The sequence below is a fragment of the Pollicipes pollicipes genome, unplaced genomic scaffold, assembly GCF_011947565.3.
Source record: "Pollicipes pollicipes isolate AB1234 unplaced genomic scaffold, Ppol_2.1 Scaffold_4750;HRSCAF=5607_pilon_pilon_pilon, whole genome shotgun sequence".
NCBI lineage: Eukaryota > Metazoa > Arthropoda > Thecostraca > Pollicipedomorpha > Pollicipedidae > Pollicipes > Pollicipes pollicipes.
Genome location: NW_023596548.1, coordinates 1 through 52452, shown reverse-complemented (window position 1 = coordinate 52452; position 52452 = coordinate 1). Strand labels below are relative to the sequence as shown.

At 50.6% G+C, this 52452-nt stretch overlaps 1 protein-coding gene and 1 pseudogene across 2 annotated transcripts; one reads left to right on the top strand and one right to left on the bottom strand.

The window, feature by feature from the left end:
• Window positions 1-7520: 7520 nt before the first annotated feature.
• Window positions 7521-30785, top strand: LOC119099627 (putative E3 ubiquitin-protein ligase sinah). Of its 2 annotated transcripts, none has more exons than XM_037222695.1 (3): window positions 7521-7600; window positions 25078-25476; window positions 30186-30785. In XM_037222695.1, the coding sequence occupies exons 2-3, from the start codon at window positions 25204-25206 to the stop codon at window positions 30345-30347; spliced, it is 435 nt and encodes a 144-aa protein (XP_037078590.1). In that variant the 5' UTR covers window positions 7521-7600; window positions 25078-25203; the 3' UTR covers window positions 30348-30785. The 2 variants fall into 2 exon arrangements, with proteins under 2 accessions (XP_037078590.1, XP_037078591.1); XM_037222696.1 differs by lacking the exon at window positions 7521-7600 and adding an exon at window positions 7773-7790.
• Window positions 30786-47175: 16390 nt separating this feature from the next.
• Window positions 47176-52211, bottom strand: LOC119099626 (dihydrolipoyllysine-residue succinyltransferase component of 2-oxoglutarate dehydrogenase complex, mitochondrial-like; annotated as a pseudogene).
• Window positions 52212-52452: the final 241 nt, after the last annotated feature.

Below are 52452 nucleotides of genomic sequence, written 5' to 3'. Positions count from 1 at the left end.
CACATAAGGCTCACGATAAAAATATTATCAAGTGCTATCCAAGACACCAACAGCAATGCTTTTCTGCCTTTCTCAGCACCCGGCATCTCACGCAAGTTGCAGTGACTATGACATTGATCACTCACGAGCTTTGCTCGCCTGCATACAAAATCTGTGAAGACAGTGCAGTGTGCATCAGTAATAATGCAGCTCTATGTATTCAGAATTCTTTAGAGAAAAACAATTTTGCAAAGCCGTATAATGTGAGCCTATACTAAGCATGTGCATTGATGAGCTGCACGCATCATCCCCTACTCCCAAAATGAATTGCTGATATAATGGCACACAATGAATTAATTATATATTGCAATACCTCAATAGGTTTAAAATGTTGGCAAGATAACAATGAAGTACCAGCTTGCCTTCGTACATACCTGCATTATTAGTGCTAGTGCTTCTCTTAGTTTGGCAGTGTTCCTTTGTCATGTTGAAACACAAACATAAAGGTAGAGGCAGGTATCAATGTATCACGTTTTTTGGGAGTCAGTAAGCTTAAAGAATACCAAAACAATGTTCTGTGACCGTGACATCCCTTCAAAACAAAGTGTCGACGGGGGTTCATGGTAGCGCGGTTCAAGAAGTTTCTTCAAGAAGAAGAAGAAAAAACTCCAGCCGAGGAAAAGACAGATTTGCCCTTGCGTCTCCTTTTTATAACTTTCGGGGAAGTGCCCGTTTTCTGGATGTCGTGCTTTTTTGCAGATAGTGACATTAGTTTTATAGCATTTACTTGTGGCCTAAAATAAGGAAGAATGCCCCGTTCACGACGAGTGCCGCACAACCCTGAAGTACACGCGCTTACGTTCGCGACCCGCATTAAGTAACGAAATCTTAACAGCCAATCATCTTCCGCTTATTGCATCATACCTGCCGCAACATCGTTTTTGTGAATGCACCAGCGGCCATGCTGTTTTGACCAGACGCGGAAAGCAGCACGTAGTATGACTGCGATCGCATGACGTTTCTACGACGTCATTGATGTCGAGGCGACATTCAGATAGGCTCCAAATAAACTTGTTTGCACTTTTGCGGGTGTGTAACTCAGGAACCGGATCGTTTTGTGTCTTAAAAAAGAACATGACCGTGAACTGCATCAAAAGCTTCTCTAGACGGCCATTTCAGTTAAAAACGCCGGACAAATGTAGAAGAACATTCCCTTTAATAAGGACATCCATCTCGAAATGTCCTTGACAGTGGGTGAGACGTTAGGCCCAATCATTATTATTAAGATGTAGGTCCCGTCCATGGTATATACACGCCTTAAGCACGGGAAGACCCGAAACCAACAGATACGACGCCTGAGCGCTCGAGGCTGCCGCAACAGGCCAACAACGGGCCCCCCCGTCAACAGTGTGGGGCCCTCAGGGCAAGCGAGAAGAACCTAAGACCAAAGTGATGGGACCCCTGAAGGATCAGGAGTACGGCTGCAGGCTAGCATAGCGGGCCCGGCCAGAGCACAGGATCCTCTGAGCAATGGAACGTTATCCCAGACCAGTGTAAACGAGTCAATGCCCCTGTGCGGTCAAGAGTGCCCGGGCAGATTAACGGAAAAGGCCACGACAAGCGTAAATGGCTCTCTGAAAATGGACTCAAAAGAAAATAACCCTGATAAGTGTGGAGAGCCTCTGAGCATCGAGTACCCCGATGCATTACCTTATATGGGCCTCAGCAACAGCACAGGGCACTCCACGCGAGTTGAGAAACTCGACACCAACATGAAGGGCCTCTGATTGATGGAATGTACCTCGTCATTTGGGGCCCCGGCAACAACTACTGAGACTTTCGGGCGAATGTGAAGAATTCGTGGAGGGCCCTTGGCTGATTAATTATGCCCGGGAATGCTAGCAAATATTAGGACCCTACCATGGTGCGACCCTTCATTTAAATAAGAGTGCTTAAGACCCAAGGTGCAGGCCCCCGAACAATCGAGTGTGCCCGAGCAGGTTGACAGATAGGGCCCGACAAGAGTGTAGAGCCCTCCATTCAAATAGAAAGTACCCAAGGTCCAATGTGGCGGGCCTCCAAACGATGGAGTGTGCCCGGGCGGCTTGACAGATGGGGTACCGTGAAAAGTGTATTACCGTCAAAAGCCAATAGGAGGCACCCAAGACTGAGTGTGATGGCCCCCAACCATCGCATGTGCCCGAGCAGCTTAACATGGTCAGCTTAGCAGTTTAACAGGCGGGCCCCCGACTGGGGCGTAGGGCCTTCTAAAAAGCTCAGAAGTACCCAAGGCCCAGTGTGAAGGGCCCCGAACGGTCGAGTGTGCTCGAGGTGAGGTCAAAAGATGGAGCCCAAGACAGCACCATAGGGCCTCCCATTGAAATAGGAAGTGCCTAATACCAAACGTGGAGGGCCCCGAACGGTTGCGTGTGCCCAAGCACGTCAACTTATACCCCCCCCCCCCCCCCTCCCCTCCCGACAACAGCGTAGAGCCCTCCACATGTGCCAGGGTATTGGAAGAATCCTAGAGTAATGCAGAGGGCCCCTGCACATAACGCCCTGTATGTCGGCAGGTAAGCCCAAACCAACGTGAATGGCTCTTGATCAACGCAGAAAACCCCGGCAGTTTAACACCTGGGCTTCGACTATAGCACATAAAACCTTTAGGTGGGATGGAAAGAATCCGTGGAGGCCTCCGGTCGATGAAAGTGCCCCAGTATGCCAGCAGAATACCAGGATGTCAGTATGCTAGTAGTAAGCCTTGAAATCCCTCAGTCACTACCATCTCAATCAGCGAAGGATTATTTTTGTCTGCTCGTGGGTCCTTCACTTTCGCTTCCTACTATTCTTGGCCGCCCGTATCAGTATCAGTATCAGTAAATTGGAAACCATCCACATGGCGGCTATTACGGTTTCAGGTCACACAGGTGTAGTATGAAAAGGCACACACGAAAACTACATAATGAAATGTAGGAGCAATGGTCAAAGAGCTAAACAGGGCCCTCATTGCACTACGGGCCACATCAGATCGGTCGTCAGTGGTCAAAATCACATCGCGTACATATGGCGGTCTTAAACATGCTCAGTGTTGTGACGTGACGGACGGACGATGGCACGCGGTTCCAGGCAGCTGCGGCTCGATATGAAAACACTGTGTGAAAACGCCCGGAAGACGTCCGATTAAAAAACTGCGTCTGTTCGACCGGTTTTGCAGAGCACTTCCTTTCAAGGGAGCGTTGCGCATTTGTATAGGGTATTGAACTGAAACAAACATATTGATGATCATTTGGTGCAGTTCACAGCCCTGTTCTTCTTAAGACCTGCAACTCTCTAGTTTCTGAGTTGCATGCCCGCAAAGATGTGCAGACTTGGAATGCTATATGGGATACTATTTTAACATCACGTAGGCATACACGGCGCCGTCATAACGTCGTTAAAATACTATCAATCCGTTAGCCAGGCAGCGATTAAGGCAAATAAATATGAAGTGGACGCGTCGTTCACATCTGGCGTTCGTGAGCACAATTTCCACACAAATCTGGCTGCCAATTGGATCTCAATCAATGTTGTGCATGGTACAATGACGTAATCAAGCAATGGCACGTTGAAGACCATACACACTAAACGAATGATTATTTTGTCTAGAGCAGTCTTTATCACGTTAAAGCACACCAGGCTACATCATATTTGATGTTGACCTCATCATCTTCGAATTTAGAGCATTCCTTTAAAGAGCGCTTTCCATTGATGTCATCGCTGATTACTTGGTCGGAGTACCCGCAGGGATGTCTTTTTAGACAACCGTAAATACTAAACGCACTACTTTTAAAGAAAATGTTCCTCATTTTGAGATAGTGAGCCACGCATTGAACATGATGAAAAAGAATCGCTTATAACTGCTGTTTTGCTTTTTCACATAGTGTTTCACATTTACATGGGATTTTGAGGTGAAATATAAATTTTTAAGATCAATCGGTGCGGTTCGTAGCCTTGCCCTTCTAAGACCCTAATCCGTCCAGTTTCTTAGCTACACCCCCGCAAAGACGTGCAAACTATTCAAGGCCATTCAGGCGAGCATTTCACCATAGCAACGCCATCCAAATCCTGCCAACTCACAGGCCAGGCGGCGTTCAAGACCAGGAAGAAAATTACCGTTGAGCCTGGCGTTACCGTTACGGTTACCGTTGACGCCAGGTCTGGCGTCAGTGAGCGTGATCTCAAAAAAAAAAAAATGGACGGCAATTGGCTCCCAAACAGTGTTGAGTAAGCATGCGAGTTTCAACATTTTGTACTACGTAACGTATATACGTATATACGTTTACATACGTACTACGTATACGTTGGACACGGTTTCTTCGCTGTAGTACAGCCGGTCTACCGCGTCACTTCCTACCAGCCCATAGGGTTCACGTGTTAAATGCCGAATTTTCTCAGATCTGTGCACTAGATTCTCTTCAGCCAATTTCGATCCACCCGGCACCAAACGGAACCAAAATTACGCTGGAGCCGCCCTACGCGACATGGACAGTCAGAAACAGGGGCTGGCCACTGTCGGCCGGGCACCAAAAGCCAGCAAACAACGTGAGATTTTAATATTAACAACTCCAGCTTCATATCATCCCCCTGCAGTCCACGAAGATGTTAGGAGGAAACTGGGATCATCTTTTGTCCTAGAAGCAGAGCATCCAAATTAGTCAAGAGCGCAATATAAACTTGTACTACATCGATATCAAATTCGTCACCATTTTATATCCGCATTCTCCTAATCGGAGCAGATGTTTCCCTCGTACTTCAAATTGCCTCTCAGTCTGGGGCGTGGCCACTGCCTGCTATCTCAGCCGAGTGCAAAAGGGGAATTTTGCAGACTGGGTCATCTCGTGGGTGCAGAGCTGGGACCACATTTCATTGGTCCTGGAGTGGTTGGCCTGGCCCGACGTGATTTGACCTTGTAACACACCGTGACCGCTGACTGCATTGGCGTCTTCAAGGCCCTAAATGGCCCCATGCCCCGGTGGCGCTTCAGTCGCTGTCCGTCCATCGCACCGCTGACAGCTCTCCCGTCGCTGCCCTCCCACCGCACCGCTGCTAGTTGGCGCTCCCGTCGCCGCCCTCCCATCGCACTGCTGACAGCGCTCCCATCACTGCTCTCCCATCGCACCGCTGATAGTTAGCGCTTCGGTCGCCGCCCTCCCGTCGCGCCGCTGCTAGTTAGCGGCGACCGGTCGCCGCCCTCCCATGGCACCGCTGATAGTTAGCGCTCCGGTCGCCGCCCTCCCATAGCACCGCTGATAGCTAGCGCTCCGGTCGCCGCCCTCCCATGGCACCGCTGCTAGTTAGCGCTCCGGTCGCCGCCCTCCCATGGCACCGTTGATAGTTAGCGCTTCGGTCGCCGCCCTCCCATGGCACCGCTGATAGCTAGCGCTCCGGTCGCCGCCCTCCCATGGCACCGCTGCTAGTTAGCGCTCCGGTCGCCGCCCTCCCATGGCACCGTTGATAGTTAGCGCTTCGGTCGCCGCCCTCCCATGGCACCGCTGATAGCTAGCGCTCCGGTCGCCGCCCTCCCATGGCACCGCTGATAGTTCGCGCCCCGGTCACCGCCCTCCCATGGCACCGCTGATAGCTAGCGCTCCGGTCGCCGCCCTCCCATCGCACCGCTACCAGTCAACGCTCCGGTCGCTGCTCTCCCATCGCACCGATGCTAGTTAGTGCTCCGGTCGTTGCCCTCCCATCGTACCGCTGACGATCCGGTCGCTACCCTTCCATCGCACCGCTGCTAGCTAGCGCTCCGGTCGCTGCCCTCCCATGGCACAGCTACCAGTCAGCGCGTCACGATGTCGGTGGTGGCTGACACTTTGTGACTGCCCACTTTCCAGCTTAGACAGACGGAAAGGCTGTTTGAAAGACTTATGTTGCATGCAAAGCGTTGATGTAGTGTGCGGCCTCGTCTTGGAACCGCCTTCTGCCGGCTAGTGTGGCTTACCGGAGCTCTGCTGTGTTCATGTCCAGACTCTGCCATTGTGACGCAGAGGACAACGTGCTTTTGAGCGCTCTTTTTACGCTATTGGTGTTTTTATCATTGCCACATTTTCGTTTTGCCGTACAACATGAAGCCCAATACCTTGCATCAAACACTAAGTCACGGCTATTGAACGATTCGTAATAAACACATGATAATGATGGTCATCATCGTGCCAAACCCAGGCAGGAGTTCTTGTGACAATCTGCGATCACACGGTGTGATTTGAAACCTCGTGAACAGATGACGAGAATCGGCAGAAGTCCCCTGGCAGAGTCTCCGTGCAGTCGCCCGTCGTACCACTGCCCAAATGCATGCTTTACGTAACACAAAACGTGATTCGTGTTGGAAACTTGCACTCAACGTATCATATTGGTTAAAGGCCAAATGACGTCCGTGATGGTGGTGACAGATGGTGTCCAGGTGATGCTACGAATCTTCCTCACGTACGCGAGGTACGAATGATTTGATAACAATATTTGTCTTGGCCTTGATCACTACATGACCAAGCAGGTGGCGGTATTGGCGTGATGTTTCTATGACGTCATGCATGCTTGGGTGACCTAGAAATGATGTACGCTGTATAACAGGCTTCACAAGCTCACGGGCGTCAAGCTCAGAAACAAGAGGGTTCCAAGTCTTAAGAAAGGCATGGCTGTGCACTGCAACGAATGATCTGTAGAATAACTATTTCAGTTCAAAACGACATACGATGTGGAACATTCCCTTTAAGAGGCGGCTGCAACTGCCTTGGCTAACACCAATCTGTTACCTCCTTCAGTGCATTAGTATGGATGCGCAAGTGGCTTGAATGGAACAACTTGGTTATGGTACGATATGCGTGGCACGTAAGTGGCTTTTAATATAACGGCACATGTCTGATAACCCCCGCACCATCGTCTTGTTAAATCTTAATGACATTTAAATCCTTATAAAAGAAAATACACTAGAGTGAAGGCAATTGATGACCGCCTGTTCCTCAGAACACCTGTGCAGTCTCAATATATCTCAATACACACTCGTGTGTCGTCTCTCACCTCATGAGACGACGCATCGTTGGTAATGATGGAACACAGCGAGCCGCAGGGAAGTGTGAAGGGTGAGATACGGGGCCGCCCGGCCCTGGTGACAGGTGCGCCGCTACTCCTCTCGTGTCTTGTTGTGTTCAGCCCGTGAAAAGGCGCAGCGGAAGTTTGGGTGGCCAAGAGTGGTACCTGGGAACGTACCGGGAAGTACCTCGGTCAGGTACGTGATAGACCATCCCGTGTGCCTTGGGCATGAACAGGGGTCATAATGCAGGGATAAGAGCATCACTGAACAACAACAATGATTTGTTCAGTTGTGATTTCCGACGATGGGAAGATATGGCGAACTAGCGGAGAAGAGACGCCCCCAGCGGCGAGCGGTCGGGGGCTGGAACCGGCAGCCGACGGAGCGTCAGCTGGAACCGCCGCTGCCCGGGCGGTCTGCGCGGCGGGACCGGCCGACGCGGCGCCGAGGGCAGTGGGCATGCGCGCCTGATCAGCGGCGGTCGCTCGGACCAGCGCCAGTCGCCAGCCGACGCCGCCAAGGGGGGGTCGCGGTGGCGCCCGCTGCACGAGGCAGGTGAGAGGCCCGGCACGCTGGTACCGCGGGCCCACCGAGCTCGCCCGCCGACGCCGCCGGGGAGGCGACGCGGTGGCGTCCGCTGCGCGAAGCAGGTAAGAGGTCCGGCACGCTGGTTCCGCAGGCCCACCGAGCTCGCCCGCCGACGCCGCCAGGGAGGTGCCGCGTTGGTGCCCGCTGCGCGAGGCAGGTAAGAGGCCCGGCACGCTGGTTCTGCGGGCTCACCGAGCTCGCGCGTCGTCGGCTGCGGCGGCGTGGGTCGCACCTGGGGCATCGGACACTCACTCAGACGTAAGGGCAGCTCCACCTACCTTTTATAAGAGGAGATAGCAGGTGAAAGGTCTCCCTGGGCATATCTGAGCTTCCTTTCCTATATGCCATCCAGTTTTCCGCTGATTCGCTCTTTCGCTCGAAGGGACCTCTCATGTATGCAAAATCGAATGAAACCCTTTGGCTTCATCTGGCATATGGTCCTCCCAATCGAGACCTGCCCTTAGACTGGTGGAGCTTTCTGTGTTTCCATGTGTTCCCAATGCGCCTAGTTGGATCTGATTTCGATAATCTGGGGGCTCCTGTAAACCAAAGGACTTGATGCCGGCTATCCTGGGCATCATGTGCCTGAGATATTTTCTCCCCTTGGCATATTGGTTGCATGTGACGGGTCCTGAAGGGTCACCATAGCATGTGACGGGTCCTGAAGGGTCACCAGAGGGTGTGACGGGTCCTGAAAGGTCACCAGAGCATGTTTTAGAAATGTGTCCCGAAGGTGGGACGTTGTCCTTCAGGGGAGTGGCATGGGACCTCTGGAACAACTAAAAAAATATGATCTGGTGATCCATCGGGACTTGTGATTAACATGCGTAGTACTGGGGAGCGAAAGTGCATCGCACACAGGGTTTTATGCGCAAGTCAGGGTTGGTTATGTTTGTAAGTTGTTGGCGCATTTGCGAGCAATATTGTGCGTATAAATCATACAGCATTAATAGCCTTATTCCTCGTAGAATAACCCGGCGAATGGAGAGATACGTGCATTGATGTTTCGACTACATGCCTTTATCAACACAAATAACCGTACCACATTAAAATTGGCTTCCGATCCTATTCAATTTTTCAGTTTTTTTTTAAGCGGTGAGCCACAGTGTGTAGGTCACCAACATTCGGGGGATTAAACAAGGAACAATTACCAGTCATCACTACGATGCAGTTTGTATCCAACTAAGAATCAAAGTACGAGAAGAATACGTCTACATGCGTGTGAATTCAGGCAGACAGCCATCACGCACCATTCAGTGAACATTAATTAAACATTAAAAGATCATCCTCAACATCAGACAGGTTAACGAATCATCACTACATGGAAGCGATTTCAAGAACCAGGCATCGCGCACCACGCATCAACTAGGCATGGAAACGATTTCAATAAAACAGGCATCACGCCTCTCGCGTCAGGCATCACTTACACATGTAAACGATTTTAAGCTAGTAGCATCACACATCAACGTACTAATAACATTTGCGTAATCGGGCATAGTGAACGCTGTACATAAAGGTCTGTTTGCCGACCTCTTATCAGAACGAATTCACTTACTTTCCTGTCTGAATGGCTCTGCTCTGTAGATGACTTTGAGCTATAATAGGAGCATAGGGTCCGTGCCATTCTGGATTTCAATCTGAGCATGTTTTGTCAAAAAATGGCCGTCGAAAGGGGTACGCTCTACCTTAAAACGCTGCTTTTACGCTCTACGCTCTACTGACTCTGGCAGTGTTTTAAGCTTCTCGCAGGCATTCATTTTATCTCAACCCAATGAGGACGCATGGACTCTCCGACGTGGACTACGTCCCTCCCACGATTTTTACACGGAATACACTTAATTTCGTAAAGCGCGTTCTTTGCGTGCAAACTCCTCGAAACCCACACTTGCACAAATGACGTCTATTACCCTCCCCCGGCACGTAAGTTTTGAGATAGCGGATTTTACCGGAGGCTTACTGTAGCTCTTCCAAGCTACGCATACGCACAGTTTTGATTTTAAAGGATATGTTTGAATTCTCCAAAGCAAGTCTTCAACTACGAAAGGTTTGCCCGACAGGGCGTGTACCTAATTCGCGCCCGACAGGGCGTGTACCGGTTTTCTACCACCCATCTCCCCGCGCGCTCCACAATTTTTTTATCTCTTCCATCATTCTATCTAGGTGTCGAGGAGAACATGCATTGCCACACTGCTAAGCCCATATGCTGTTTATGCTCTTGCTTTCCTTTTCCCTACTTGATGAATTGTTTGAGCCCTATAGAACATGCTACGAATTATATTGCGCCTATTTGAAATGGGGTACGCAGATTCGCAGTGCATAATTATGCAGAATTATGAGAGGATAGTTGCAGAGGCTTGATAAAGAGCTCTGTTTCTAATGTTGCGCGATTGTTCCTCCTTTCTACTGCCAACAGTGTGATTAAATATGGGGCCCCTATCCGTTCCATGTATGCTCCATCGTGGAGGCTATATTGGAATACTGATTGTTCATGGATTCCAAAAATCCTTGAGGGCGCGCTGTCCGTGCGTCAAACTCCAGCATAATCGGCATAATGTATCTGGCTGAGGAAGCTGATTTTAATGGGCTGGCGGCCAGGGCATTTGTTTCAGATTGTTCTAACAATATTCTCGCCAGTGGAGGCGTGCATTCGACAAAAGTTGGACATAGGAATGGGGAACCCATGCACCGAAAACTGTGCAATAAAATGTTATTCCTCTGCTTTATAATTCGTGTGCAGACATATGGCTTCTTTTCTTCTGGCATTTATTACAAACCATTGCTCGTCCATGTGATATCAAACTGTGGCTTAGAAAACAAAAGTGTGCTAATTCTATGTGTAAAATGCCCACCAATACCACAATGCCATCAACAATATCCATCAAAAGCTCTGCGGGTCGGTGCCTCGTCGGCCGGCAGGTTCAAAAACGGCAGCGCATGCCACTGGGAACCATATGTTAACACCCGCCCGGGTGGCCGGCTAGAAACCCTTCGCTCGGGTGGAAGTGAGGGTCAATTTTACCTCCCCCCCCTGAGATCTCGGAAACTAAGCTAGCTAGAGACACCAAATTTACAGAGTGTATTGACCTGTACGTGAACTCACTTAGGTCAAAGTTTCAAGCTCCTAGGTGATGACCTTCGGATCAAAAAGGTCAAGCAAGTTCAAGTTTCAGGTTGGTCTCCAAAGTGCCCACAGAACCTAGACAACCGTTTCTGAGCAAAAAGTCACATGCCCTTCCAAGGTCAGGGACCTTGTTTGACTTTTTGAAGGTCAAGGTGACCAAAATCATGCAAGATTGCTTTGAGTTTTGCATTTGACTAAGCGACAAATATTACGCCAGGCATTATGCTCCTAAAGCAAAATGTTGACCTGGGACATTTTGGGTCAATGGCCTATTTTGACCTCGTCCATGGAAGATGTATAATGCGGCTCCTGCTATCAGTAAATTCGAAATGAGCACCAAATACTATCCCATACAGCAAGCCCTGGAGTAACAAAACAGGTTGTTTTTGGCCTTGGTGTGACCTTCATACCTGACCTTAGGTCAATGTAATTTGCTCATTCTACTGTTATGTTGCCTAAGAAAGCATCTTAGAGATGCATGGCTTCGTCTAACACTCCGTTGTTGGATCAGATTGAAGGATTCCCTAGAAGCTGGCTTCGCTAAAACCATGGCCCGACTTTGACCTGTCATAGGTCAGCGACCTTACAAGTTATATCCTAAGTGTTAATGCCAAACAATCCGCTACCCAACTGTCCACAGCTATGCAAAGTTTGGCACGGCTACACCGCGCCGGTCGGAAACCATTCTGGAAAAATCTTCGGGGGGTCAATTTGGCCCCCCCACCCGAGCGCGTGTTAATTGCGCGGTGTAAGCCCTTGGGCATGTTTGCTTCTCTTGATTTGGCAGAAAGTACGTCGCAGGTGCCGAATGATCTTTCGAAGCTTCTCTCAGCTTCGCTCTGTAAACAGAACGCGATGTACAAACAATACCACGTTGCCACGACCTTTACTCAGCAGACGGCGAAGACGCCAATTTTTGTATCACATACGTAATATGAGAAGGAAACTAGGCCTGTCAAGTTTTCTTATCCAAAACGTGTTGAACGAGGAAGATCACAGTGAGCGCTTCCCAACTTTCGACAAATCCTACACTCATGACATATGTCGACTTATGCGCATCATCTTTGCCCAAAACACTTTCACAATGGATGTACCGCGATGTCGCGCTCGCCTCTCATTGTGCCAGGGTTGGGACCAAAGCTGCCGGATTACTGCATCTCAGCAAACTTAGCAAAAGGGGATGCCAAATGAATCGGAAACGTAACACAACCTCCCGAACAATAAATTGTTCAGCATTTGTGGGAGGCCCATCTCTATGAGCGATGAAGCAATGATGTAGAAACATTACGCGAGCCGTCAGTGTCAGCAGGTTATTGCTAGAGGCCATCAGTCTGTCAATATCTGGTCTGGTCCAGGGCGTTAGTGGGGCTGTGCTACCGTCCTTGGTTATGTCTGTCATTGCTTAGCGGACGGCGACACACTTTTGACAGAACTGAAACCATATCATGACTCCTTCCCTAATCCGCCGTCTTTATTAACACGGATAATTTGGGGAGGACGGGGGGGGGGGGGCGTGACGAACAACCCACCGCCGTTTCTAAACTAAAATGGATGGAGCCTCGTGGGAAAAAAATGAGGAGGATTGGTCTGCACGAAATCTCGTGATTGGTAATAAACCGGTTGTCCCTTGGTTAAAAATTGGCCCATTAGGTCAAGTCAAATGTCAAATGTCCCTGAAATTAACGCCTTTTCAGCTTTACATGCCGATATATACAGGACAATGTCTTGTGATGACAAGAAACTTTCACACGCGTCTTCATGGCCTAATCAGGGGTTAAAAGGCTTCTGATTCATCGGATATGATCGGTGACAACAACTGACAGTTTTGTGAACCAACTGGTGGCAAAACTGCGAAAATGAAAACAAATTTCAACAGACAAGACCACATTACGACAGATTATCCCAGCTCCACGAAACTCAAAGCTAAGTATTGGTCCGCGCGCTAACGCTTGCAGCGTGAGCCCATGTCGAAACGTTGACGCTTCGCTGTATGAGCAAGTTGAGCCATCAAATGCTGCCAAAAAGAGCAGCTTTAACCCGAATAATTTTAAGTAGGTGCTCAAAACATACTGCGAACTCTTTTATATCAGTGCTAACGTCACAGATCAGTAGTGACACTGCTTTTCCAATGACTCTCAGATCAGTGTTTTCACTTAATTTCAGATAAAATTCAATTCACACACTTAACAGTATAAAGTACCAAATAACTAGGCTTATTACTGGCCGTAAGAATCGTGGGGGTGCGGCTAAACGTTTTTTATTTTCTCACCTCTCAAGAGCATTCATAAGTTTTGCTTAAGACAACATAAAAAAGAATGCCACCACGAGAAGAACTTGATATTTGTTCAGTTTTAGCGTATTACTGACGCAATTGCTTCATGACACGGATAAAACCGTTAGATAGCCTTGGATAAAACCATGGTTGATATGCGCTAGAAGGCTCATAGACTTATCATCAATTTATCTGTCGTATTCGTAGCATGTTTAGAATCGATGAACGCAGCAGGAGAGGTTGATCAGACCGTGGTTGATGATCAGAAGTGGTTGAAATTGCTCGTGCGCAGTCATGCTGCTCCCCGTTTGAAACACCTTCTAAGCTTTAACTCACGTCTAGAGCGACCTTCCGACAGGGCTGTTTAACATTGAAACGACAGTGTCTTTTGTGGTTTGTAGGTACAAAATTGTACGAGGAATAAATGAGGTAAATGTGTGAGTGAATGTGTGCACATTTTTATTGATCTTGAGTGGTTGGGCCAGACTTGTCGGCCAATTATCTATTAAAAGGAGTCACTGTGTCCGCCCCTGAGTGTTGCAGCTCTCTTTTTGGACACCACTAAGTTTGGGCTTGTTAAATGCATGTGTGATACAGATACTGAAAATGAGAAACAGGACTCTACCACCGTTCCGGTGTATTCAGTTCCTGAGTAAAGTTAAGTGCTGCGTTAAGACCAAATGTGTAAAGACCATTTAACCTAACAGATCTGACAGGTTGGATCACAGTGCATGAGCAGGTGGTTTTCAGTTACAGTCCTTGTCAGGGTTGGTGTAAGGATTAGCTTTGATATTCAATAAATATGCTTAATTTACCAATGGCTTTGTCAACTGAAAATGAGCCTTCTCAGTTTGTCAACCAGGTACTGTTGCAACTTGGAGTTTGGAAACTATGTGCAAATTATCACCAATCTTTTTTGTCTTGCAGTTAATTGAAAAGACAGAATGAAGATTGTCAGAATGTCGCTGAATTTCTCCACAGGCTGCCATAATGCAAGATGTTCTGCCTACAACACGGGCGTAGTCCTGGAAGACTATCCCTGCTCAGTTGGGGGGGGGGGGGGGAGGGAGGCTGAACACTGAAAAACAACACCGCCTACCCTCAACAGATTCCAATAAATGGGTTACTCTACAGATCTTGCTCAGCCTCTCCTCAAATTGGGGGGGGGGGGGCTATGCCAAAGTTGGGAAACAAAGTCTCTCCCCTTCAACTGAATAGGAAATGACACACCTGCTTTGCAATAAGACTGGAAATTTCATTTTGTCGTAAGGTGCGAGAATGATGCAAAGGTGGATGTGCTAAGCTGCATCCTGAAGATTAAATAGTGTAACTGACCTTGTGTCACTTAGTCCATCCTTGTGTCACTTAGTCCATCCCAATGGCTCAGTTCATTAGAGTGCCTGGCTTCTGGTTCACCTACGCGTGGCGGGTTGGGTTCGAGTCAGTTTTGGCAGCCGCTATTTCACATTGACGGGTATGGCGGGTATGGCCTACGGCCGGTGACAGCGGGCACGCGAAAGGTCAAGTGACGTTACAGAGCGGGACGGACTGTGCCGCACATGGCAGCACGTTGAACTTTCTGCCATCGAATTCTGCCGTTGACATGGAATTGCGAAATTGGATGGTAGGGATCAGGATCGATCCATCCATTCAAAAGTTTCGGATTAAATCTTTAAAAAAGAGGTGCTGATGCGGTGGCATGACTGTTGACCGCATCCCAAACTCCTCTAGCTCACCTGAAACCAATTGTATCTTAAAAGTACGATGTATTGTAAAGTCACACGTTTACATGGGAACAAGTGTTTTGGTGAAACAAATCAGTAGTTGCAGAACACTGTACTGAATCCAGGCCATGGGACGGCTCCGTGGACGCTAGAAACCATAAAAGATGCTCGAGTATGGCCATAATCACAGGCAAAAATACTTGGCATGCGTGTGAATAGCATTCATAATTAATCGTGTTATGCATGCAAATGTATGTATCTCAGTATGTATATGTCTCAGTATCTCAGTATTATGTATGTATCTCAGTATGCAAAGCCGTTCAATCAGGCATCGGGCCTGGTCACCACTAGATCCGAAAACAATGTCAGGGCGTCGCGGACGAACGCTGCCGCAATTGGCCAGCGGTTGCGAGAATCAGCTACACAACCCCATACTGTGCCTCCGCACAGCTACGCAGCCACCGGTGATGACTGAGCCAAGCTCATTCGCACCGTGCGACTGCAGTACAGCACCCTCCGTCAAACGGTAAAGATCAAACCTACTGAAATGTGCTACCGAATTTCTCCCTGGCTGGGGGTCGGGCAGCCCTTCTTGGTTATTTATTTGCAGTCAGCGTCCATGGCAGCAATGCTTCATGTCCTAAAAATCGGGGCTGAGACGCACTGGTCCCTACTCTTTCTCTCTCCCTCCCACCCACCCTTGTTCCTGAGCTCCTGTCTACCAACACACTAAGCAATGTGAGATACCAACCTTTTACCTAATCCATGGGTATGCCGATCCACACAGCTCAGCAGAGTGTAAGTGTCCGCATACATTGCTTGATAATCCCAGAACACAAGTTGTGTGAGGAACATTTTTGGGAGATACTATTACACCAAACTGTCTGGAGCACATTCCAACGCGATCACTTAGGGTCACACGGCAAGGAAGGGCCAGTCAGTTACTCATTCATCATGGGTAGTCATGTGGTCGTTCATGCAGCAGTCCGCTTGCTTCGGGCGCGCAAGCAACAGTCCGTACTGGCGGGTGTGATGAGTCACCACGCCGTCCACGCCACACATCACGATACTGTCCGCACCAGCGCTTTTGCCAGCCGCGTCGTGATACTGAGCCGCGGCAGCGGATGTGCGGCACTCGATGAACGGAAAGAAGACACTGGGCAGCGATAGCTCGCCAGCCGGGGCGTGTGCAGACGCCAGCGCACTCCGAGTCGAGCTGCACCTGCAGCGTATTGAGATGGTCGCGCTGCAGGTACTGGCACACCTCGTAGGCCCTTCGGCCGCCGTTCACCAAGCAGCAGCGGCAGCGGCGTCGCTACCGGGGCGACGGGCAGCACCCGGTCGGGCAGGTAGCAACGGCGGCGGGGGCGGCAGCCAGCTGGCGTTGCAGCCAGCAGCGGGCGGCAGCCAGCCACCAGCTACGCCAGCTCGTTGGGCCCACCGCGCGGCGTTAGTGAAACAGGACAGGACAGCTACCGCTGACCCTCGTCGAACTAGGCCGGCCAGAACCAGACAGGCCAGCGGTGCACCTGGTGGTCATAGTCCTGCGACTAGACGCACGCCGACCTTTGGAATCTCACGAGATCACAAACTGCCCCAAACCACAGCATAGCTTCTAAACATGTATGCTCATTTTTCTTTTTCTTTTCTCTTGTTTTATTTTTCAATTCTTTTTCAATTCAAATACAAAACAGTTGGTTCATTGCCAGTGCCGTGCTTCAGCGGGCCTTTGCATATGTACAGAGCAGAGAAAAAATGCACAGAGCAGGGAGGTAAACAGTTTCAAAATAGCTAGTTCAATTTCTCGTTTCTGTGAAGTGACCAGGAGCGCACAGTGGATTTTTGTGAGGAATGGTCCAGCCTTGAGGTATATCTGGAATAACTCTGGGTGGCAGCATCTGAAGACCTTCATATGCTTGCTGTCTTCCCTTGATACCCTGTTTATGTATCATAATGAATGATATGATATGTCCTATTTCCTGGCATCATTCACTCTTTACCCAATGCAAAAGGCCAACAGGTCTTGCATGCAGATGGCATGTGAGGCCTTATAACTGTGATAAGGTCATAAAAGGTACCATATATCAACGGGATGTTTCCTATTGTTGAAAGCCGTAGGGTGGAATGATCAGCAGTTGCAAATATCTGATCAATATTAACGCCACGTCAATTACAGCACATGGCTGCCACAGCAAAGGGTCATAACACATGCTTAGAGCAGAGGCAAAACAGTTTTAGAATTACCTCAGACCAGGCATCACTTACCAGAACGATCTTTCTTTTCACAGCAAAGGAATCTCGGCCCTTTAAAAATACTAGCTCATCATGATGTTAGTTACACTTGTTTTTACAGCTCAAACCTAGCACTGACCTAGTTCTTTGGAAGTGGCATTGGATGCATACAGTAGTTTCTAAAGTTAATGGAAATTTGAGGATGTATAAACGGCTTATTTCTTAAGATTGCCTGGGCATAAGTAGTTCAAAATTGTGTTTATGCTTTTTAAGGACAGCCGTTCCCACTTCACAAAAATAGCGAGTATCATCGTCAAACCGGTAAGTTACATCTCAGAGCCAACCAGATCATTTTGAAGCCTACCCTTTGATTCCGAGTATGTGGTGGAATCATGTGATATTGACAAAAGTAAGCGTATGCACCAATGGCATGCTTTAAGAAAATGCCAGGTGGCAGCTAAATTATAGAGGGGACGAGATGACCTGTCAATAATGTTTTGAAAGGGAAAACACGACTAGCATGCATCCATGTGTAACTTGGTACAGACAAAATGACAATTGAAAATTCGAGATCCCTTCTCTATCCCGCCAGTAGTTACACAAATGGGAATGGAGATCTTCCTCTCACATCAGAGTCACAGTGATATTGACCCGACCATATACAAACCAAACTGAACATTAAAAGCACAAATCGGACAGAGTTACTTAGATATCACTGTGCATGACGCAGGTTCAATCATCTGAGAGCACAAATAGTTTGCCGTTACAATTGAGGAACAGTTCAAGCCAACCTGACTAACTCGTTAGTCGTTATTTGCGTGCTCTTCAGCGGCCTGGCTATGACAAAAATGCGAAGGCCGCTATACACATTCAACGCGAGCATGCTAATCTACTATTTACGCCGGAAATGCGTCAATAGTGCGCCAGATTTGAGCCATTGTCAAATCTTCTCATTGATATCAGCTGTTTTGATATGTTCACAAACGTATCAAAATGCTCTTGAGGCCTGAGGAAGTTGAAAGACTCTAGCCGCACCCGAATCGTGGCTGACCCAAGGCGGCTGGCCGCGGCATCTTGCGACGAACGTGATCAGTTTGCAACGTAGCGTTTTAAAGCGTCGCGCCATTTGAGACAGGTGGGCTTGATTGCTCGCCGCACGGTGATGCGTTGGGTTCAGCGCAAGGCTGTGGGCTGCTGTTGGTTGCGTTCCTGTCGTGAGAAGCTAAATGGCAAGGAGAAAGTAGCTAATCGTCAGCTTTTAAGGTAATGGCGTTAAAATGCCCTGCCGATCTAGGATTGTTGTTTGTGGATGCCTGAGCTGTGGCTTCAGAAGCAAACGGAGGTCGTTGGAGCGACGCATGTCACGGATTCATCCGGGGCTTCCTGCTGATGAGAGGAGCAACGGCTGTGAGGTAGGAGACTGAGCATCGCTGTTGTAGGCCTCACATTCCCCGTTGCGCCTCAGACTTCGTGCACTGATCGGTGGATAGGGCTTAGATAAAACATTTTGAGTTGTCATATCGCATATAAAGCTAGATGAAGATGCTAGAGGTGTTCAAAAAATGTCGTTTGCATCTGTTGATACCAATGTTATGTGGGTTTTGCTCTTAATAATTGGGATGATATTAGAAAGTGCGACTTCTGCACAGGCCATCATGCCAAGATAATGGAGATCGCCAACGCTTTCAGCTGATCATAACATGACCTCGCGAAATCGATATTATACGATAATGACCTGATATTGTTTCAGGTGCTTGTAGAACCATGTCATCGGTAAATGTAGGGCCAAAGGGTTGCAGTTTCGTAAAATGCGTAGGGGTTAGGGATGGAAGGGGAAGGGAGAGGGTGCCAGAAGAAAAATTGCTGAGCCTACCTCCGGAATTCACTTCAAACAGTTTTCTCCTCAGATTTGGCGCAATTTTATGCAACTGGCAGCAGGGGCTTAGTTCCTCAAGAACAGGTTGTTGGGTTGAACCCCGAAGTTATAATAAGGAAAAAATAACGGACACAGATGATGGCTAAAATAGGAAACTCCATCTCTGGTTAGGAGGTGCAATACCACCTCCCCTCTCGCCCCCCCCCCCCCCCCCCAATTGAATAAGAAACTACACGCATTTAGGCTGGTTATGTTAAGTATGCTTTTATCTGATGGCTATGTTAGGGTAGTCTGATCCTTCATCCAGTGTTTGATGGCCAGCATATAAAACTTTAGTGCAAATTAACTCCCGAAACAGCAATGCTCATGGTTATGCCGCATTGTATTTAACCCGCCCTTGCTTTTTGTGGTTTGTTGCATTTCGGAATATATTGCAACGGTTTCTGAAAGATTAGACCCCAGGTGACATTTCAAAAGGTTCTTAATTTTTTCGGTGACAGAAAAGGCCCTTTGCGCTCGGAATGAATCCAGGAGTGAATCCTGGATTAATTCTGAGCACAATTATGTGCAAGTTCATGTGTTTTGAGCATATATTTATGGTGGATGGCTCCGTCGATGGAACAGTATCGGCCCGCCGCGCGGGCCCCAGAATTGTCGGTTGCTGCCCGCCGCCCTCGCCGGCCGGGGATCGCCATGCGGTGTCCCTAAAAAAACGTCCTTTCTTAAAAACCAAAATTGCCGAAACCACGGCGGTCAACCTCAAAAACTGCCTCCCCTCAGATCTTTCATAAACCGAAGTGCAATGAGTTTGCATGCACGTTGCTAAATTGCAGAAGGCCGTCACTGTTCACACAGCGCGGCGTTTACGCCCAAATACAATACCCACACATGATGCCCAGGCACCATGTTACGCATGCATGCATGCATGCATGCCACGCTACCGCGCCCAGTCGGAGTGGCCGCCGCCGCTGCCCTCTTCTGTCTCTATATAGCACCCGGCTGCAGAGATAAGCGCGGTCGCGTGGCTTCCTGATATCGCATTTGCATGAATAATCGCTATCATGATCGATGTCCGCAGCTTAAGCTGCCAATAACCATGGTGACTGCATGTGTAATTGCCGATGGATGGGCCGCCGGGATGAGATGTCACTCGGCACTACGGTGGGGCTTATGTAGTAGTTCCTGTGTTGTAGATACGTCCAGCATTCTGCGTGTCATGGTTGTGCGGTATCCCACTCAGGGATTATATATACTTCCGCGGACTGTGTGTTTATCCACGGATGGAATGAGCCTTGTTGAAGATTTCCACAAAACGCGTAATGCGAGGGACTAAAATCGATTGCCTAAATTGCAAAGAGGCAGAGGCAATTGCAGAGGATTTACCCGAAAACTTTTCCCCAAAATATGCAATTCATTGTCCTGACATAATAACCTCGATCTGACTCGCGGCTTGAGAGCTTGAGAAGTTACATGTGCGCGTGTATGTATGTATGTGTGTATGTACGTATGTATGTATGTATGTATGTATGTATGCATGTATGTTCGTGGGTGTGTATGTATGTATGCAGGTATTCATGTATTCATGTAGATGTAGGTGCGTGCGTATGCATGTGTGAATACTATGTCGTACACATGTAAACATAATGTACGCATGCATATCACGTACTGTTTGCATGCATGCATGCATGCGTTTATCACAGCCCACCACGCCAATGCGATTATTAGGTTACTTCGTCCCACGCTAAAAGACATGTGAATGTGAAAGACAGTACGCGCGCATCAGTGGCAGTGGGAAAATCAAATACGAGACTATAACTGATGACGGCCTTCGCCTACACCACGGCCATGCGGTCAAAGAGTATGTAAGCGGTGTGATAAACATGCACATGATTTGTACATCAGTTAATTGTTATGAACTCCCGAGATCAATGTCAGGCTTCAACCTGTCCGATCTCGTAACAAACTTCGCGGCTTCCACCGAATTACATTCAACCGGGGCGCTTTGGGGCTGACCGCGGCTCTCAGCGGGTGTGCTCCAACCAGGGCCCTCCAGGGCTGACCTGGAGCATCTCAGCCGGTGTGCTCCAGCCAGGGCGCTCCGGGGCTGACCGCGACTCTCTCAGCCGGTGTGCTCCAGCCGGGGCGCTCCGGGGCTGACCTGGACCATCTCGGCTGGGGCACGTGGCTGGCCAATCAGCGCCGCCATGTGAATGCAGGCAGGGGTCAAATTTGATCTTAAGCAAGTCCAATGGACGCTTGAAGCTGCTAACTCGTGCATCATAGCCGAGCTTATGCCCAAGGAAGAAGAAGAGAGTAAAACTACAGTCCACAAGTCAGAGCAAAACCTGCATAGACAGCAACAGATCAGAGCAAGACCTGCAGAGACAGCAACAGATCAGAGCGAGACCTGCAGAGACAGCAACAGATCAGAGCGAGACCTGCAGAGACAGCAACAGATCAGAGCAAGACCTCCGGAGACCTTAATAGGCCGGAGTAAGACCTCCGGAGACCGCAACAGGCCGGAACAAGACCTCCGGAGACTGCAGCATATTGGAGAAAGGCCTGAGACTGCAGCAGATCAGAACACGACCTTCTGTGGGGCTTTCGGCGGAACGTCCGCGATGGCTGCCGCACATGGCATGGAAACATAATCCGGCGATATTGTGAAGAAAAATTGCATTGGAGAGCCGTTATGCAGAGGCTGATGAGATTTTACCAGGTATACTCTTCAGATCGGGCCGCTTTGCGTCAACTCCATTCCAGACGTAAGCTGACAATTGCATCCAGTCACCCTCAGCCAGTCGGGCAGCATTGGGCAGGACATCATGTATCCAGTCACCCTCAGCCAGTCGGGCAGCATTGGGCAGGACATCATGTATTCAGTCACCCTCGGCCAGTCGGGCAGCATTGGACAGAACATTATGTATTCAGTCATCCTCGGCCAGTCGGGCAGCATTGGACAGAACATCATGCATTCAGTCACCCTCGGCCAGTCGGGCAGCATTGGGCAGGGCATCAGTGACGTTATACAGAACATCACTGCACCGTTATCCCCATCTGTAGTCCTTTGTCCGTGCGGCACTTGCCGCGTGCCGCTCAAAGTCCTGTTTGTTAGTACAGCTCGAGGCCGTGGCTGCCCCTCCCCCGCCCTCCCCCCCCCCCCCCAAGTTATTCATAGTGCAGCGTATAGTGAACGGCTGCATCGTTCGATTCGGCTCATCGCCAGGTCTTCAGCTGGGTCGTTCAGTGTCATTCGATGCCATTGGCCTGTTCCGATGCGTTGCAGTCCACTGCTGATTTTTTCAAGTGACGGCTTGTTTTTATTTACGTAACCCGAACTGTCCTACAAGCGTGCATGATGTCAAAGCCGGAAGTACCCGTGGTACCGTGAACACCTCATGGCTGTAGCCACCGAGCCTGGCAGACAAGCTATGTGTGCCGCAGTACGCGCTGTCCTGGCGGTGGTCGGCTGGCGGGCGCGGCGACGGCCACGGCAGGCGCCGCTCGTGATCGGATGATCGGCGGCCCGGACGGACCCGGCGTCGGCCCCGAAGCTGGCCTTGGTGCCCCGCTGGACAGGAGCCAGCGCCGCTGCCCGCAGCCCGCCGCCCCCGGACGGCTCGTGCGCCACCGCAGCGTGCGCCGGCGGCTGGTATCGAACGGACGCCGGTGGAACGGTCTTCTGCTCAGCAAACCAGGTCCTTTTTATTGGTTGCCGATTTCCAGTGAAACCACGTCATCCCATCATTGTCAGAAAGACATTTAAGCAGACACCCACTAAGCAGACCTTATTTGGCACAAATAAACATGTAGAAAGTATTTTAAGTTGTCATACATCTTTGGAAATGTCGCAATATGTCCTGTTGCACGGCATACAGGCATCTGAATCACTGTATTAAAGTGCTCTGTCTTAGAAGTTACGTCCAACGTTATGGAAGTTTTGGTCGCTGATGATTCTAGTCAACAGCTCTTCATCTGAGGCGCGCTGGTAAAGCAATGATCTCTTTCCCCCGTTTTCCGGGACAAGTCTGGGATGAAATGAAGGAAGTATTTCAATTTTAGGACCAATAGAGAGGGCAGCTGAGCAGATGACAAACATGATTAATGCACATCTTAACATTTGATATGTACAGGAAACACTTGTAATACTATATTGCGTTGTTGATGACAATAGGGCTATACTGACGAACACAAGAATGCAATATCTTGATGCTGTTATTCGTGATAAACTGATATCCGTTGGAAAGCACGAAACTGTTACTGCATATCTGCTTTGTTTTGGCAGTAATTAAGCATCCACCACTCAAGTTGAAATAAAGGCGTGGTCGTGACGAGGCTATACCAATATCGCACCGAACCTTTCTCTTCTCTCCAGTGGGCTGAACAAGCATGCACATAGCCATGACATTTGGACTTTCAGCTATGAACGATATCCGGGTGTCGTTGTGTACAAGCATGACACCCTGACTAAATAACTTTTGCTATCCGTCCGATATAGACATGTCGCCGAAATGTCAACGCATCTATGCCTCCATTCTCCTGCTTTTTCTCCGAAGAATAAGGCTATTACTATTGTGCTGTCTATTCAGTTACTTGTTATCATCGACAACACCGGCATATGCATTTCCTTTCTGATTCTGTTGCTACGACAGACGCATTACCATACATGTGTAGTAATCGATAGAGAACAACAAGGGAATCTTTGTTGTCTGCGCACGTTGCCACTCAGGCATTCCCTAGTTCGAGGGAAAACTGTTTTAGAAGTCTGCAGGAGTTCCATGCGTTGCAGAAAGTTTCTTAAGGCATTAAGCAGATCCGTTGGGAGGACTTTGACCGCCTTGGCGATTTGCTTCGTCTTTCGACGACGATGTGATGTAGTAGGTTTTAACTTCGGTGCCAGGGTTATGCTCTAGTAGGCTTCCAAAGCGGTTCCAGCGATTTAGTAGGTTTCAGTGGCAGTTCCGGAAAGGACGCGGAGGCATAGTCGACTGCACATTTTTGTAATCCGATAATCGATTGGGAACGGATCGACTGTTAACGAGGGGAGGCCAGATGTGTCCAGGTGATGATCGGTATTCCATTGAATGCTACAAGAATGACGGGATGACAGGGCGTGCGTCACAGCTGCAGCTGCGGCAGCTGAACCCTGGGCGTGAGGTGGATATTAGAGCTGAGCATTCGGGCGTCACGCCAGTATACATTGGCATATGAATGTCGTTCATGGCTGCAAATTTAAAGTAGGTTATCGCAACTGGTTTGCTAAAGGTAGTACTGCACATTTATATGGGGTTTGAACTGAAATAGCCATCTTCAGGACCTTTCAGTGTTGTTCACAATCCCGCCCTTCTGAAGACTTCAGCCAATCTAGTTTTTGACCTACATGCACGCAAAAATGGTGAAAGGCATAACGGAGAGTATTTCAAACTCACCTTGGCATTCATGACGTCAAAATAACGTCATTCAAATCCTGCCACTCCTTGACCCATGCGGCGATCAAGGCCATAACAAATATAACTGTCGAGGCACTCATAAAGGGCGTTGGTGGACGCAATTCCCAGACGTAACGGCCGTCAGTTCACTCTCAACCAATGTTGTGCAAAGTACAATGACGTAACCAAGCCATGGCGCATTGAGCATAGCTACTGAACATTAAATTGAGATGTCTAGAGCGGTCTTTTCCACTTCACTAGTATACCGATAATTATAAGCGAACTTGTCTCATCATATCTGATGCTTGCTTCAGTATCTTCGAGCGTAAAACATTCGTTTGAGGCCTGAGTGGAATGCGACCTTCCCCGCAAGGTTAATGCTCCATTAGGAAGTACAAAGCTTTTCACTTGCACAACCGACACACTAGTTTCCCTTTTTGTGGGGCAAGTGGGTGTGACTCAAGGTGCCTGGTACATTATTTGTGATAATGACGAAGGCTCAGTGTCCGATGCGTGGATTTGTGATGCTGGCTGAACGAGGCTTTATTCTCGGCTATCAAGCCAATTCAAAATTTAAGTCAGACATGATCAAAATGACCCCGGCTCTATCTAGGAAATTGTATTTACATCATGATGGGTGTGCACACGCCCCAATGGTTGGTCACCACGGGCAGCGCAAACCAGAAACGACTTTAGGTAAAACTCGGCCTTACAGACAATCCACCGTTTCTGCGCACGGCAAAGAAAGGGCTTCGTCACAATAACTAGTGGACGACCTGTTCTGTTGCAGGTCTCGGCGGATGTGACCACGCTGCAAGTCATCAGTTAGACCAGCCGCGGCCGCTGCTCTGCCCTGGCAAGGTGGTCCACGTTAGTGTGCGGGGCGTCACGTGGCCCGGTGTCCAGGGAATTCGGGATGTCCAAGAACGGCGTGCTGGCAAAGGAGCCTGTCTCGGACGGAGCGGTGGACTACCAGAGACTCATCCAGCTGTTCGAATGTCCTGTGTGCCACGAGTACATGAGGCCACCCATACACCAGTGCAAGAAAGGACACGTTATCTGCCAGAAATGCCGACCCAAGGTTAAGGGCATTTGTCCGTTGTGTAAGCAGCTGGTCGCCAATCAGACCAATCTTATGATGGAGAAGATCAGCACTCTCATCAAGTTTCCATGCGTCTACGCGCCGAAGGTAAGCATAGCATGGGTTTATGGACATGGTCGTCGCGTTGACGTCGTTACCAAGCAATCTTGGCAGCGTCTTCTCTGGGAAAACCTGTCGCCATCTGTTAGTCCGTGAGCTTCGTCCCGAGCGATCGTCCGCTTCATGCCAACTTTTTGTTATGACCTTTCGGAAAGGTCATGCTAAACTCAGCCAACTACATTGGCTGCTAAGTGTCACCGGCCTAATTCCCTGCAGGGCAGCGCGGGGAGTTTGAGAAATTACTTTGAATCAGACGAAATGCCGTGGCTGGAGAAATTACATAGAATCAGACGAAATGTCACGGCCCAGTGTGACCTATTGCATGATTAAACCAGAACGCCACGGACTTGGATGAAGTGGTCATTCACCTTGAGGACTAACCACCACGCCATGGCTGCCTGGTAGCACAGTTTTTGCTCTTGGAACGGGATCCCTGACTACGTCTACGAAGTAGCAACGTGCGAGTGAGGAGACACGTATATGAGCGCATACTTGTCGCCGGCTCAGACGAACGGCTCTCTTTACCACTTTACAGCCGTTTCCAGTGGGCTTTAACGCTGAGTCACGACTCGACAACTCCGCGGTGCTGGTGCGGCTGTGGTCTGTGCTCCCCACGCGCCCGCCAGGTCCCTCCCGCTGCACGGCCAGCGGCCAGCGCTGCGTCATGTGCCAGTCCCAGGGCTACCGTGCTGTACTCCCATGGCGCCAGTTTGTTTTCAGAAGCGCCGGCAGCGGCGATACGACCGAGAATTGGCAAGCAGCTCCGATATAACCCTCAGATGGTGCCGGCTCTAAGGGGAGCGACGCCGCCTGTCTGCGAGTCCGGTCTAGACACACACTCCGTCTTGTTCGAGGAGATGAGCCTCGTGCCCCCCCCCCCTCCCCCTCCCCCCTCTCGAGCCTTCTCACGGGGGTCGTCCCGTCAGCATTGGCCAGGCGGCGCACGTGTTGGGCACGCTCTTGGGGCAGCGTGGAGCGGACGTTCATGGCGCCAAATGTGTGACCCGCATTTGCCGGGTCCATGGAGCACCGGTGTTTTGTTTGTCACGCCATTTGTCATCGCTGACGGACCGTGCACGTGATAGGTCGGTGTTTTCAAATGGCGTGTGTGGCGTGTGTGGCCCGACAGCTGGTGCATTGCCGGCATTCTGGTCCAAAACAGGCTCACTGGGACAAACGACGCTGGCCGCCAGCGTGCCCACCGGGCCACCACCGCAAGCTGAGCACGAATCACTCTCACCATGTCTTGCTGCATACGTGTAGCTTGCAGCGCTTCTTTTATTGATAACAAGATACGCAGTAACGTCAGTGCAATCCACTTCATTTAGGCATGGAAAACAACGTTTTGGTTCTGTTGGCAGAATGTTAGATGCCTCATCGTGTTCAATGGGGCGACTGAGCGCACGTGTCACGCTTGCTCTGCCTATATCCCAAGACCTTCAGACTACAGATGAGGGAGAGTAGCGGGCTTAAAAGTGAAGCGAGTCGTGCGGACGGTTGGCGGTCTTGGTGACCGTCCGGTGCTCCCTCTAAGTGCGGTGGCAACCCGAGGCCCAACCATCGCGAAATAGCGATCGACTGAAGGTCCTATTTCCGTAATATCAGGGGAGAATATCTGCCCTCTTGCGTTATGAAGCACAAACAAATGTTATTCGGAAGGAACTGAACGGCGACCAAGCCTGTTGACAACCTCGTGCTCCGAGTCCATGGCACCGATCAACATCAAATCTTACCGTTCGATGCCCCGAAGTCGATAACCTTTTCCTTTCCGAACATAGTGACTTTGGGTCGGGTCAAAGGTTACCAAAACCGATCAAAGCCACCAAAATTAGCTCCAGACAACTCTATGCTCCGAGCTTATGGGACCGACCAGTATGAAACCTTCTCCAATCGATGCGCCGTAGTCGATACCTCATCGCGCCCCAGGTGAAGATTTCATGCTGATCGGTGCGTGGGGTTGCCTTCAGCCAGATTTTGTGGTTTGGACGTTTTCGGAAACCTTTGATCGGACTGAAGATCACCATTTTCAGGAAAGAATGGGGCTTCGACCATCGCGCATCGTTTGGTGAAGGTTCCATGTTAATCGGTCCCATATGCTCGGAGCATGGGGTTGTCTGCAACCTATTTCCCTTTTTTGGTGAACTTTGGCCTGAACCAAGGTCACCATGCTCTGTAACCATCTGGGTAGGTTATCAACCAAGCGGCATCAATTGGTGGAGTTTTGATGTCGGTTGGCGTTATGGGCTCGGCGAATGGGGCTGTCAACAGGTTTGGTTGTCTGCTTAGTCTTTCCCGCGCAATTCGTGGTGGAATTTTGCATACCTTGCACAACGTTGGTTGATAGCCAACTGACGGCCGTTATATCTTGGAGTCGTGTTCACGAACGCAAGATACGAAAGAATCGACAATTACTTTTTTACCTTGAACGCGTGGACAGTGAAATGACAGAATTTCACTGGCATTATTATGGCGTCATTGACACCCGGGTAACCTTGAAATAGTCGGCACGAAATAGTCTGCTTATCTTTGGGGGCATGTAGTTCAGAAATCAAAGGATTTTGCGTGTTAACAAGGGTAGGGCTGTGCACTGCAGCAAATGATCTTTAAGATGGCTATTACAGTGTAAAACCCCATGCAAATGCGGAACAATCACTGTAAAGAGCACATCATGGAAAAGCGTGCCTTGGCTGGCAATAAAGACCAAAGTATCAAACGTGCTCGGATTGAATATAATGATGTAAAGACCAAGGCTCAAATGCAGACGCATGGGTACCAAACTGAGTATGAAACAGAGACCGATGTCTCGCAATATTGGCTCATTTGCTATGTTTGGTGTAGGTTATTCAGCTGCATTAGCGAGAAACATTAGTCACATAGATAAGACAGTAGTATTAGCCTTATCCCTCGGAAAAACCAGAAGAGCAGAGGTGTAATTAGATTTCAACTAACTTAAATATATGATATAATTACTATGCAATATATATATATATATATATATATATATATATATATATATATATATATATATATATATATATATATATATGTATTGATGTACTAAAATAATCTAACTATTTCTACATTCTCCTAGTTTTTTTTCGAGGAATGAGGCTAATACTACTGTCTTCGCTATGTTTGGTGCCTTAGTAATGCATATCTGGATTCCAAGCGGTTTTTCAAGCTAACCTCATTCTTTGACTCGATTCCTTCGCAACTACCGGTTCCTGCACACTTTTTTCTACTCACTTGTGATCGATTTTCACACGTTGTTTTCTTGTGTATTTCTTCGTTGCCATATTGGAATCACTTCACCCCGCACCTTTCTGAAACAATACCAATTAGTTTATGGCCGTTTATTGACGACGCGATCATAGATAAGACAGAAGTAATAGCCTAATTCCTCGCAGGAAAACAGGAAAATGGAGATAAAGGTCTTTCCTGGTTTTCCTCCCAGGAATAAGGTTATTACCACTGTCTTAGTATGCATAGTGTGCATAATGTTTCTCACAGGTTCACTTAACAGCTTTAGACTTAATCACCTTTTTGGGGGGATCGGGTTCGCAAGTCTTGTGAACACGCCAGAGCACCAAATAAACCTTTGCGACGTGACTGTCTTTGCCGTGGGTACGCATTTCAGCACATGGGATACATGTAAGTCATAGAAGTGAACGCCAATGGCAAAAACAGACTGCAGCTCCATGATGATGCAGGCTGATATTAGTTCCTAGAATGGAGCCGTTTTTCGCAACGACTGATTGATCAGTTGTTACGAGGTACAATACCCATGTTCCAGGAGGCAATCGGAACATTACAAACGCAAGGAAATTACTACACTCCATCTTGAAGTGCGTCATCGTTTCCAACGAGTAATTTTCCCCGGCTATATGCTGATGGGCTGCGTGGACACCCGGAACGGTGCTCGCTTGCTTACCGTTCCTTCCGCACAGCTACATGTTATTTATCGAGGACCACAGTCCAGCGCTGTTTCTTGTATAGAAGTATGCCACGGGCGCAGCGTTGAGTGGCAGATGATACAAATTTGCCAACGTAGCATGACTACCAAACGTCCACTGAAATGATTTGAATAGAAAATTATTTGTTCACCAGGACTTAGTGGTATGAGCGCTGCTTCACCACGCGTTCGAGGCTCCTGAAGGACACAATGACCGATCAGGGCCTCCGATCAAACGATGTCCTTTATGACCACTCGGCTGTGTCTGTCATATGTGCTGTCGCTCTGTATGTGAGGTCTGCGTCTGCTGTCGTCTCTCCACGCCGCAAATCTCTAGTGTGAGGTGTCGGCGTGAGAGCGCTCGGGGTTGCGCTGACGGTGTCGTGGTGTCGGCGTGAGAGCGCTCGGGGTTGCACTGACGGTGTCGTGGTGTCGGCGTGAGAGCGCTCGGGGTTGCACTGACGGTGTCGTGGCGTCGGCGTGAGAGCGCTCGGGGCTGCACTGACGGTGTCGTGGTGTCGGCGTGAGAGCGCTCGGGGCTGCACTGACGGTGTCGTGGTGTCGGCGTGAGAGAGCTCGGGGCTGCACTGACGGTGTCGTGGTGTCGGCGTGAGAGCGCTCTGGGTTGCACTGACGGTGTCGTGGTGTCGGCGTGAGAGCGCTCGGGGCTGCACTGACGGTGTCGTGGCGTCGGCGTGAACGCGCCCGGGGCCTCACTGACGGGACGTCACGTCCTGCTCTGCAGGGCTGCGACGAGCTGGTGCCGCTGCGCGAGAAGAGCCACCACGAGACCACGTGCGCCCGCCGACCGGTGCACTGCGAGTACGCGCGCCGCGGCTGCGGCGCCCTGCTTCCGCTGCGGGATATGACCGGACACGTGCGGCAGTGTCACTTCCGGCCGGCCTGAGCACGCCGCGCGCCACACTCGAAGTCACGCCCGTTCCTGTGTGTCGCTACGAACAGTCGAAAGCCTGGGTATGGCAGACATCTGTCCGGCCCGAAGCCCGGTTGCTATGTACGTCCAAGGTCAGAATCGTGCTGAAGATCGTGAGACTCGTCCAAAGTCTCGAGGCGCATCCAGGCTTGTGAGACTCGTCTAGTGCCACGAGACGTTCTGGTGTCTGATGTCAGGTTGTGAACTGAAGTGTAACAGAATATCACCTACCGGCATGTCGAGGCTTCCGCCAGAGCCTGCTTCGAGAGCAAAACCGTACATCTGGGCGCATTTTAGTCTCGGCTGAACAAACCAGACACTTAGGAATGCCAGTGTGTCTCCATGTTCCGGTGTCCTTCATGAGTGATGTTGCTGACCGGTTTGATAGATTTGTGCTTGCCGGGACTTCAATATATGCACACATTTTATGTCTCACCATGATACAAGACTCACTCACAGGAAAGTCGGAAGTATGAGAACGAAAATTGATAGTCTCGATCGAGAAAATTTGGAGCTACCGTGCATGCATCATTGCACGCTCTTTGTCCCCAACGACAGGTGAAAGTACGCTTTTGCGTTTTGAGCACGATTAAAAGGCCTCTGTGCATCCACGTGTTTCGGGAGTCCATGCTCACGTCCGATGTCATCCCGTCATGTTCTACAGCGATATCGGACAGGATGCAGTGCGAACGCAATAAGCGATTACTATTCCGTGTCTCTGACGCAATATCGAGTTTCTTGTGATTTGAGACTCGTGACGGCTGCCATCATCAGCGTGGAAATAGTAAGAGCCGAGTGAAATTAATTCAAGCCAAAGTCCACGACCAGACATTACACAATCGGCATATTCGCAGATATCATGCTCCGTAGATCTACAGGAACAACGTGCGGCAATGTTTTGCTGAAGACTGCATGGGAATAGCAAGGATGGAACCCGAAATCCGCTTCGAAAACAGATTCTTTTGAAAAGCACGAAACACATCAACAGGGACGATACTCCTGAGGAATTTACACGACCAGCCGGGCTGAAAAACGAAGTTGAAGAAATGTACGAAATGAGTCATTCATTCATCCAGTCATTGTCACTTTGCCATCTGAGGGCCACGGCTGAGCCTCCTTATATCATGCGCCTCTTTCTTTCATACTTTTTTCCTGTCCCACCAGGAACATGTCGAGCTTGGTGGTGTCGCCACCGTGGGGTCGCCGTCCTGGATGAGCCCGTCCATACTCTGCCGCAACCCAACATAATTTTGCAAAAAAATCGCGCTTGACGTCGCCGCGTGCCCCTTTATGGAGCGTCAGCGGTGCTCAGGGGCCATAACGCAGTCGAAATTAGAACCGGTTTTTTTTGCTCGGGAACCGCAAATCCTTAAGCATGCCCGAGGTGGTGCGTATGGGATTTGAAGTCAGATCGCCGATGCGACCCCCACAGACCATCATGCGATTGCGTCCGCCACACACCCGCACTTATTAGATCCCTGATGCGACGCCCGCAGACCATCATGCGATTACGTCCGCCACACACCCGCACTTATTGGATCCCTGATGCGACGCCCACAGACCATCATGTCATTACGTCCGCCACACACCCGCACTTATTAGTTCCCTGATGCGACGCCCACAGACCATCATGCCATTACGTCCGCCACACACCCGCACTTATTAGATCCTTGATGCGACGCCCACAGACCATCATGCTATTACGTCCGCCTCACACCCGCACTTATTAGATCCCTGATGCGACGCCCCGCAGACCATCATGCCATTACGTCCGCCACACACCCGCACTTATAAGATCCCTGATGTGGCGCCCGCAGACCATCATGCCATTACGTCCGCCACACACCCGCACTTATTAGATCCCTGATGTGACGCCCACAGACCATCATGCGATTACGTCCGCCACACACCCGTACTTATTAGATCCCTGATGCGACGCCCGCAGACCATCATGCCATTACGTCCGCCACACACCCGCACTTATTAGATCCCTGATGCGACGCCCGCAGACCATCATGCCATTACGTCCGCCACACACCCGCACTTATTAGATCCCTGATGCGACGCCCACAGACCATCATGAGATTACGTCCGCCACACACTTTTTATACCAAACTAAACCCGTTGTGCGCGGTTCCTAGGGCCTGACCTGTATCTCCCATCCACAGTACGCTGTGCTCGTAAGTCATAGCCGACGAGCTGGGATTCCTGGCACATCCTGTCTCGCTGAAAATCCCATATAAATGTGAAGCAATCCCTTTAGAGCAAGCAGAACGCCATGTGTAAATAGGAGCTATGACCGACTCGAATGCCCTTTTGGTTCATTTCGTGGATCAAGATAGCAATAGACAGCAATAGCCTCATCGATCAAGATAGCAAAAAAGATAGCAATTTTTCGAATGCCTTTCAGGTATACTTGAAACTGAAAACGATAGATGCGCTCCATTCGCCACCTCATGTGCGTCGTGGGCACAAGAGCCGCTGGCGAGATCGGAATAGAGCGAGAACCTCCAGTCGTGAGCTGCGGTCATTTAAATAATTTAACTGATCTTAGTGACAGTTTGGCTTACGGTTTATAGTTCTTCGTCCCAGGTTGGCAAGGGCGCTGCTACATTTGAACTGCACACTCTGGGTTACCAGCTGGTTGGAAGTCGTTGCTGGTAACATAAGTGAAATACGAGAGCAGTGTGCGAAACGTGGCAATTGATTTTTTCACGCAGGGTACGAAAGCACTGCCACTGAACTAAGACAAGTCTTGTCTTCTGTGTCTCAAGTTCCGTCTTTCCGATTTGTCATCGAACCCGGCTGCAATTCAGCCGTCTCGTATTGTTGATGGTTGTGAAAAGAACTGACCAGGGCCAACCGCTTTCATAAACGGTGTGGAGGATTAACGCACCGCACAGAGTATGCAGATACGCTCTGTGAGGAGGTGGCCTGGTTCTGTGAGGAAGAAGGCATCAGGGACGCGGCGGTGCGCTGCCAGCTGAAGTGCCGGACAAGCGGCGCAAAGCGTCCCAGGCGCTGTCCTCACTACCCCGGCAAGCTGGCCGTATTTTTCTCGGATGCGACCAATGGCTAGCCGGGATTTGCGCCGTCCTCACTACCCCGGCAAGCTGGCCGTATTTTTCTCGAATGCGACCGATGGCTAGCCGGGATTTGCGCCGTCCTCACTACCCCGGCAAGCTGGCCGCATTTTTCTCGGATGCGACCAATGGCTAGCCGGGATTTGCGCCGTCCTCACTACCCCGGCAAGCTGGCCATATTTTTCTCGGATGCGACCAATGGCGAGCCGGGATTTCGTCCAGGCGGGGGAGGGAGTGGAATCGGGCGGTCTCGTAGCCAGTGGGGTGGGGAGGCCCTCTGGTTAGAATATGCGTCGCTTGGCTTATAGAATGGCAGGATTTGAATGAAGCTGCTATGATGTCATGAGTGCCAAGTTGACTGAAGTACTTTCCTCCCCGATAAACCTTTCCCCGTTTTCGCGGGCGTGTAGCTCAGAAAATAGAGGGGCTTAGGACTAAAGAAGCACAGGATTGTGCACAGCACAGTAAGGCTTTAAAGATGGCTATTTCGATTCAAAACCCCATTTAAATGTGGAACACTTCATTTCGGTCTCCTTTGCGAAGTGAATTGGCTTCCTCGTGTTTTTTCCCGTTCCATAAGTCGCCACGTACGTCTTATGAACTAACCTGGAGTGTGGTAAGGATCAGCACAGTCTAGGTCAGCCTTACATGGGCTCAAAAGATCTGGGTTGAGTGGATAGGATGATAAACCCGTGGGAGACTCAAAGCCTCCCTGGAAGTGTACTTCCTCCATAGTCCAGACGTCGCACCGCTACCCCATCTGCGGAAACGCACGCTGGCAGTTATTGCCGCTCGTAGCTCTCGGAGGGGTTGAGATGAGATTTCAGTCGCTGATGAAAGAATTGTTCGGACTATCGTTCTTGCATGGTGTTATCTTGTGTACGCAACGTTCCGAACCGTTAACCCTCCGTCTGTAGTCAGGTGTTATGGAACCTTGGGAAGACTGCGCCATGACTGTCTTTCTGCCACCTACGTGTCATATCCCGAATTATCACCTTGGCAATGTTCGAATTCGAACCATTTATTTATTTTAGGCCATTTATTCCCAGGCCATTTATTCCGAGTTCGGTGCTTTACCAACTGAGGCAGTTCTTCCCGGTTAGGTGCGAGGGCTGACATGTTAAAAAGATTTAGAGGGGGTGTTCGACATTTGTGTGGTGTTTTGAACTGAAATGGCCACCTTGAAGATCATTCAGAGCAGTTCACGGCCATGCCCTTCTTAAGACCTAAACTCCTCTTCTCTCTGAGCCACACGCCCGCGAAGATGTTCAGACAATTTCGGGGAGAATAATTCAAGGTCACCCAGGTACACGTGAGGCCAAATAGCGTCATGCAAATTCCTCTATTTCTTGGCCATGCGGCGATCGAGGCCAAACAAAATATATTTGTCGAATCGTTCACATCTGGTGTTTGTGAGCACCATTTCCAGATATAACGGCCGTCAATTAGGTCTCAATCAATGTTGTGCACGGTACGGTGACGTAATTAAACAACGACGTATTGATGAACATGCTGACTCAATGTAGACAAATTGGGTTTTTTATTGAAGCCTTTCACACTTTAATGAGTTTTAAGTTATAAGTGAGCTTTTTTCATTACATCTGAGGCTTGCTTCAATAGCTTGAAATGTAAAACATTATCTTTAATTAACCGAAGCTTTGTTTACGCATTAAGGCACCAGACGAGGGCGGTAGTCCCAACAACTGTGCGATCCTTTATTGTCGCTCGTTTGCGATGCTACGAAATCTCGCCATATTAATGGGACGAGAAAAAAGCAAATCTCTTGTTGGTGAAGGAACAAAAAGCACTAAATTTGCATGCATGCATGTCTGCTTATTTGGGACACTTTTCTGGTACGATAGGACTATGTTTTAGAACAAGGGACATTCAGACGCCAGGAAGCCCTTTATCGCGATGGCAAGGGCACCTCTGGGTCTAAAGGCTGGAGAGGCCCCATTCACGCACAGGATGCAGTCCAGCAGAGACCCATTTTACACGTCGACGGAGGGCTGCCTGTACAGGTCGACAGACATCTCTTGCAGGTCGGCAGGGGCATCTTTATCGGCAAGCAGGGCTCCTTGAATGAACATTTAGGGGCCCTCACCAGCCTATAGGAAGCCCATTGGTTGTCTGTTAAGCCCCCTCCCTACCCCTACCGGATTATAAAGGTCCCTGGCCCCTGTTCGTCGACATGTTACCCTCTAGTGCGGCCCCTTTAGAAGTCGAGAGAAAGGCCGACAGGGGTCTTTCTAAGGGGCCCTTGCCTGTCTATAAGGATACTCCTGCCAGACTGATGGCTACCCCTTGCATATCAGCAGGGGCACGAGAGGTAAGCCGGGCAATCTGAGTGAACGCTCGGGGGTACGTGTTAGCCTGTTAGAACCCACCGTTTGTTTGCAGGGGCTCAAACCGGCCCATAAAGGGCCTCTTGGCATCTGGAGAGTCTTGCGGCCGTCTGTAACGTAGCCGCTGTACAGCACGGATACACTCTGTCGGCTTCTGAAGGGGCCCACTGCAGTGGTAAGGAGCCCTGCTTGCCTATGAAGATGCACCTCCCGAACTGAAGGGCGTCCTTCACAGGTCGGTAGCAGTATGCTCACAGCCGCGGTCCATTCACGCCTCAGTGGGATCCTTCAGCAAGTCGGCGAGGAGTCTCTCTGGGGGACAGGAGAGCCCCCTTACAACGCCGAAATATTTTTTTCGATGACCAACAGGCACCTGTCATAGGCCAGATGGGACCATTTCAAGGTGAACAATGAGTCCCATAGAAAACAGCAGGCTCAAAACGTTTCCTTCATTCCATTGCACGGGTCTCTCGCCACTGCACGGGCCTCTCGCCACTGCACGGGCCTCTCGCCACTGCACGCATCAAGCCTGGAGTGTACTCGGAGTACGTTTTTTACATCAATAGGTGTGCCTCAAAGCGTCAAAAATACTTTTCAATCCTTTCCAAACATACCTTGCTAAGCCAGGCCCATGTGCTGCCATGACCGGTGTTAAGATTTAGTTCAAAATTCTTGAGTGAATCGATTTCTGGGATCGGAGTTCACGCTTAGCAGCGCACGCTGAGTGAACCTTGAGTGTCCCTCACATCTAATCGTGCAATTCCAGGTCAATGGCAGCATTTGAGGGCGAAAGTTTAACGCGCCGCAATCCTCGGCGCGGTCCTTCCTGCCCTCTGATGTTACCTGATCCCAAGTGTAGCCGCTGCCAGCGGCCGCAGACCATATTTGTATAGAGCAAATAGATAGTGCCTAAGCGACCCGAAACCGTCCCGCCATGGGTGGGGGAGCGGAAGGCAGGGAATTAAAACCAACTGAGTTATCGGGACGGACTACATTTGTTGCTCAAAGTCAGCTTTGGAGAGCGTAAGGCGTTATGCGGACGCCGTACACTATTAAAGCAGTGGGGTCCCCGGCCCCGTGCTTTTCGGCTCAAGGGACCCGCTTGACCACCGGAGGGACCCGCTCGGCTCCTAGGGGAAGCATAACTTCAATGTCGTCCCCTTCCCCCCCCCCCCCCTCCTTGGTTACGCCACTGGATGTTGGTACGAATTTCGGAAAAACAGACCTGGATTTCACTGTAGTTCCTCCATCAACCGCTCGCACCATCTCCTCCCCGCAGGCGCGATGTGACTCATCTGTCCACGATAGTGGCGCGTGAGAAATCAGCGGGCTGTGGGACGCGACACACTTCAAAGCCGCGACGCCGGTGGCCGCCCTCCGGGCGCCTAGCGTGGGAGCGGCCCTTGGAGGGGCGGGGGTGTTCTCCGGTATCCGCCGCCGCGACACATACGATCGACGACCAGAGATAGATGGCAGGGGGCTGCCAGCCAGCGCCGCCACCGCCGCCGCCAGCACCCGCGGCCAGCTGCCAGCTCAGCGCCATCTACTGACAGGCTTGTCGTCAGGTGTTTTAAACGATACGCTGGCCGAAAGCCGAAAGAAGGCGCGGATCCTCGGTGTGATCGGTGTGTGAGGACCGCTGAGGATCCGCATCTGAGGGGGGCGGTATGGCAAGCTTCGGTCGGATGATGCGGCGCGAAAATGTACCACACTTTTCGAACGAAGCAGAACCAGGAATGGGTTTCTCTTTAGGCTAGAGGCTCCAGCCCTCCCCCAACTTTGAAAAAATGTGCGTCAAATTCGGGGAGAAACCTGTTTGTTGGTGGTTTTAGGGAGGGTTTCATCATTCGTCCTGGCAAAGCCCACCGCCACCTTGCAAAACTACGCCGCTAAGAGACCCTTGAGATCCGAAGGACCCAAAGAGCCGACGGAAGGTTGCATTAAGGGATCGGTGTGGGCCTGAGGGCCCATTTCTTTACCAGCAACAAGGCTGGGCCCACAATTTGCATTGGTCGGGTCCCTGACACAATGGAGAAGGCCTCGTGTCGGTTCCAGATCCACAGGGCCTAACAGAGGGCGTTGTGTCGGCAAGTGGCCCCGGGTCAGCCAGGGCCCCTCGAAGCCAAAGATAAAGGGCCCGGCTGGAACGTTGAAAGGTGCGAAGGGCTGGATATCGGTTCAGTTAAGCACTCCCGCACGTAAGGCGGTGGTCTGAATGATCCGTCACTGTGCCCCTTATACCTATTGGGGACCCCTGGGGTAACGGAACGAGGCCGGGGCCCGCTATTTGCGTTGGTCGGCGCTCCTGCAACGATGAAGAAGAGATAGAAACAAGACCTCGAAGGCCGGAGACCCTCTGGTGTTGGGCGATGCCCCGCACGATGAAGAACGCATAAATACTTATTTCGATAGTCCACAGTGATACAAGAACGGGTGGGGGCCTTGGCCCCATTTCACTCACGGGCCCATTAAGCAGAACTGGGGCATGTGCTAATTTTTGGACCACCTGAGGCGATGCGGGACATTGTTGCGTCATTGGGGACTCCTGCGTCGATGACTCCTGCGTCGATCTCGCACCAGGGGGGGCCCAATGCATGATGGATCTCTCTTAGTGTCTCCGGATCGAACGGTGGAGCCCGGCCCCGTGCTGCCAGAATAGCAGCCAGCAGGTATAATGTGCTGGGACGAAATGGCCTTCAGCACTTGGCCGGAAATGATGATGGGCCTCCTAGTATTCTACCCACGGGTCCGCTTGCACAGAATAAGGTAAGCGGCCTCACTAGTGCTCAACAGAGTGGATCAGCATTAGGTAAAACAAAAGAAGAAAAAAGACGATCCATGTTTGTCTGGGAATGTTCATCTCTTTACGGGATACACTTGTGAAACAAATTCCATCAAACGTTTTTAGCCAGGACGCTCATAATCCCTGCAGCAGGAAGGCGATGGCAGCGGTGGCAGTTTCCGTAAAACCGAAGGTCGTTGGCCGCTACAGCTGCATGACCTACAGCAGTCGGTGCGTCCTGAAACCTCCGTTGGCCGCTACGGATGATACCAGGCGGCGGGCGACGGGCGCGCGAGAACAGCCGTCGCGAAAGGACGATTTCGATCCCTTTCGAAAGCAATTTGTGTCATTCAGAGATCAGACTAAGGCGTATGCTTTGCCTTTATAAGCTTAAGGTTGCTACTTGAACAGATTACCGGTAACCACGGAAAAAAGAAGCTCTACCTTTTGTGTTCCCGTTTCATCACCAGACTTCAGCACGATTTCACGGCGCTAGAAATGCTAATCTGCTCCTAATGACCAATCTAAAAATATCTAAGTGAAATGTTATGACCCGAGGCTAATGGCTCCACTTCACCAATGTAGCATGGTGCGCAGCCGACCCGTGCCCGGTAGCGTCATCACCTCTGTTGTATTCAAGCTTCTATTGGCCGGGAAGGGCAGAGCGAAGGGGCTCAGTCTGAGTCAGGGAGGCAACACTTGCTGAAAGGTTAACGTTAGCAGGATGGGCTGCGTGTGGAGAAAATCTGCATCTGCGCTGATTTGGCTGACCTTTTGCGTCATTATCTAATCTGGCCGCGCAGGGTGAGCTACGAAGCACAGGTCACGCAATATCACCTGTCCACCGTACATGAGCAGCTGGCTGGCAGGATGTGTTTGCAATGTGGCCAACACATCCATCTGCTGGTACTATCCGTGCCAGCAGACGTGCAGTGTCGTCCGTGACACGACACAGGAAGCTATCGTCACTGATGTATGCTTTACATGCTGGGGATGTTGGCCACATATGGCTCTATACTCTTTCTGATACAGGCTTAGCAGCTCCTGACACACGGTGAAAGCTGGGGCTTTGCCATGACTGTTTAGTTTCAGAGATGAGTTCAAACGCATGCAAATTGAATGCACACTCATTTCAGCACAATGCATTTTCACGGAAAGACAATGCTTGTTCAATCGACCTCCTTGACAGTTATTCGCCTAATTTTGCCTCCCAAGCAAGCGCTGCGGTCCTGGTAAGGCGTCTCAAGTCGTAAGAACGGACAGAATAATTTAGAATGCAGCCGACCATTTCCGAATTAAACTTTCCATGGAACACCCAAGGGCTATCATTAAACTTCTGAGAGACATAATGCATTCCCAATCCCCTTGTTTCAGTGTTACACTGTTCATTTAAAGCGTGATCATAACCACGGCTACGTGGTACGCTGCAGGCAAATCAAATGCGAAATGTGGTCCCAAAAAGCACCGTGACGGGACGCGCCAGCGACTTTACGGGCGCTCGACCAGTGGGCGCGATGACGGCAGGGTGCGGCAAGTTGTCTCCGACGCTCAGCTGATCAGCGGGCCGGCGTCCGCCAGCGGGTCAAAGGTCGGCGCCGCTGGCGATCAGTGGTCGGTGACAGCCGACCACTGACGCCGCGGCGCGGCCAGCTGGCACGCTCGCCACTTCAGAACAGATCATGGCCACCTGTGCACGGACTCAGGGACGTGGACATGTAGGTTTGACACATTTGTCCCGGAAACAAACGGAACCGCAGAGGAAAACGCCACGGTGGAGCGTGGTTATGAGCAATAGCAAACTGGGTTTATTGCTCTCAGCTTCCATGCAACATACTAATACGGCCAATAAACAAACCATGTCGTCTTTAAGAGCAAGGAACATAAGGTCATAGTGAAAGAAAGAGGAATGCTGTCAAACTAGCGCCGGACATGTTATAAGCCAGAGGTGCAACTTCCTGACTCGCCTACCAGCCATTCTTGTTCCGCCCACAGCCGGCGAGCTTTTGGAGGGTGTATGGGTCAAACACATCGAGTTTTCGCGAGTCAGATGTTTTGAAAAATTGTTTTACGCTTTTATAGATGCATGTATGTATGTATGTATGTATGTATGTATGTATGTATGTATGTATGTATGTACGTATGTATGTATGTATGTATGTGTGTGTGTATATATATACATTCGCAAATATCTCAATGACCTCAACGACACGTGGTTCTTCCGACTTCTGAATCAGAACGTGTACACCGCCACAAACTCATTAGTTCAATTACATTTTGCGTGTTATCGTCATTTTTAATCAAGAACCAGGGTGACAAGTTATACCCTGTTTGAAATGCCTCGCCGATGTCTTGCCGATGCTTGGCCCTAACATCTGGCAGTAGACGATTTTTTTGTACGTACGTAACGGCGTGACACACGGATGACCGCCAGGCGAGGTCAGTTCGGATAAACGAGGTTCGTAACAGAAGCTGTTTAGAACCTTGCGCAAGCGGGAAGACAAACAGGGCGCATGACAACCAGGGTACGTAAACTCTTTGGTGCCGTTGGTAGCGTTTATAGGTGCCGGACAGCTAGATGGTCATGTTCGTCAAAAATTTGCTTATTTGGAGCCACCCGAGCGTTTTCAGGGGGGGGGGGGGGGAATATATGTGTTCAGATTTCTTGGTTCCACTGATAACTATGGTGCTAAAATTGACAGCTTTTTGGATGTCGTATTTTGTGTTTAAGGGCAGCCACCCAACGCTGTCAAGCAGCATCCTAAGTGAGAACGAGCGAGAGCTTCAAATCACAATCTTTTGAATTTCCGCTGGCAGCTGATGGTTCAATTCGGCAAGACCGACTAGGTGTTTTAACATCATTTCAGTGGCAGATATCTGACACTCCCAATTTAGGCCAGCGTCAACGCCAATTCGAGAAAACTTCACCGAAGTTGAGGGCTCAATCTGTGCTTGTCTAAAGTTGACCGGACAAAAATCTTGTAACTGAGTTGAGGAAATCTTACGAGCAACAGTCAGTTGTACGATAACCAATTTTGAGACGAAGTTGCGTAAACTGATTTAGAACGATGCTCAGGGTTATCTCCATCCTACCACGAAGGTCGCCGATATTGTCTGGAATTACTGCAGCAATGAACTGAGCGTCGTCATCATACGTGATGAGTTTTCCGTAGTGAATAAAAGAAGGCTGGTTAACAGTGCAAACCAAATCAGGCCTCAAATGCTTCCCTGAACGACGCCGCGCGTGGCCGAAAACGAAATATTACAACCCAAAATACGCCTGAACGGCCCTAAGGCCATCCACGGCCCAGAGCTCGTCAACCTCGCTTCACGCCCGTCGCCAACCAAGCTTCTCCATGCGACAGAAATGCCGAACACAGCCAAACGTTTTCGACGTGTCCGCCGTCGTCAGCGTTGTGATTAGGATTGTGATTGCATGTCACTTGGGGCGCCCGCTTCTCTGCGTTTGCTTTCTGTACGCGCGCGGAGGCGTCCAATGCCATAATGGAGCCGCGGCCCGTCGTAAAGATTCACTGCACCTAGAATGCGTCAGATTTGCCGTCAGTCAGCCGTGGTTCCGTACCGGGCGGCTGCCGCACGGGACTGACTGCCTGCCCCCGGCGGCCGCCCACACTTCATCGAGGCGTGGCTTCTTGTCGGTTTTAAGACTCTGATTCTGAGGCTGAGAAGTGTGGCTGTGTGCGCGTGTGTGCTTATGCCGACCTTAGAAATGTTTCTGACACAGTTTTATGTTTAACCATCTTGTATAAAATTGGCCGGGTGCAGAAAAGCCACGACGTGGAAGCCCCCCTTAATAAACGAACTATGAACTAGACCAAGACCCAAGTTAACAGCACTCAGCGTCACCAACCCCGTGGAGGGACCTTTGCGAAACCATGTTGGTCGGGACATAGCACAGGTTGTGTGGACAGGCATGATGCAAGCTGATCGTCGACTATTCGCCCCGCAAAAATTTACCATCACTGACACAATCGAAAAGGGTCATAAGTTATTTGGGTCATTTAGATAACCACTTTTATGCAGACGTATCACGGTAGCTGTTTTCTACGCAGGTGGTACATTTCCTGACACTAGCGAGTTATTAACAACGTACAAAAGACGAGGCCGAATTACAGTAAGACTCAGTCTGATCACATGAGCTGTAACTCCGAAAACACCACGGGTTTTCGATGTTCCCAGCTGCTTAACCGCACCTGACAGCTCAAGAAGAGTAGCAGGTGTAACGAGAGTAACGAGTAGCAGGTGTAACAGGTAAGACCCGCACACACGCATGGGGGACGATACGACACAGTCTCCCCTCGACGGCGGCAGCACTCAACGCCTCGGCCGTACTAATCCCCCAAGACGTGAAATGGTGGCTCAAGATGATACAGAAGACACAGACGACCTAAGTAAAGAAAACTTAACGTCGGAAGGCAAATAAAAGAGTAATCTGTCTAGCAGAAATTATGACTAACAACTGTTACAACTGGCGGGGGGGGGCAAGGGTCAAGTACCTCAACATAGTGAAGATGCGTACGATGTCCATCCCAGCATAAGTAAAATATGAGACCCGGTCAGTTTCCGTGATCACCATCCGAAAAGACCTGGACTGGACGTGAGTGGAAGTGGTCGGCGTTGTAGAAAACATTTCTGCCACGTAGAAGCAATGCTATGTGTAAACTTTTTCGTGGTAGCAGTTTTTTCGCGTCGAAATTTATGCATTGGAAGTTCTGGCATTACAAGCATTGTCGCGCGTATGCTTTTGCGTTAGAAGTTCTGTCGCGTGGAATTTTGTCATTAAAGTTCTTGAATGATAAGTATCGTTATGTAGACATGATGTAGTGAAAGTTCTGCGGATCGCAGCATTTGTATTAGAAATATTATTGGCACACCTTTTAGTCAACGCAAAGTCAATGTTAGCCCTTCAGACAGCATTGGGCCCAACTTGAAATGGTCGATATACCTTTTTTTCGAGAGTGGTCTCAAAGAAAAAGATATCAGTCCCTCCTGCCTCTCCTAGTCGCCACGCCTTTGTCAGACGGAATATGCGAAGTTTTTTTACGCAAAAACTTTTAACTCTGACAGCATTGTAGGGAGACTGATGGTTGAAAACTTGGAAATTTGAGTGTTTCCAACACCTTGAAATCTAGTGAGATATCGCGGGAAATTAATGATATTGATTAGTACATCAATCATAATAGGCACTCCTCTAATCCTGGAATTAAAATGAACTGAAGCACGCGGTTTCTGCTGCCATGTACTCCGCTGCAAATTTAGGTCATGGTCTTCAACTAGCGGAAAAACGTTGTTAATTGTAGCGGCGGAAGCAGGACATGCTGACTACTTGACGTGCCTGAAGTATGACTTTTATGCGGTGCGAGCGTTTTTGTGTGGTTATCCGGGGTGACGGTTCGAATGTCAGGCACTCGTTTCCAAGCTGTAAGCAATCATTTTCAACTAACACTTAATCTTTGTCAGCTTTTGTGATGGTGTCAGGGATACTGATTGTTTGACTTGCCTGTGATGCTTGATTTTTAAATCATTATGAGAACAAAAATGTGGGGGTTATCCCGTCAGACTTGTATAACTTTGTGGCTGGGGATCATGAGTCTGGGTCTTGTACGTATGAAAAATCGACAACTAGTTTCCAAGGTCCAATGTTTTCCAATGAGCCAATAAACCAGGAACCAGACCTATGGTATGCTAAAGAACCACTGGGAACTGTGATACTAGCTTTTGTTTTGTCGAAAGAACAAGTGAGGACCAAGCTTCAAATTTTTGTGTTGCCATAAGAACCAGAGAATATCAGGATCCAGGGTTGGCTTTTGATAAAGAAGCTATTAGGAATCAAGATCTAGGATTTTGTGTTGAAAGAAGCAGTGAGAATCAGATCCAAGGATTCGTTTCGTCGAAGGAACCAGCGGGAATGAGGAACCCGAACGGGGAGCCTGACCTGGTTACCTCCGTCAACTCTCTGCTCCCTTGGTCTGCCTTTGGAGATGCCGCTACGCTTTCTACAGCGAAACAAATCATGTTCGTTGGGAAAACGGCATTCTGCAGAGGAAGTTACACGCATGGAAGTAAACCTGTGCTTATACTTCCAGCACAATATGCCCGCTAAGAATTTCACATAAGGCCTGTCCTCTTTGCGAGGTAAACGTACGGGCACTGTTTCACTTCTCAGTAAGTGTAGAAGGTTAGCGCAGACCAGATTGAAAGTTTTGGAAAATGAAGATGAATGGCTAAGTGATGCAGGCACCTACTCCGCTGCACTGGCGTTTGTTCAAGGCCCTCCAAGGCGACTTAAATATTTTCTCCGGCTATATCCGAGTCGTGGCAGTCAGAGCTCGTTGAGATTCGAACAGGCACTAACCCGATGCCCCGATCACTAGGTCTTGTCCGACTGCTGAGTCACCCCACATGAACGAGAGACGCCACCTTCGCAGCATGCACTCACCTCTTATCCTCTCCTGCCCCAGTTACCCCGGCTCGATAGTCCCATGGAGGTTGGGGGGAGAGGGAGGGGGAGGGGAGGCAGCCGACCGCGGCGCCGTCGTACGTTACGCGTGTTTCGTCGGTGGGACCATGTCTTTCCAAGCGGGCGGCCACCTTTGTTATTCGGGAATATGGGGACCAGACTATAACGTTTTTTTCTCACGCAAATAAGAAAAAGACGAATATCCTAGAAAATTGTTCCGTGCCTTGCTTAAGTCCATACCGTGATCAGTGTTGTTTTTTGTACAATAACGCTTTCCACGAATGGCATACAAATATTCTGGATAGTTTACTGATCATTTTGACGTAGGTTTGCACTGCTATCTTCAAGCAGGAGGAAAAAATCGCCACCGAAAGTAGCGTTGGAACCACGCAACTGGAAATTACCGAAGGCTTTAACACCGAAAAAGCGCAACTGAGACATAAATGCGTCACAGACGCCTTCAGCGCTGATCGCGAGTCGTGGCCAAATTTAATCAAAATCGGACGGAGGAGGGGTGTGAGGCACTTGTTGATGTACTGTGGAAATGCCCAAGTTAAAAGTAAACTTGTTTATCCGTAGGCAACTATGTGAGTCGTCAAGCCTATAAAAAGGTGAGATGTCGGACGGAATGGAGAAGGCGCTCTTGGATCAACTTTAAGCGTGCGCGAACAATGTGGCGGTGGAGTTGTGCTTTGCAGCGGTGGCAACACGGCCGATCTCCGTTACAAAGCAGGTAGCCGTACGTTGCGTGCGCGTGACCGACTCGCACCCCTCACAGCCACTTCCCATCGCAACTCGGCGAACTCGATTATCGTACACCTAACGGGGCTTTGTCACCTTAAGCTGATCGTTCATGCTTTCCCAGAAAGCGTTGCCATTCTTTTAACCCAGCTCGCCACGGCTGGGTGATGAAAGTCTCTGGCAGGAACGGGCGTGCAACGCATACGGGGTGCCGTCTACAACCCGCTCTCTTTGCAGCTGCGTCCACCAGAACGTTACCGGCGATGCCAGCATGGTTTGGCACCAAACAGCGCACCATGGTCTCACTCGCGCGATCCAACGATCTCAGCCGAACTAAAACATCCTGCATGAGCGGGGCAAAACGAGCTGAATGACTCAAGATACGCATATTACGGGCACCTGCAGAAGATGGGAACCGTGTAGCTTCCGGCACGGACCGACCAATGCCGCCGTCGGCTGGCGCGCCGCAAAAGCCTCAACCACGGAACAGCGGGAGGGCGAATGAACCCTACGCCACTGCCCCTGATGACGAGGGAGACGGGGAGACGAGGTTTAGGGTGACGAGGAGACGAGGTTTAGCGGCTGGAACGCCTGCGAGCCTCCTACATACATATCTAATGGACTCTAGGGCTGTTGGGGCGATTAGCGGAGCATTCGTAAGCAAACAGCGCGATCTGTCTCACCATTGAGTTGTTTTACGACCCTCCGAAGCGTCGACGGTAAACGCCGCCCGAGTGATCGCTGAATCCTGTATTAATAGCTTCACTCGCCACCGTTCAGAATGGCAGTCAGCCCGACCCCCGACTGACTCCGCGCCAGTCAGGACGCAACCCGTCCCGCCGCGGCACAGGCACGCGTCTTTTCACTCCGCACGGGGTGATAACAATATGTACACGGGGAGGGGTGGTCCATCGCATGCATCGAGCCGCCGTTGTGCATGTGGTCACTGAAAGGTCATCAATAGCGAACTTGGCCGACTCCTTTAAAACTCGCTTGAAGCCAGCTAACTCGCGTTAAATTCCGTAAGCGGCACTCGGCGCAACGACAGCACGGAGGAGCCGCCATTAGCACCCACCGGGGTCCACTGTGGGACCAGTTTGCCAGCGTACAAAACCCGACAATGGCGTCAGCATGCTGACGATATTCCGAGAGAGCCGGTGGTGGGCGCGCGCTGCGGTCGCGACGCCGGCCGAGGGTCGGTGTGGTGGCCTTGCTGAGTCGACGGCAAGCGCCACGTCCCACGCCGCAAACGGGCCGGTCGCAGTCACACGTGCCGGGCCACCGCACGCGGCACACCCATTGCACCTACGCCTGTCTAGCAGCGGGGCCCGCGGCCGGCTCGCCGTCCTTGGAGGCGGCGGGGCCCCAAGCGTCAGGGGCCCGCCTGCGAGCCCGCCGGGGGGAGATACCGCCGCTCGTCTAGAGGCCGAGCAGCAGAAACGCGCGGGTCCTCGACGGCCGCCTTGATGTGGCGCAGGAAGGTGACCCGCCTCCCCCTGCCGTCGATCAGTCGGTGGTCGTACGTCAGCGCCACGTACATCATCGGACGGATCTCCACCCTGGCGGAGAACCGGGCAAGCCTGGGTTAGCCAACCTATCGCGAGATGCCCCGGCACACGGGCCGCGCATGATGCCCACTACCGACGCGCAACGTTTCTCACAAAGAACTCCGAGGCGAACGCGTCAGCCCAAAGCAGTCAGCCCGGATTGCAGCCTGTGAGTCCCCCCTCCTGCAGCGCCATGTCGGCGCGGTCCGCCGGGTTTCGACCGCCGCGACCGTCAGTCCAACCCCGCACCCCTTGCCGTCAATCGCGACCGGCCGCTGGAATGATGCCGTGCATGCCGAGGATGGCCGCCCCTGCGGAGGGTTTGATGATGGGCGTGCCGCACATGGAGCCGAACACCGCCGCCGTTGCTGATGGTGATCTACGTGTGCCGCCGTCCATGTCCTCCACAGCCAGCGAGCCTGCCAGAGCCCGAGACCAACACGGGGTCAAAGCTGATGATAGGCGAGCCGCCAGAGCACGACAGGGGGTCGGGGGACGGACAGCGCGTATCAGCGTAGGACAAGGGGTCAGGAGTAGGACAGCCGAAGTCGCCAGGCAGGACAGGTGGTCAGGGGACGGACAGCGAGCCGCCTGGTGACAGAGGCGAAGTCCTAAACTGGGCAAGCGGAGGGGCATTGTCAGTGGGGGTGGGGCCCCCACCTATATCAGAGGACCCCCAGTCCACTCCACAATATCGAAAAAAATCGCCATAGTTGACCAACTTGACTTGAGTGGCGCAGTTACAACTTTCCCGGCATCAAGCCCCCTTTACGGTAAGCGAAGTCCGTATCTGATGGAAACAAGTTTGGATGCCTATGGGGCGCATCAAACATCTGAAACTTACTGGGCATGACTTATTTACATTGGTCCCCACGGGCCGTAATTTAGCTCCGTATCAGCATATGTTAGCTCGCGCGTCATTCTGGCGTCTTCACATAGGGCATGGACGGTGGGCACTTGTTAACTCCGCTCGGAAAAAAGATACTTTCCATCAAGTAATTGATTGTAGTGATAAATGCGCTTAATAATAAAACAGTCCCTGGGCTCTTATCTGGCGCTTCAAATGTAAACCCTGGCCTGGACCCATTACCGCTTAACATCACACCATTTGGGTGCTATGGAGGAACAAGGCAGCCAGCAGGCCACCAGTCTGACTAGAAATAGCATACACTCAGAGGATATTCAAGACATGGCCCATACAGAGCACGAGGAAAATAATACGCATCAGGGGAGTTAACCTGATCCGGGTGTTAAATATTCGCACGATCAGCTAATTCATGATTGTTTGTAAAACTGTGAACTATTTTTCCTGCTGTGCTCCACTCCAAGTTCGGGATATTTCTGAGGTACTTCAACACTTACTCCCATCCACCACACGTCACACGTGGCACTGGCCGAGGTGACTACGGAACGCGCGCGGGCGGCGATGGGGAGGGAAGGGGTGTGTGTGTGTGGACCCCAATGACCACATTCACAGCGCCCAAGAAAACACCGTATCTTTAAATGCTTCTGAGGTGTCATTTGCGCTGTTTAGAGCACTCATATTCATAAAAGGAAATGCAGTACGCCATAGCTTTACAAGCGTGAAACGTCGCTTGAGACATCAGGACAATGTATGGGAGGAACCACAATCATTGGAGGGGTGGACCGTTCTACAGCATTCCCGACCAACAATAAAAGATGCAGCTCCACCGGACGCGAAGCCGGCGCGAACTGACCGTCCTTGGCCTTGGCTCCGAGCGCCTCGATGCCTTTCTCGATGTCCAGGTAGCTCATCATGCCTTCCACGCTGCGGAGTACAGGCACCACCAGGCCCTGGACATCACGCAGCGTCAGTGGAACAATCACGACACCTTGTGCCGGTGAGCTTCATACAAAGAATACATACAGACCGTGCAATGGCAATGCAACGTCCAGCCGATTCTCATTTGCACAAACGTGGCACCACACCAGAGCAACCATCGATGCCTTTACCACCTTCCAGCTCGAAGGGTTTACTGGACCTCGGCCTGTAACGGGGCTGCGAAAACAATCGTTGGGCATACATGATACGCCAGGACCGCAGCCAGCAGACCAGTTGAGCAGGTCATTGCCCACTCAGTCGAGGTGGATGCCCATGTAAGTCACTAAATTTCCCATTGCCTATTGCATTACCCCTCCGTGAAACGACGGGACAAAACGAATGCGGGGTCATGACATTTCGAGGAACTCCACGCGTCGCACCATTTTACACCCTTTGCCCTTTTTCCCGCTCCGCTTGTTAGGCCCTACACACCGCTCCACTGTTAGCCCTGCTCCACTGTTAGGCCCTACACACCGCTCCACTGTTAGGCCCTACACCCGTTAGCCGCCTTGCACCGCTCCACTGTAAGGCCCTATGCGCTCCGCTGTCAGGCGCTACGCACCGCTCCACTGTTAGGCCCTATGCGCTCCGCTGTCAGGCGCTACGCACCGCTCCGCTGTTAGGTCCAATGCACCGCTCCCATCAGTACATCAATGCATGAGCGACGTCACAGAAACTAACCCTACAACGACCTGACGCAAAGCGACGGCTATAGGGGCAAAATAGTCTGGAAGTCTCGGTGTCGCGATAACAGGCCACTTTGTTCTGATACCGACTCGCCACACGCTCTCGATCGTATTTAAAAGCTCCAGACATCTCTTTAAGCGCTCATAACTGGACTATCCAGGCTTTTTAGGCTCCAATGACTCTCTCTCAGACTCAGTTCGGCTACGTGGTGTTCGTTTGTCCCTTGGCTCGCCTGTACCTTGTAGAGACCACGCTTATCTTGTTACCGACCGGTAAGGTTCAGATTCCTCAGTAATCTCGCAAAATATCTCGTGGGATTATCTGTGATCTAGACCGAGAGCCACGCACTATGAAACCAATGTACCGATAATGCTCCGTCTGAATCGTCATCGGACACCCCGAGCTATTTCCGAGACCCCCGCATGTCAAACACTGTAAAGCTGTTCCAAAGCTCTGGCCGTGCAATAAGAAACGTCGTTTCAAAGAGTAACGGGAAAAAGGAACCTAAATATCCCCTTTTGCTTTTCTGGGAATAAGGTGCATGCACATGCAATAAGGCAACATGCACTTTACGGAAAATGGGTTGATGTGATCGCTCTGAAATAATGACACGATGTTGACTTATTGCACAGCATCATCTATCTAAACGCATGCAAAATCATACCGCTGAGCAAAACTAGACATGGAGCAACTGGTGGTAGCATTTGTCCCCGTACCGCATAACCTTCACATGAGTCACCTAGCCCCAGAATCTTGCTAAGTCCGTACGACCGTTTGCAGTGGATGCTACCAGGGACCGGTGTAGGGAGCGCCGGCCAGACAGCCGCCGACCGGCCCGGCTCCCACAGTCCGCTCACCTTGGGCGTGGCCACGGCCACCGAGATGTCCACGTAGTCGCGGTACACGATCTCGTTGCCGTCGATGGCGGCGTTCACCGTCGGCTGGTAGGTCAGCGCGTACGCCGACGCCTTCACGAAGGCGGACATGAAGCCGATCTTGATGCCGTGCTTCTTCACAAATGCCTCCTGGTGCTGCTTCCGCAGCTGCATGATGTTGCTGCAGATTTAGGACAGCATATCATCGACGTAACAGAGGCATTTACGAGCTAATTTTGATTTCATAGAGACCAGTATCGATTAAATACTCCACAGTACCCCATTCACCTAGACTATAGAAACCAGGGCTACTTACCACCATGCAGGATCATAATTCTAATTTCAGAATGAAACGTTGGTGGAGCGAAATACAGATTTATCGAAACCTTTTTTAAAAGCCCAATGTGTGCTTTCATCGTAAACAATAGCAGCATACGTTGGCAACAAGTATCAAGCTACCAAAAAAATCTGTCACACTTGGGGCGAGCCCAACATGCGAGACGTGAACATAAACCATCCACAGGCCGCTTCCTGAACCATGAACGCTCCAGCTTCCCGGAACCTGACCGCTTCAGGCTAAGCCACCCATGGCCGCTTCCTCAGCCGCGCACCTCATGTCGATTTCATTGAAGGTGGTGAGCATGGCGTTGGTGTTCTGAGCGTCCTTGAGTCGCTGCGCTATTCTCTGGCGCATTCTGCTCATCTTGACGCGCTGCTCGGTCCGCGTGCCTGCGACGTAAGCGCGCAGCCATCAGTTACACGTGACCTTGAAACGTCACGTGCACCGGCGTTGGCAGGAAGACGCACGATAACGTCGGCTGTTCGAACCGACGATGTTCAGCGGGGCAGTGGGGGTCGCCTCAGAAATGTGGTCCCAGCGGGGAGACGCCGCGGGGGGCGCTGACCAGCAACCATGTAATCATTACGGGGAAGAAGGGGGGTGGGGCTGGGGAACAATGTCCCATTCAATTTTCAGTGTCATTTTATCCTTCCAATGTTGCACCTAGAACGCAAGAATTTATGCTTTCCCAATTCGAATGTTATTCAAAGGTAAAAGGTAAGGTAAGGTCAGTAAAGGCAAAGGTAAGATTGTTCCCTCCCGCAATTTGACCCATGCAACTCTAATTTGCTTCCCTCCCCCACCTCCCACCCAGTCTCAAACCTAGCCATATCTTTTGCTGACCGGTAATCTCCATGGTGGGTCACGACAGGTGGGCACTGACCGGTAATCTCGGAGGGTCACCACAGGTGGGTACTGACCGGTGATCTCGGCGGTGGGGTCACCACAGGTGGGTACTGACTGGTGATCTCGGCGGGAGGATCACCACAGGTGGGTACTGACCGGTGATCTCGGGGGGGGGGGTCACCACAGGCGGGTACTGACCGGTGATCTCGGCGGTGGGGTCACCACGGGCACTGACCGGTATCTCGGCGGGAGGATCACCACAGGTGGGTACTGACGGTGATCTCGGCGGGGGGGGTCACCACAGGCGGGTACTGCCGGTGATCTCGGCGGTGGGGTCACCACAGGTGGGTACTGACCGGTGATCTCGGCGGTGGGGGGGGGGGTCACCACAGGCGGGTACTGGCCGGTGATCTCGGCGGTGGGGTCACCACAGGTGGGTACTGACCGGTGACCTCAGCGGGAGGGTCACCACAGGTGGGTACTGCCGGTGATCTCGGCGGTGGGGTCACCA

Excerpts from the sequence above, each read along its gene's own strand:
- LOC119099627 (XM_037222695.1), top strand. The coding sequence starts at position 25,204 with ATGTCCAAGAACGGCGTGCTGGCAAAGGAGCCTGTCTCGGACGGAGCG. Across the intron at positions 25,477-30,185 it reads CATGCGTCTACGCGCCGAAG|GGCTGCGACGAGCTGGTGCC; the intron begins GTAAGCATAGCA and ends CCTGCTCTGCAG.